This window comes from Cucumis melo, chromosome 6, assembly GCF_025177605.1.
Source record: "Cucumis melo cultivar AY chromosome 6, USDA_Cmelo_AY_1.0, whole genome shotgun sequence".
In the NCBI taxonomy this organism is placed as follows: Eukaryota; Viridiplantae; Streptophyta; class Magnoliopsida; order Cucurbitales; family Cucurbitaceae; genus Cucumis; species Cucumis melo.
This window is the reverse complement of record NC_066862.1, coordinates 19,667,750-19,739,838: the sequence shown is the minus strand read 5'-3', so window position 1 is coordinate 19,739,838 and position 72,089 is coordinate 19,667,750. Positions and strand designations below refer to the sequence as shown.

Sequence of the window (72,089 nt, the reverse complement as noted above, 5' to 3'; positions counted from 1 at the left end):
TGACATGACATTTATGGATACAGTCAATCATTGCATGAGAAATTAGCCTATTTCCTATTACACAAGGTAGAGAAAACATACCGGGGTCGTTGCATTTTTCTGGAATATTACTCTTAAGAAGAGCCGAAACATTTTGACTTACCATTGCTCTTTCTTTTGTTTTCCTCTTGTGGGTACACAACTCCTTTAGAAACTTTGCGTACCTCGGGACTTGTTGGATTGCATCGAGAAGGGGCAAGTTGATTTGCACCTTTCTAAACATCTCAAAGAGTTCTTCCTCCTTGGGTGTTTCCTTCTTTTTTGGAGCCAACCTAGAGGGAAAAGGAGGTTTAGGTATGTAAGGAGTAAAATCATTAGGAGGAGATTTATCATTTTTAGAATTAGATGGTGGGGGGTTTGTTTCAACCTTTTCTTCCTTGGACTCATTCTTACTGTTAAGAGGTAAGGGTTTGGAAGTTGCCTTTTTCTCTTTTGGTGGTGGGAGTGTCAAGAATCTTACCACTCCTTAGTGAAATGGCACTTACATTAGCATGGTCTGGTTTAGCCGGAAGTTTTCCTTTTCCATCCATCTTGCTTATGGTGGTAGTAAGTTGAGTCATTTGTTGTTTCATCTCTTGTTGAAAAGAAAGAGTGTTAGTTGCCAAAGCTTTAATAATATCTTCAAGATTCGTACCTTGGTTTGAAGAGGTGGGTGGTGCTTGTGTATGCTTTTGGTTGTCATTCCTCCATCTTAAGTTTGGGTTGTCTCTCCACCCCGAATTGTATGTATTACTGTGGGGGTCATATCTTCGAACAATGTTTACATCCACGATCACCTCGGGACATTTGTCATTTGGATGACCAACCAAGCCACAAACTCCACACTTGGTTACTTTAAGAGAAGTACCTTGTACAAAAGAAGTAAGAAGAAAAGTAGTCATACCATGTTTTCTTAAAGGTTCTTGGTTAGAAAGACTGGGGATGCTATTCTCTTCCCTACTTTCTCTTCTAATTCTAAGAACCTCCCTATTTAAATCTTCAAAGTAAGAAAATTCTAAATTTGAAGAACGGGTCATGCAAGAAAGGAGAAGAGAGAACACAAAAAATTCTAAACGATCTTTTTATGCCTATACATTTTTTTTATTATTTTTTATTACAAAATGAATATAAGAATCAAGAAGCTTTAAAAGAAAGTTTGAAATCAAAAAGTCTTGAAAACTACATCGTGCTCCCCGACAACGGCGCCATTTTTGAAAGGATGTTATTTGAGGTAAGTCGTTATCAAAATGATAGGTTGTTATGGATGTAAGTATGCAAAACAAGAATTTATTCCTAGTCTAAAATAAAAGAATACAAGAATAGAGAAAGACTAGATGAAATATGAGGGTTAGGGATTACATCAATTATCTTTCAAAGTTATCTTTTTAACCCTTCTTACCTTTGTGGAAATTGAGAGTAGTATGGGGAAGAAGGGTGTCAAACCCTAGAGAAGATATAGAAAGGAATTTAATTCTCAAAGAAAACATGGTAATTTAACCCAAGAAAAAGTCTCAAAAGATTACCTTAGCCCATGAAGATTGATGAAATTCTTGAAGAGATGTTGAGGAAAGAATCCATTTGTTTGACAAAAGTAATCTTTTATTGATAAAATTTCAAAAATTTGCTACAAGAATTGAATGAGAAAAAGGGTTTTTTTACATTGGAATTTCTTATCTTTCTTCTAAAAAAATATGAGGAATTTTATAGAAGGGAAAATGGGAGAAAAAAGTGGAATTAGTTTTAAAAACTGCCATTTTGAAGTTAATTTTGGGGAAAATGATGAACTAGGTCACAAATGGGCTTGGGTCAGGTTTTGGGTCAGCCCAATTGAAGAGAAAAAAAAAGAATTGCAGCTGCTGAGATTCGAACTCACGACAGGGAAGAGGCGCGTGCGGACAAGGGATCGACACGTGGCGGACGCGTGGGTCGCGAACCAGTTCGAGGATCGGGTTGTCGGGTCGGATTCAGGTCGCACAAAAAATGAAAGGAAAAATAGGGACTCGCCTGGGGTTCGAACACGTGACTTCGAGGCAGATGCGTAGCGTGCTTTGGTGATGCCACGTGGTGCGATCTGGTTCGTCCGATCTTTTCCAATTTCTCGGTTTTGCCCTTGAACTTGTTTTTTATCGTTCTTCTTCGTTATAACTCCGATTTAAGTGCTTTCAGTGGCATTGGACTCGTATTAGGGTGAGGTTTCATATTCTGTATAAAAATGATATTTTAGTAAGTAAATGAATAAAGGTTGGGAAAAATTAGTCTAATAATGTTAGATCTAAAATAGTCCTAACAAGCAATGTGTGAAGCTAGCATCGTGGCTTAGAACTAAGTTTAAGTTTTTATTTTTACTTTTTATTATTCATGTAATTTATATTTGAATTACTTGAATTACCTATGAACGTGTACTTTTATAAAAATATTAATTAATAAATAAATTTGATTTAGTATTTTAATAATTTCTTTTCAATTTTACGTTAATTCTAATTTAATTTAGAATTTGAATAAATTTTATTAATTTTACAATGATTAATAAATAATAAATTTTAATATTTTTTTATTAATTTTATATTAATTAACAAAAACTAAATCAGATAACACTATCGACGCCACGTACTAGACGATGTAGACGTACATTGCAACATCGACGGTGAGGTATTTGCGATGCCGTTAACACGAAATGGTAGTTCCCCACTTTTGACGTGTTGACCATTTCGGCAAAGGGTACTTTGGCAATAATCCTTTGTCGACGTCGTCCCGTTTGAACGTCAGGATTGCCTTTCACGATGCATTTTCATGACATCCTTACCGATGTCAGTTTCTACGTCAGCGTAGCCTTTCCCGACACATTTCTAGTGTCTGTTGACGCATCTCTGCATCGGCATACCCCCTTCTTCTTGTAGTGTAGGGAGAAAAAATATCACATGATCTTACTGTACTAGGTATTGTAATGGAAACTCCATAATCTAGACTTGTAGGAGATAAGGTGAATAATTGTAATAACAATTTAGTTTTAAACTTCGCCTATAAGATAACGTTATTTGAATAAGAACTTCGCTTGCAGAATAATGAAGGTTTGAGACAATTTGAGGTTGATAATGTTGGTAGTATGCAGAACGCCTAGTAAATGGAACAAACACAACACTAACTCAATGCTAGATAAAAACTTATTTTAAATAACCTTACTTTGTTGATATTTGATAAAAAGAAGTACATTTAGTACAAGGACAAGTTCTTTCAAATGAAAACATAATATAATCTTAAGACAATAATTTGACTCTTCTCACCTAGCTTTTACATGTTATGCAAGTTAATAGTGGCCTCTACCTGTTGGAATTTGTGTCCTAAAACTCATACTTTGTTATTTGATTCAATAAAATTTATTATTGAATGCTATAATCTTAAAACCAATAATTTTAAGGTCCCAAGGTTATTTACTAGTTTGTCATATATACTTGAACTTTATGTGGAGACATAAACATGGATTAAGTTCAAGTTAATAGTGTATGAATAAGGTTGGGCGCCTTATTCTGGATAAACACTATGGATGCGGCCTGCTCCGTAGTTAGTACAAACGATGTAATCCTGAATCGTTCATGTTGAGACATGGGAGTGGGGGCATCCTATGTAAATGGTTTGCATAAGACTAGAACCACGAAGTAGTCACTTTTAGTCATAACACCGTAAACTATAAACTGACTATTTCAATTATGATAACCTAGGTAACTTGATCTTAATCCTGAACTAACTATGAACTTTTGTTCATTCGGTAGTATCCTTGGATCTGAATAGGTGAGGGCAGCTCAACATCACTGGCCCAATAAGCCTCTAATTTCAAGGGTAAGACCGAGTGGATAGCTAGGGGCATAGGGTGCAAGATGGAATTCACTCCTACCCACTTCTAGAATAGTAGATAGGTTGTTCCCTTAAGGACTGAATCCAAGTCTTGAACAAGGGGCCCCACCTGCTCATTGGTTCGAGAAGGATTTTGGTTTATAGGTTTGACCTTAAACCAATTGTTCAATAGTGGATCAGTGGGTCTTAAGGAGCAAGATGTAATCTCGGGGGTAAAATGGTATTTTGACCCAGCCAAGATTATGAACAACCTGTGAAGGATCGACTTACCTATCATGGTTATAACAGGTGAACAGAAATATATCTATAGTGAGGGGAGTGCAACTAAGAGTCTTTAGTGGAATGACTCTTTAGTTAACGAATGTTGATTAATTTTGGTCTAAGAGTTTAGCCAGTTAATCTCGAATCGTTGGAACCCATGATCTATAGGTCCATTAGGTTCCCCTACTAGCTCATATGGATTCAACTAAGAATAAGTATGTTGAAGTAATTCGAATTGTTCGAATAAAGATAAGAGAGAGAAACTGACAAATATATAGGTCGGTAGAAATAAACTTTAAGTTTTGTGTTTAAATATGATTTAAATAAATATGAATATAGATTCATATTTAAAAGCTTGAAAAGTTTAGAAAACGGTCAAAAGTCAACATGTTGATTTTGAACTTTGATCGGATTTATATTCAAATATGATTTGAATTTTAGAGAAATGAATATGGATTCATACTCGGGAGGTTAGAATTAGTCAAGATGGGTAAAATATTAAAAATTCAAAAAGTTGACTTTAGACTAAGAAAAGTCAAAGTTTGACTTTGACTTAAGATTGGTCAAATGACCAAAATACCCCTTTAAATAATTTCTTAAATACTAAATGTTAGTGGACGATGTGGTAGTCGATTATGAATTAAAAGGCCACTAATTTCATTAAGAGTTAATGATTTGATTAGGTGTTGATTATATATGAAATAATTAACATGCAATTTGCATGTAAATTTCATATAAAACTTCTCATTATCGAATGAGAAAAGGATGAAGTTTTCTCTGGAAAAACACCTAAACGATTGACTCCCATCTCTCTCTAAAATTCTCTTCGCATAACCGAGTCCCACAACTCCGTTTTTGGTCCTGAGCATAGTAGGTCAGCTTGGTGGTTGTCCTTGCTCGTGATTTTCAAGAAGTGAAGAAGTTTTGGACCAAAGAAGAAGTTGATAACTACAAAGGTAAGTACATCGTTTACCTTCCTCTCTCTTCGTTTAGGTTCATCGCATGGTAGATGCATGTCAACTTCTAAATCGTTTAGATGCATATAGAGTAAAGCATGATCCATTAATATCCACTGCTGCATGTCTCTAGTTTTTTTTTTGTTTTTCCATCACTACCAAGATGATGAAACTCATTTATTGCACGACAAGCAATCAAGACGACAAGTCAAAAGCTGGATGTCCATTGCTACCTTAGGAGGCGAACAAAACATTTGAAAGATTAAACAAAAACGTGTAATGAGTGAGGTATTTTACCAACACATTTAAGAAGTCAATTTCTGACGTAATGCATTGCAACTCATGTTGTCAAATCATGTGATATAAATAGTTATGCATTTCACTAATAAAACATTGAGTCCAAATCAAATCATCTCAACGCGTTAGGTGATCAACACAATCCAAATTTTATTAACAAACATTTATAAATCATATGGAAAATATTTCTTTTCAAGTCATTCAAAATAACTCATAATGCAGGATTGCGTTGCGTGTTAAATTACATCTTTGTACCATTTCCTCAGCTCAAGCGTTTACCACACTCTTTATCTGGGTTGTAGCTGTGCAGAGTGATCTCAATGCAACAACAATTCATTATCAATTCCATCACGCATAATGCACCTTCCAATGCTAGATCACAAAGCAAGCAAAGGGCTTCACATACCAGATCACAAAGTAAGTATGAGGCATCCTATTCCCAGATCACACAACAAGAATATGACATCTTATCCCAGATCACACAACAAGGATAAGGCATCTCACACCAAAACACACAGCAAATGTGAGACATCTCATCGTATAGGGTACCAAAAATCATCTCATCACATCATTTTGGTTCATATCAAATCCAATTCATGCATAGATCAAATGAATTTTTAAGAATTAGAGAACATAAGAGAAATCATATAACTTAGGGTTTCAATAGAAATACATTTAAAGATTTAAAATACACTAGAAATTTTTTTATTTTTTAAAACATTTTTAGGAAGAAACCACTCACAACCAATCAGCTTCCTCGCCTAACTCCTTATATAAGAATTTACTTACACTTCCTTGCAATTCCTTGTCGAACTCAAGCTTGGGGTGGATCTTTGAAAATCCTTGAAATTCTCTCAATCCTTTCTTAAATGAACATAAGGTAAAACAACTCAAAAAATGGTCAGACTTCACCTATTTATAAGTTTCTCCGATGAAACTTCCCATGTCGAAATGATTACCTTTGCACGGCGGTGAAACTCAACCAATGTTAGAATACCACGTGTTATTATCACTTCCTTATTCTGAACTCAAGTGGACGACAAGGTTAAATCAACTCATCGACCTTCTTACAAAAGGACGATGCCAACTTCTTTCAAGTGAAAGAAGCTCATATCGCATAACAGTTCATCGTGTAACTTTTCTCATCACGTAGCTAGAACTCAAAACGTAAGTTACCTTGCAATCTTTCTGTTCTCTAACTTCCATCGCATAGCAGTCTTCATTACATAGTCAATTCTTGTCGTGACTAATCTCATCACGTAGTGCAGAACGCGATCATGGCTTCACAACTACTACCTCATTATTGGATTTTCGTCCTAAAAATTCAGTGGCTTATGTGAAGAGTTTTGGATACTTGGCCTCCATCAGTTCTTTCACTTTCCAAAGTGGCTTCCTCAATACCATGATTATTCCATAATATTTTGACCATGGGAATAACCTTTGTTCTCAATGCTTGTTCTTTTCTGTCTAACACATGCAAAGGTCTTTCATCATAAGTCAAGTTTTCCTTTACTTTTATGGGTTTCTCTTGAAGTATGTGCGAATAATCTAAAACATATTTTCTTAGCATAGAGACATGAAAGATATCATGAATTCTAGATAACTCCATGGGCAATTTCAACTTATAAGCTACTTGGTCCCACGTGTTTTAGAATTTCATAAGGTCTTATATACCTTGGACTTAGTTTTCCTTCTCTTCAAAATTTGGTTGCACCTTTCCAAGGTAACACAATTTAAGGAAATCTCTATCTCCAACTTCAAATTCAAATGCCTTGAGACGATGGTCTGCATAACTCTTCTCTATATCGCAGGCAATTTTCAAATTTTCTCTAATCACCTTGATGCTTTCCGTTGTCGCCTATAATAATTCAAGCCCATATAGCTTTCTCTCGCCTACTTCTTCCCAACAAACTTCCATTCTACAACACCTCATAAAGAGTCATTCTAATGCTAAAATGATAACTATTGTTGTAGGAAAATTTAATTAAAGACAAGCGCTCATCTTAACTTCCTTTAGATTGTAGGACGTAAGCTCTTAACCTGTCTTCCAATGTTTGAATAGTTCTTTTAAATTTGACCAAATGTCTGAGGATGGAACGCAGTGCTAAAACACAACTTTGTTCCTAACCCTTCTTGTAATTTTGGCAAAAACTTGGAGGTAAAACATGATTCTCTTTCTAAAACTATGGACATTATGGTTTCGTATTCGCATACGATCTTATCCACATATAATCTTACCAATTTTTCCAATGAAAAAGTTTGTTTTATGGGAATAAAGCATGCAGTCTTAGTGAATCTATCTACAATCACCCAAATTCCATTGAAACCTCCGGCCATTTTGGAAAATCAAAACAAGAAGTCCATAGTGATATGCTCCCATTTCCATTTTGGACTAGGCAAAGGATACAATAATTCTCCAACCCTTTGGCGTTGACATTTAACTTGTTGAAGAATCAAACACTTAGCTACAAACTCAACTATCTCTTGCCGCATACCTGGTGATAACTTGCTGCATACAAGTTATTATGACCTTTTAGGTAGAGCAGTTGAGTCAAAACACAAGATAATGTGTCAAAATGCATAGCTTTTATCACAAATTCATAAATATAAGAGAATACAACTTGCATAAGTCTTAATGCCTGTTTTATCACATTTTTTAATGTTTTATTGCAAGATTATAACAAAAAGAAAAGACAGTGAATCGCAAAGAGCACGTGCAAAAGCTATGCAACAGAAACCCTGTCTGAAGATTAAAGCCCCTAGGCCCACCACATCAACAACAACAAGGATTCACTAGCAGACAAGAATGGTAGTTGGAGTTGATGTGACTTGACAAAGGCTGCAATTGGTGCTGACATGATCAGAAGAATAGAAGTTTCACGTCGAAAGTAACTTATAAAAGGACTTCATCCCTACCATGTAAAGTGTCTGGTCTGAATGGACCAAAAGCTAGAGAGCTCCATCAGAACCAGTGGAAAGGACTGGCATTTCTACCTTCTATAAAGAACTTTTATCCTCTTCTTCAATTAATCTTGTAAGTGACAGCTTAGAGACAGTTTAGAAAAAGAGTCCATTATATTCTTTCCCCAAACTTTTAAAAGAGCCAAGGAATACTTAGACATTCTATGACTCGACTCACCTTTCTTACTTTCCATTTTGTATTCCATTGTAATGTATGCGTTTATGTTGTATAGTGTCTGAAGGCCTACATTTTTTAATACAATGCGAGCTTATTCCTTTTCAATCAATCATGTCTTTACTATTCATCTTTCAAAGTGTTATAGGTAGTTTAGGCTTGTGATAAGTTCTTGATAAGAAGTCTAACTTATAAGGTTTATCGCATTAGTTGAGCTATACTCTACCGCTTGGCCAGCATTTGTCGCCAACTACACAAGAGAGTAAGTAGAAAGGATATAGCTAACGAGTGTAAGAAGGAGTTTGGCAAAAAACTCCATCTTGGCAATTAAACCTCCATCATATGTGTCTCGACAGGAGAACATGTGAGGTGACTTGGCGCCTAGAGGTTGCCACCCATAAAAGAGACTTATAAGTAACAACATCTAGATAACCATCGATTAACTAAGCTTTATCACTTGCATCCCAAGAGACGAGCAAGTGTGGGATTTAAGGCACTGAGAGGTATTCGCCTTAATTAAAAGATAGTTAACTACTCTCTATTGCATCAAGGCCTACCGCGTAGCTTAATTGCGTATAATGTGGAGACCCTCCTTTATACCTTCACAAGAAATTGGGTTTATAGTGGTGCAAAAAACAAAGAAAAATGAAAAAACAAATGTTACTAAAACGAAAAAAACATCGCTAAAAGTATTAGCGACGCCATGTCATTCGTCGCTACGATTGTCGCAATATCTACATAGCTAAAAGTTTCAGCGACGAAACAATTGCACACCATAAAATCTGTACTTTTAATGACATTTGCACATTACTAAATGCTTACTTTTAGTAACATATGTTTTGTCACTATTTATTTTTTATAATGACATAGTGTGCTCGCTACTAACAATGATGTATTAGTGGCAAATAACTTTGTTGCTAAAGGTTAATATGTGTTATTACAAACATCTTTTTCGATGTATTGAAGTCAGTATTTAGCGCCAACAAAAATTTCTACAGTTTTTTTAGTTTAGAAAACCAATGCTTTTGTGACGTTATTAAAAGGGCCAGTAAAAGTATTTTATTAAATAAAAAAATATTCAATTTACTGTATAAACCTATTATAAAATGTCAAATATAATAATTTAGTTTTGACCTCTATCGAAGAAAAAGGAAGAATAAGTTATGCTCATACAAGAGAACCTACATAGAACCCCCTAAGAACTCAAAGATACAGTTGTACAACCTATAAAAATATACCATCTTCAAGTAAGGTGTAAAATAAGAATGAACAATCGTTACACAAACGCTTTGCCAACAAAACTTACATATAAAAAAATGGATTCTATCCTCCACCAAAGAGGTGAGGGTTTCACAAGCGCGTTGCTATTAACGAATTCAAAAACAAAATTAATTCCAACTTTACAGTCTTCAACTATATAAACCTATCATATGAGGCCTAGTTTAATACAGTCTTCCTTTCCTAAATTTCACCACCAAATCCTTCATAATTAAATCATAACATTCATTAAATTCTAGTTTAATAAAGGGAAGGACATGTGCATATTCATAATCATGTATCATAAAACACAAACCTGACGAGTGATGAAGGACCGTAATAGCCATAGGGACAAAATCAAAGACTCACATCGTAAGTCAGTCTATAGAGCCTAAAAGCTGACGCTTTGATATCAACTATAACGACCTAACTCTTTATACTAAGTTGAGGTCATTATTAAAAAGAAACAATAACAAAAGACACTTTCTTGAAAAGATGAAGACTAAATTTTCATTAAAAACAGAATATTAAAACACTAATACATAGACGCAGAAGCAAAACTGAGTCTCCATATGGCATGCCATTGACCCTTTTTGTCACTCGTCAGCTTTTCTCTACCTGTACCCTTGTCTGAAATATTAAACATAGAAAGAGTAAGTATAAACATATACTCAGTAAAGGACCCACTACTAGTCTATCTAGCTGTCTGTTAACTTTTCATTAGAGTCCCGTAAGGAAGTACCTCTAAACTAGTGTGTTCTCAAACACACGTAATATAGTGATCCCATAGGAACACATTTGGTCTTCGGTGAACCTAAAGGAAAACCTAAGACAAAACTGATCTTCGGTGAACTCGAAAGAACACCTAAGACAAACTGGTCTTCAGTGAACCTGAAGGAACACTTAGGACAATCGGATTTTATAAGTGACCCCGTCAGGCTACTCATATACATAACATTTCATGAGACTGGTGATCCCATCGGACCACACAATCATAAAAAAGTGGTGATCCCAAGGGACACTCATATGGGTACAACTCTAATAGACAAACTTAACATAACGCCCATCCATAACATGTAACATATCATAAACATCATAAACATGGCATGACTATTAATCTTAACGTCCTTAATCATGTGATTAATATACCATGCATCATCATCAATGTAAATCAGTCATCAACATAATATCAGTCACCATCATCAGTCATCAACATCAACATATTATGAATCTTAACTACATCAATGCTTCGAAATTACATGTCAGCTCTTAACTTCAGTTCGAAGGTCTAGTAGTAGAATCTCTTACCTGGAGATTTTAGCCAAACAAAGTACTCCCTAGCTGACAGTAAAAATTCTCTAATTGATTTGATCCTAATCATAATGAAATTTCAATATCTTAATTAATAAAATTAGCAATTGGCTATCATCTACAAATTCTCCCAAATTAATTAACTTCCAAAAAATTAAGGTTGAAACCAATTCAACCTTGATTGGGAAAAAGCCAACATTAAATCTTTAAAAATTAGCCAATTGATCCTTTAAAGAAACACCAATTAGATCCAAATTAAATTAACAAATTATTAATTTAATTATCTTAGCTTACCAATGTTACTCAAATGGAGATCGAAAAATTCTCTTAACCTTTATGGAAAAATTCATCACTTAAATCTTCAAGCTTTGCCAAAGGAAACAATCATAAATAAAATTGGTGAGGTGGCGGCAGTAGAGGATTGTCTTAGTGAAGAAGACGAAGAACTTTTTTTTTCTTTTTTTCTTTTCTTTTTAACTTAAGCATTCCAATGCTGTTTATAAACCCAAATAATAAGAAGAGAAACTTTCATAAATATAACAAACTGCTAAAATATTTACAGCCCGTGTAATAAAACCCATAAAGTTAGTCATTTTCTAAATATTCCAGGTTTGCCCTTCCACCTTTCTATTGTCTTCTTCCCTTACTCTTCTTTTTTTAGCTACAATTTCTTTCCATATTTCTTTCTTTTTCTCTTCTTTTTTTACACCGTTTAGATTTAGGTAACCAAATTTGATTTCTTTCTATCGTCTTTCATTGTTTTTCTCTTCTTTTTTTTTTTTTGCTGCATGCATCATCTTTCTTCTTTTCTTTTTTTACGTTGTTTAAACTAGGATAACCAAATCTAAACGATCGTCTATAAAGAATCTTCAAATAAATCGTTTAGCCATTTATATTAGGGTAACCAAATCTAAAAGATCGTCTATAAAGAATCTTAGAAAAAATCGTTTAGCCAAATCTAAATGAACGTGTACCAAATTTTGAAAAAATAAATTGGCTATCCCAAATCTAAACGATCATTTAGCCAAATCTAAACGATCATGAAAAAAATCGTTTAGATTTGGAGTAAACTAATCTAAACTGATGGAAAAAACAAAGCAAAGACATGCAGCAGCGAAATTTAAAGGATCATGCTTTACTCTATGCATCTAAACAATTTAGAAGTTAACATACATCTACCATGCGATGAACCTAAACAAAGAGAGAGGACGGTAAACGATGTACTTACCTCTATAGTTCTCAACTTCTTCTTTGGTCCAAAACTTCTTCTCTTCCTAAAAATCACGAGCAAAAACAACCACCAAGCTACCTACTATGCTCAGGACCAAGAACGGAGTTGTGGGACTCGGTTATGCGAAGAGAATTTTGGAGAGAGATGGGAGCCCATCGTTTAGGTGTTTTTCCAGAGAAAACCTCTCTTTTTCTCATTTGGTAATGAGAAGTTTTATATAAAATTTACATGCAAATTTGCATGTAAATTATTTCATATCTTATCAACACCTAATCAATTCATTAACTCTTTAATGAAATTAGTGGCTTCAAATTCATAATAATTTGCACATTTCCCATTAACCGTTTATTAATAAAGTAATTAGCCAAAGGGGCATTTTGGCCATTTGACCAACTTAAGTCAAAGTCAAACTTTGACTTTTCTTAGTCTAAAGTCAACTTGTTGACTTTTTACTATTTTTCCCATCTTGACTAATTCTAACCTCCCGAGTATGAATCCATATTCATTTTCCTAAAATTCAAATCATATTTGAATATAAATTCGGTCAAAGTTCAAAATCAACATGTTGACTTTTGACCGTTTTCTAAACTTTTCAAGCTTTTAAATATGAATCTATATTCATATTTATTTAAATCATATTTAAACACAAAACCAACTTATATCTTATATATATTTGTCGGTTTCTCTCTCTTATCTTTATTCGAACAATTCGAATTACTTCAACATACTTGTTCTTAGTTGAATCCATATGAGCTAGTAGGGGAACCTAATGGACCTATAGATCAAGGGCTCCAATGATCCGAGATTAACTGGCTAAACTCTTTTAGACCAAAGTTAATCAACATTGGTTAACTAAAGAGTCATTCCACTAAAGACTCTTAGTTGCACTCCCCTCACTATAGATATAATTTTGTCCACCTGATATAACCATGATAGGTAAGTCGATCCTTTACAGGTTGTTCGTAATCTTGGCTGGGTCAAAATACCGTTTAACCCCCGAGATTACATCTTACTCCTTAATACCCACTGATCCACTATTGAACAATTGGTTTAAGGTCCAACCTGTAAACTAGAATCTTTCTCGGACCAATGAGAAGGTGGAGCCCCTTGTTCAAGACTTGGATTCAGTCCTTAAGGAAACAACTTATCTACTATCCTAGAAGTGGGTAGGAGTGAATTCCATCTTGCGCCCTATCTCCCTAGCTATCCACTCGGTCTTACCCCTGAAATGGGAGGCTTATTGGGCCAGTGATGTTGAGCTGCCCTCACCTATACAGATCTAAGGATACACCGAATGAACATAAGTTCATAGTTAGCTCAGGATTAAGATCAAGTTACCTAGGTCATCATAATTTAAATAGTCAGTTTATAGTTTACGGTGCTATAACTAAAAGTGACTACTTCGTGGTTCCAGTCTTATGCAAACCATTTACATAGGATGCCCCCACTCCCATGTCTCTGCATGAATGATTCAGGATTACATCATTTATACTAACTACGGAGCGAGTCGCATCTATAGTGTTTATCCAGAATAAGGCGCCCAACCTTATTCATACACTATAGACCATTTGGGCTATTAATTTGAACTTAATCCATATTTATGTCTCCACATAAAGTTCAAGTATATATGACAAACTAGTAAATAGCCTAGTGACCTTAAAATTATTGGTTTTAAGATTATAGCATTCAAGAATAAATTTTATTGAATCAAATAACAAAGTATGAGTTTTAGGACACAAATTCCAACAAACTCCCAATTGGACTAAAACTCCAAGTAAGTTAGAATTTTATAACGAGAGAAAAGTATACATATATAAGTACAATAAACACATATATAAACTAAGGCATAATCCCAATAAGTCTCCCACTTGTCCTTGTTTACAAACCGCGTGGACCTAAACCATGTAAGTGGCTCTCAAACACTTTAGCCGTGAGAGCTTTTGTAAACGGATCAGCCATGTTTTGCTCGGAGGAGATTTTTGTTACTGTAAAATCTCCTCGATGTACGATTTCCCTGATAAGATGGTACTTTCGTTCAATGTGCTTTCCACGTTTATGACTTCTAGGTTCTCGTGATTTTGCAACTTTACCACTGTTGTCACAATACAAAGTGATTAGCAGATGCATATTTGGAACAACTTCCAAATATATTAAGAACTTTTTAAGCCATACTGCTTCTTTTGTTGCTTCACAGGCAGCTACATATTCAGCTTCCATAGCGGAGTCGGCAATACATGATTGTTTAATGCTTCTCCTTGCTACTGCTCCTCCGTTCAAAGTGAAAACTAATCCTAATGTAGACTTTCTGGCATCTTTATCAGTTTGAAAATCAGAGACAGTGTATCTAGTAAGGATCAGGTCCTTAGAACCATACACAAGCATGTAGTCTTTTGTTTTTCAAAGATATTTTAGAATATTCTCAACGGCTGTCCAATGATCACGTTCAGGATTTAACTGATATCTACTAACTATTCCCACTGAATAGCAAATGTCAGGTCTAGTACATAACATTGCATACATCATGTTCCCAACAATAGAACCAGAGGGAAAGTTACTCATATCTTCAACTTCTTGAGGTGTCTTTGGACATTGTTCTTTTGATAAATGAATTCTATATCTGTACAGCAGCAGACCCTTTTTGGAATTCTGCATCTTATATCTTGACAACATTTTATCTATATAAGATGTTTGAGACATGGCTAGAGTTTTGTTCTTTCGGTTCTGAACTATTTGGATACCAAGAACATATTGTGCATTTCCCAAATCTTTCATTTGGAATTGCGTAGCTAGCCATTCCTTAATATTAGTTAGATGACCTATGTCATTCCCAATGAGTAGAATGTCATCTACATACAGAACTAAGGATGCTACAGTAGAATTGATGATCCTTTTGTAAACACAAGGTTCATTAACATTCTGTTCAAAACCATAGGATTTGATCGTAGTATCAAATCTTATATTTCAGGATCTGGAAGCTTGTTTTAATCCATAAATAGATTTTTGAAGCTTACAAACCTTTTGTTCTTGATCCTTTTGTATATACCCCTCTGGTTGGACCATATAAATACTCTCTTCAAGATTACCGTTCAAAAAGGTTGTCTTGAAATCCATCTGCCAAATTTCATCATCATAAAAAGTGGCGATGGATAAGAGTATTCTAATTGACTTTATCATGGCAACAGGAGAGAAAGTTTTTTCATAATCTATTCCCTCCTTTTGTGTATAACCTTTTGCCACTAGTCGAGCTTTGAAACTCTGTACTTTACCAGCTTGGTCTCGTTTTCTCTTGTAGATCCATTTACAACCAATAGGTCTTACCTCACTTGGTTGATCTACTAGACTCCCAACAGAATTGGAATACATAGATTCCATTTTCGAGGTCCATGGCTTTGATCCATTGGTCACAATCCACATCATTCATTGCCTATTTATAGGTCAATGGATCCTCTATGTTATCATCATGTATGATGATTTGAGCTTCACTTAAACTCAAATAGCAATCAAGCTGTCGTACAACCCTCCCACTACGACGAGGTTCTCCCAACTCTTGAGAAGGATGTGTTTGACCAATATTCCTAGTTTTATCTACTACTTTAGTAGATGAACTAGGTCTATTTGTAGCATTCTTGGAAATTTCTTCTAATACTAGTTTACTACGAGTTTGATGATTTCTTATGTGGCCTTCCTCTAAGAACGTAGCATTTGTTGACACAAATACTTTATTTTCTTGAGGGTCGTAAAATAAACCACCTCTTGATTCTTTTGAATAACCTACAAATAGGCATAATTTTGAACGATGTTCCAATTTTTTAGGATTTTGTACCAACACATGTGCTGGACATCCCCAAATCCTAAAGTGACATAATCTACTTTTACGCCCTTTCCATAGCTCATAAGGTATTTCAGAAACACTTTTAGAGGGAACGTTGTTCAAAATATAGATAGCTGTCTCTAAATCATATCCCTAAAAAGAATCTAGCAACTGAGCAAAACTCATCATAGAGCGCACCATGTCTAACAAAGTTTGGTTTCTTCTTTCTTATACACTATTCTACTGAGGCGTATTAGGTGCAGAGAGTTGTGATTGGATTTCATGTTCTATCAAATAGTCTTGGAATCGCAAATCCATATACTCTCTACCTCGATCTGATCGAAGTGTCTTTATTGTTTTACCTGATTCATTTTCAACTTCAGCCTTATATTCTTTGAACTTTTCAAAAAAATCAGACTTGTTCTGAATTAGGTAAACATGACTATACCTAAAATAATCATCAATAAAGCTGATGAAATATTCGTACCCTCCTCGAGCCTTGACATTCATTGGTCCACAAAGGTTCAAATGTACGAGCTCTAAAGGAGTTTTGGCTCCAAGACCTTTTCCAGTAAAAGATCTTTTGGTCATCTTTCCTTCAAGACAGGAATCACATGGAGATAAAGAGTTATCTTCTAACTGATTTAAAAGTTTACTCTTAACCAATCTTCCAATCCTATTGAGATTTATGTGACCAAGTCTTAAGTGTCATAAGAAGGCATTAGAAGAAACTTTTTGTCTTTTATTCTGAGTTTCAGCTATTCTAAACATCTCAGTATTTAAGACAAAATTTGCTCGTGTCGGTCTTAATTTATATAAGTTGTTTTTAAATATAGCAAAACAAATGTGAATACATTTTCTTAAAATGAACGTTTCATTAATTTCAAAAGATATTTTATACATATGTTCTATTAAACAAGAGATAGATATCAAATTCCTCTTCATTTGAGGTGCATACAAGACATTCTTGAGTAAAATATTTCTATCATTAAAAAAAACAACTTTAAATCTCCCACTGCTTTAGCGGAGACCATTTCTCCAATTCCAACTTTGAGAGTGATCTCGCCCTCGCCTTTTCTAAGAACTAGTTTCCTGAAATGAGAAACAAATATGATTAGTGGCTCTTGAATCTAATATCAAGGTAGAATTTTCATTTTTCACTAAACATGTTTCAAGAACAAGTAAATCATATTTACTTTGTGCTTCTTTCTCTGCTTTTTTCTAAGCAAGGTATTTTGGGTAGTTTATCAGCCAGTGCCCATTTTCACCACAGTGGTAACATTTACCTTTTTCTGTAGTCTTCTTACCCTTGGTCTGCTTAGGAGTCTTCCCCTTTCCCTTCTTTTCAATCTTTCAATTGGGTTTTAATGGTCTAGATTTAGATTTAGAGGACGATCCTCTTTTGAATTTTCCTTTTGTAGTAGCAACATTTGCTTCTACTTCTTTTGCCTTACCCTTGGTAAGATTCTAGAACGCTGGAGTTCATTCAGAAGGATTGTCAGGTTAAATTCTATCTTATTCAGGGACGCATTCGTTTGGAATGGTATGAAGCTCTTCGGAAGAGACTCTAAGATAAAACTAATTTGATTAGCCTCATCGATGGCACCACCATTTACCTCAGCAATATTGAAGTGCATCATCATGTCCAGGACATGTTCTCTAACAGAGCTCCCCTCTTTCATACGCTTAGTGTAAATGTATTTGATTTCCTCGTGTCTTAGGGACCATTATGGTTGCCCAAACATTCCTTTTAATGAATCCATAATCTCTTTAGTCGTGGCTAAGGATTCATGTTTCTTTACTAAAACATTTGACATGCTAGCAAGGATGTAGACACGGGTTTTATCATTTGCTTTTATCCATCAATCATATGTTTTCTGACTAGCTTGGTTCGCATTTAAGGCAGGGGTTTGAGGACATTCCTCAGTTAAGACAAATCTTAAATCATCAACAACTAGTATTGTGCTAAGATTTGATTTCCATGTCGCATAGTTATCGTCGTTAAGTTTTTCGGAAGCTAACAATTGAACTATCGAGCTATTCATGCTGAAAAACAAACATACTTTGTTTAGAAAGTATAATTTGAATAAACCAATCAATTTAGAAAAACTTTAAATAATATACCATTTTATTATGTTTTGCAACGATAATTCAAAGGTTCAGAATAACCTCTACCTAGGGGTAGCCGATTACTCGTCCTTTGAATCAAGACAATCTTGACCAAATACTAACTCACAAATATCTCATATTTACTCAGCATTTAGTTACCTTTACTTCGGTTAAGAATATACTAACTATTTTAGTAATTCTTGTAAATGTGACCCTCTTTTAAACCTTCGACACCTGTCACTCTCAGAAGCTACAATAACATCAGCATACCGTGAAAGCTCGGTATACTTCCTCTCATACTCAGCCACTGAAAGTGATCCTTGTTTCAACCCCAGAAATTCATCCCTCTTGGCTTCGCAGTATGTGCTAGGATAATACTTATCTTCGAATATGCCTCTAAAAGTCTGCCAGTCTAAAGCACGTGCATCACTGCGCCTTGCTAATATAGATTTCCACCATCCTTCAGCCTCTTTTTGCAACAAAAATGTGGCCAATCTAACCTTTCGCTCCTCAGGACAATTCATCACATCAAAACACTTTTCAAGCATATTCAACCAGTTCTCTACATCAGCTGGATCTGTGGAACCTTCAAACACTGTAGCCCCTAACTTCTTCAGTCGTTCAATTCCGTATGCCTTTTCTGGATCACTAGGCTCTGCTCTATCTGGCCTTCCTATTTCCTGTGTAGTTCTCGCAAACTGCTCGTTTCCTGCCCCACCTCGAACTTCTAGGGTACTAGATTCCCCTACAGATGGACCTTGGGTAGGACCTTGCATCCCGTCCTGATTCTGACGGCATCGTCTACCAGTACATGGTGGCATGACTCCTATAATATGTCAACACATTAGACATAATATAAATACTTAACTCCAATGCATGATACTAAATGTCTACTCACATATTAATAATAATTGGACTCACTTCTACCCTTACCTAGACCATACTCCACTAGTTCCCTTTAAGCTAACTTGACTTTCAATTATTTACTTTCCAGTTTCTTCTTAGAGCTAACCGCTCTACCTTAATTCCCATGGAGCAAACTGCTCTGATACCAAGTTGTCACACCCCCTCCCGGACTACCTGCTACCTTAGACCGAAAGATGGCGTGAAGCCGACGAACAACGCTTTTCTGTACCTGTATCTGTCGACTCTGCTTAAAACTTTCATGTGATGAACTTGCCAATCTAGTATATAAACTATTGTACATGCCACAAAACACAGCGGATCCTAAGCTAGTCAAACACAGCTAGTCAAACACATACATGAAGTGTACCTCAAAATTTACCGATTTCACGAGTAAACCTAAAGACACCTTAATCAAAATATAACCAACAAAATTTACACAACTACAGCTCCTAAAGCTTATACAAACTGTGAAGTATCTATAACATACAAGGGTGTATATACATCACAACACAACAGACTCTATGCCCAACTCAAAACACGTACTGGCAATCGATAATGAAGCTTCCGCAAACTAAGGCAGTCTATCAGGCACCGGGAACTCGATCTCTACCTGGAAAATGGGTAAAACATTTTGGAAAGGGTGAGCTATGAAGCTCAGTGAGTGACTCAGTTTAAAACTATGAATTTAAAGATAAGAGCACATGAAAACTTTACACATATAAATCTGTTTATACAAGTCGTAAATGTAAATGTGTAGTAGTAAGAATAGCTTCCTTAAATACTCAGCATGTTCATCATTGAAATCTAGCAAGGCATATCAAGTATATCGAATCATTTTAACTAACATGACGAATCTACGTTGTGTAGGGTACACCTAGTGCAACAACGTTTACAAGCACTACGATGTAGTGGGGCCCGCCCAGCACTTCCATCGTCTTTGTCGTAGTGGGGCCCGCCCAGCACTCACGACAGCATCGTTGTTACGGAGTACACTCAACGTCAACAACGAAATCTAACCAGTGTGCACACGGTAATCTCTAGCCTCAGGCTCAAGATCTCAGTCATGTAGTTAATGAAAATTTCATAAATCATCTTAAAATATTAAAACATGCATGCTTATAAATTTTACACAAAGCTCGAACTTTACTCAGCTCTTTCGTGAAAAATTGTAGTTCTTAAAACAAAACTTCATACTAATTCATGCTTTGCTTAAAATATTGTGGTTTAAATACTTTCCAAACATTTAATATCTACGTGCTAGCATAAATTTCTTTAAGAAATCTAGTCTCCAAATGTATACTTGAAAATAGTCATGAAATTCAAATACCTTTCATGGCTTCGTAAATAAACATTTATCGCATTCAATCATTATAACAATTATGGAAAATATTTCAAAGTTGGTTTTGTCACTCACAGTCTTGGGCTAGATCTTTGGTCTATAAGCTCGGTTTAATTCTTCTCGGCCTGCCAACAACCCAACCGAGTATTAAAACTCTAAACATTCTGGTTTCCTAAAGATATACATAACATGTCGCACCAAAGATGACGCTCACGAAAACAAAGCTTAAGAAATAAAATCCTATTTCAACAATTCTCTAAAATTTCCAGATTTCTAACATAAATTTCAAAGGACTATAACTTTCTCAATAATTAACCAAAATGAGTGTTCTTTATATCAAAATCTTCATTTTGAGATCCTCTAAAACTTACTTGAAGACATATAAATCTGATTCCCCGTGCATAAACACATATAACCCTCAAAACAGAACCACTTCCAGAATCGCGCGCACACGACCTCTTTAACTTGTCCCTACCATTTAACTGATTTTTAGTCATTTTTGGTTTACAATTTCTTCATGAAAGTTGTAGTAAATTGAATAAGCTTTCCAACCATACAAATAGAGATTCTAACTCCACCGATACACTCTGAAATACAAGAAAAACCAAAGACCTCCTGATTTCGAGTGAAAACCAACTGCCCTGTTTTCTTCATCAAAAAGCACCAAATGAATATCCGAATTTGCTCCAACGTTCTTCATAAAGTTTGTTTGAAAATGAGTTAACTTTCAGTAAATGTAAATTTCACCTCTTAATTCCTTTTTAAGAGTTCAAACTGAATTAAAAACCAGTGATGTGCAGAATGAACTAAAATTCAGCCATGGATACACTTTGCTTGAGTTCTCTTCCTCTTCTTCAACCTCAAAATTCTAGTAAAATTTCTCTTCTTCTTCCAAACTCTCTCTTAGAAATTCTCTGCAAATTGAAGAAGGAAAAAGAAAAAAAAATGGAAGTTGGATGTCTTCAAAAATCTTGGCGGTGAAGGGAAGAGAAGAAGAAGAAGAAAAGAAAAAATGAAATTTTCTTCTCCTTTTCTTCTTTTTATCCTTTCTTTTCTTTCTTTTCTTTACTTTATTTAATAAAACTATTTAATATATAAATATATATATATATATATATATATATATATATATTTACACTTAATTTCCATTTTCTTTTTCTTTTTTTTTTCTTTCCACATTTAAAGAAATTAAACCAAGAAAATATCGGGTTTACACGATAGCTTAGCGGGTATACAATCACTTATTACGCAAATGATGCGCGTACCTTACGCGATCGTTTAGCATATAAACAATAAAGTCATCTCAACACGATGTGCGTACTATACATGATCATTTAGCTGGTAAGTGATGGATTCTTCCCGCATGTAAGAATTACAACCCAATCTCAACTCTAATGGCTCCAATAAATTACAGACTCCTTGTAAAATTAAAATAAGCCACCAACAGGGCTAATTACAAAGATTAAAGCAAATAAACAACTTAATTTAGAGCCAAAACCAAAACTAATCTATTTTAGTTCAACCATAACAATTTATCACATAAATTGTAAGAACCCAAATATGTATATGAGTGAAGCTAAGCATGCTCTGATACCACATGATGGAAAAAACAAAGCTGAGACATGAAGCAGCGGAATTCAAAGGATCATGCTTTACTCTATATGCATCTAAACGATTTAGAAGTTAACATACATCTACCACGCAATGAACCTAAACGAAGAGAGAGGAAGGTAAACGATGTACTTACCTTTGTAGTTCTCAACTTCTTCTTTGGTCCAAAACTTCTTCTCTTCCTAAAAATCACGAGCAAGGACAACCACCAAGCTAACCTACTATGCTCAGGACCAAGAACGGAGTTGTGGGACTCGGTTATGCGAAAAGAATTTTGGAGAGAGATGGGAGTCAATCGTTTAGGTGTTTTTCCAGAGAAAACCTCTCTTTTTCTCATTCGGTAATGAGAAGTTTTATATGAAATTTACATGCAAATTTGGTAATGAGAAGTTCAAAATCAACATGTTGACTTTTGACCATTTTCTAAACTTTCAAGCTTTTAAATATGAATCTATATTCATATTTATTTAAATCATATTTAAGCACAAAACCGACTTATATCTTATATATATTTGTCAGTTTCTCTCTCTTATCTTTATTCGAACAATTCGAATTACTTCAACATACTTGTTCTTAGTTGAATCCATATGAGCTAGTAGGGGAACCTAAGGGACCTATAGATCATGGGCTCCAACGATCCATTAATTGGCTAAACTCTTTTAGACCAAAGTTAATCAAAATTTGTTAACTAAAGAGTCATTCCACTAAAGACTCTTAGTTGCACTCCCCTCACTATAGATATATTTCTGTCCACCTGATATAACCATGATAGGTAAGTCGATCCTTCACAGGTTGTTCGTAATCTTTGCTAGGTCAAAATATCGTTTTACCATCGAGATTACATCTTGCTCCTTAAGACCCAATGATCCACTATTGAACAATTGGTTTAAGGTCCAACCTATAAACTAGAATCCTTCTCGGACCAATGAAAAGGTGGGCCCCTTGCTCAAGACTTGGATTCAGTCCTTAAGGGAACAACCTATCTACTATCCCAGAAGTGGGTAGGAGTGAATTCCATCTTACACCCTATATCCTTAGCTATCCATTCGGTCTTACCCTTGAAATGGAAGGCTTATTGGGCCAGCAATATTGAGTTGCCCTCACCTATGCAGATCTAAAGATACTACCGAATGAACAGAAGTTCATAGTTAGCTCAGGATTAAGATCAAGTTACCTAGGTCATCATAATTGAAATAGTCAGTTTATAGTTTACGGTGTTATAACTAAAAGTGACTACTTCGTGGTTCCAGTCTTATGCAAACCATTTACATAGGATGCCCCCACTCCCATGTCTCTACATGAACGATTCAGTCTTATGCATCCATAGTGTTTATCCAGAATAAGGCGCCCAACCTTATTCATACACTATAGACCATTTGGGCTATTAACTTGAACATAATCCATGTTTATGTCTCCAGATAAAGTTCAAGTATATATGACAAACTAGTAAATAGCCTCGAGACCTTAAAATTATTGGTTTTAAGATTATAGCATTCAATAATAAATTTTATTGAATCAAATAACAAAGTATGAGTTTTAGGACACAAATTCCAACATAAACAATCGTTTAGTCAAATCTAAATGATCGTGTAACTTAATTAATTAAACGATCGTGTAAGCAAATTAAACGATAGAATTGAAAAAATAAATCTAAACGATCGTGTACCAAACAATAGTCAAATCTTAACGATCGTGTACAAAATATATTACGCGCATTACCAAATATATTACGTACATTGTTGACGAGACATTTTTGGTATTTTTCATGGCAGGTCTGTGGGTTTTTTCCGTTTTTAGAATTGTTCTATACAGTATAAATATTTTGCTGCTTAGTTATATTTTTAAAAGATCCCTAATAACAATAATATTTATTATTATTATTTCCTTTTCCTTTTAGAATATACATATCATACCAATATATACATATATTTTTATTCTCATTATTTTTACTCAATAAATTTCTTAAATGCAGAAAATCTTAGGCATTTTTATAACCATTAATAATAATAATAATACTTATTTATTAAGAAAACTTTTGTAAATAACAAAACACCAAACTATTTACGGCCCGTATAACAAAGCTCATAAAGTTAGCCATTTTTTGAATATTTCAAGCTTGCCCTTCCATCTTTTTTTCCTTCCTTGCAATTTGTCTTCCTCTTGCTATTTCTTTCATCATCTTCCTCCTGTGATTTTGTCTTTCTTCTTTCCTTTTTTTTTCTGCAATTTCTTTCCATCATCTTTCTTATTTTTCAATTCTTTATTTATGTCATTTAATCTTCCCATCGTTTTTCTTCTTTTCCTCTTTTTTTTTTTTTTGCTTTTCCATCGTCTTTCTACTTTTCCTCTTCTTCTTTTTTTTTTTTGCTGCAATTTCTTTCCATCGTCTTTCTTCTTTTCCTTTTTTTTTACGTCGCGTACAAAAAATAGTAAAAACTAAAAGATTGTGTATAAAGAATCTTGAAAAAAATCATTTAGATTGGAGTAGCCAAATGTAAACTATTGTGTAAAAAAGTAAACAATCGTATAAAAAAATAAAAGATGTATAAAGAATCTTGAAAAAAAAACATTTAGATTGGAGTAGCAAAATGTAAACGATTGTGTAAAAAAATAAAAGATCGTGTATAAAGAATATTGAAAAAAAATCATTTGGACTGGAGTAGCCAAATGTAAACGATCGTGTAAGAAAAAAGTAAACGATCGTGTAAAAAAAATAAACGATGTCGAATCTAAACGATTGTGTACCAAAAGAATTAAAAAAAATGTGTACCAAATTTTGAAAAAAAATCATTTAGATTTGGGGACATTTAGATTTGGGTCCCCAAATCTAAATGATCAAATCTAAACGATCGTGTAACCAAATTAAACAATCATGTAACAAAATTAAACGGTGGAATTGAAAAGATAAATTGTAGCCATATCTAAACGATCGCGTATAAATTGTAGTCATATCTAAATAATTGCATATCAAACAATAATCAAATCTAAACGATCGCAAATATATTACACGCACGTTGTTAACGGCGTGGTTGACGGGGCATTTTTTGTATTTTACACGGTGGACCTCTAGGCTTTTTTCGCTTTTAGAATTTTTCTATAGAGTGTAAATCTTTTGCCGCTTTTTTATATTTTTTAAAAGACCTTTATTTATTATTATTATTATTCTCTCACCAAAATCTATAATAAACATATATATTTATTTAAACCATTATTCTTTCTTCTAGATAAATATATCATCTTTTCTCGTCCAATCAAATCAACCATCTCTCTCCTCATGGATTATCTTCTTTTCCAAACAACTATAATTATATTCCATCATATAATTAACTTTACTTTTCCATATTAATTATTTATACAAAACCAAATAATTAATATCATATTCCACCAAAAGTACAAATTATTAAGGGGTCTTTTAAAAAATATAAAAAAACGGCAAAGTATTTACACTGTATAGAACAATTTCAAAAACGAAAAAAGCTCAGAGACCCACCGTGTAAACTACCAAAAATGCCCCGTCAACAACCGCATGTAATATATTTGCTACACGGTCGTTTAGATTTGTCTATTGTTTGGTACACGATCGTTTAATTTGGTTACGTTTAAATTTGGTTACACGATCGTTTAGATTTGGACCCAAATCTAAAGGATGTTTTTTTTCAAAATTTGGTTAGAAGATCATTGAGGTTTGGCTAAATAATTTTTTTTAATTCTTTTGCTACACAATCATTTATTCTTTTCTACATGATCGTTTAGTTTTGGCTAATGGTTTTTTTAATTCTTTTGGTACACGATTGTTTAGATTTTTTTATCCGATGATTTATTTTTTTACACGATCGTTTACATTTGGCTACTCCAATCTAAATGATTTTTTTTCAAGATTCTTTACACACGATCTTTTAGATTTTGCTATTTTTTATACACGATCGTTTAGATTTGGTTACTCAAATTCAAACGACGTAAAAAAGAAATCAGAAAAGAAGAAAGACGATGAAAACAAATCGCAGCGAAAAAATAGGAAAAGAAGGAAGATGATGGAAAAATTAAATGACATAAAAAAGAATCAGAAAAGAAGAAAGATGAAATCGCAGCAAAAAAAAAGAAGAGGAAAAGAAGAAAGACGATGAATCACAGCGGGAGGAAGACAATGAAAGAATCGCAGGGAGGAAAAGAAGAAAGACGGAAGCGCAAACCTAAAATATTTAAACAATGGCTAATTTCATGGGCTTTGTTACACGAGTCGTAAATAGTTAACTGTTTTGTTACATTTATGAAAGTTTCCCAATTATTAATTAATATATATATATATATATATATATATATATATATATATATATATATATATATATATATATATATATATACTCAATTAAATCCAATTCCACCAAAACAAACTTTTTTCCTCCAAGATCTCAAATTAACTTAAACTCTCAATTCTTTTAATCAATCAAGTATTTTCCAATAAATCACTCATAAATTCCAACATGAATTATCTTAACTCAACAATTAAATTTTAGCTCCAATCTTTAATATAACACCCAAATAATTTAACATAATTAATAAAAACTCCATAAAGATTTGGGATGTTACATTCCTTTTCCCAATAATTATATTTGAATATATAATTAGGGAGACTTTCCTAAATAACAAACTACTGAAATATTTTCGGCCCGTGTAACAAAGACCATAGATTTAGCCATTTTTTAAATATTCTAGATTTGCTCTTCCATCTTTTTCTCCTCTCTGCGATATTTTCATCGTCTTCCTCTATACTCTTCATGCGATTTCTTCCATCTTTTTTTTAGATTTGGTACCAATTCTATTTTTTTTTATCATCTTTCTTGTTTTTTTCTCTTTTTTTAGGTACGTGCATGTCTTTCTTCCTCTTTCTTCTTTTTCTTTTTTTTTTTCATTCACTGCATGCTAAAAATCTTGAAAAAATTGGATAGACATTTAAATTAGGGTAACTAAAACTAAAAGATTGTGTATAAAGAATATTGAAAAAAATCGTTTGTACCAAATTTTAAAATAAAAAATCGTTTAGATTTGGGATTCCAAATCTAAACGATCGTGTAGACAAATCTAAAAGATCGTATACCAAATTTTGAAAAAAAAATTTTAAAAAATCATTTAGATTTAGAATCCCAAATCTAAACGATCGTGTAGCCAAATCTAAATGATCGTGTAGCCAAATCTAAACGATCATATACCAAATTTTGAAAAAAAAAATGGTTTAGATTTCGGGTAGCCAAATCTAAACGATCCTGTAATCCAATTAATTAAACGATCATGTATCCAAATTAAATGATAGAATTGAAAAATCAAATCTAAACGATCGTGTACCAAATCATGTTACCAAATATATTACGCGTCATTGTTGACAGGGCATTTTTGGTATTTTCCACGATGGGCTTCTAGGCTCTTTCCATTTTCGGAATTGTTCTATATAGTGTAAATACTTTGCCGCTTTTTTATAGTTTAAAAAAGACCCATATAATTATCAATTTTTTAAAAAATTAATCTAATTCCTTCTCTTTCCTTATTCACTCAATCATAACAACTTCTCTCCATAATTAATATTTATCTTTCTTCAAAATAATTAATTATCTTCCACAATAGTTAATTATTATTTATCTTTCTCTAAAATAATTAATTATCTTGCACAATAATTAATTATTATTTATCTTTTTCCAAAATAATTATCCTTTTACAAATAATTATATTTTTCTTTTTCTCCCTTAATAAATATATTTTCTTCGAAATACAATTATTTTTTCCTTAAATGATTATATTTCAACAAATATAATTATGTTTTCCTTTCCCATAATTATATATATATATATATCCACGTATACGTATAACTATTAAATCTCCAACAAAATTTTTCCTCTACAATTTAATTAAATAACATCCATAATTGTTTAATTTAATTCAATTTCAACATCACATAAAACCCCCCCAACTTTACTCAACCCTCATAAAATACAATTAATCAAAATCTCAACAACCTTCACAACCCAAAACCTCTAGTTAATTAAATATTCATCCAACAAATATTTAATTAATTCCAATTTCCACAAAATCAAACAATTCTCATTAAATGAATTCAAAATAACATTCAATAAATTAAATCTAGTTAAACAAAACTAAGATAATTAACTCCAAAATTATCTTAATTTTGGAGGCGTTACAAAATATTTTCAAGTTCAGAAGACGGCAAGCTTAAATCTCAAAATACCCTTGTTCATTCCTAGAAAATCTTATTTCCAATTTTTAGAAATGGCTAAAAGTTTCGAAGAATTTTTGTTTATTTAATTGGGATTTAGCATTGAATAATGGAATATCGTAGGAACTCAATGAGTTTGTTCTTTTCACTATAGATATATTTGTGTTCATTTGATATAACCATGATCAGTAAGTTAATTCTTTATAGGTTGTTTGTAACCTCAGAATAAGGCACCCAACCTTATTTATATACTATAGACAGTTTAGGATATATACTCAAACTTGATCTACGTTTATGTCTCTTCATAAAGTTCAAGCCTACACTAGATAGTCTCGGGACCTTAGTTTATTGGATTCAAGATTATAGTATTCTATTTTCACTAATAATTCCTCAATAACCACTTTATTGAATATAATATAATTTTAAACTACAAACTATGAGATTTATGACATAAATTCCAATAGGTTTATGATATTAAAATTATCTAAAAAGTATTATAAATATCAGTAAAATAGATGTCCATTATCCATTATGCTTAGTGTCATTGCATGTCATATGTTATTCCCCTATACATCCAATACCCTTGCCAGGTGTGATAAAGATGTCAACCCTTGGTGACTATGTAATCCACCTTAACCTTGGCAAATTTCCTATAAATAATGGCATTTGGTGGGTTTTGAAGGTCACACACACGTTGATTAAAATCCCAAAAATTTGGAGAAAGTGGAATGTATTAGTGGCTTTTTAAGAGAATTTGAATTTTCTTCTTTTTATTTATTTATATATTATATTATAATTAACTTAATATTATATCTTTTTTTTATTTTCGTATTTTGATTGTGTCTCGTTTTTATAATTTTTATTAGCACGAGCTATCTCATTTCCTCCATTGAAGTGTTACCATGACAAACGTTGCAAAACTAAAATTTACAACCCTTCACATTAACAGTAGCAATTATTTCTCATGGGTTTTTTATGTTGAGATGCATCTCGACGGAATGAATCTCGAATATACAATTAAAAAAGGAAATACAATAACCAATCAAGAAAAAACGAAATCCGTAATTTTTCTTCGTCATCCCATCATATTCACCAAACCCATGAAGATTTGAAGTCAGAATATTTAACAATAAAAGATCTTCATATGTTATGGAATAAGATGAAAGAAAGGTATGATTATTTGCAATTAGTTCATCTTTCCCAATATTATTATGATTGGATACATTTAAGGTCACAACATTTTAAATCAGTAAGTGATTACAATTCGGAATCATTCAGAATTAGTTCAAAATTGTTGTTATGCGAAGAAAAAATTACTGATGTGAACATGTTGGACAAGACATTTTCTACTTTTCAGATCTCCAATATGCTTCTACGACAACAATATCGAGAGAAAGTTTTTAAAAAATATTTTGAACTCATCTCATGTCTTCTTGTTGTCAAATAAAATAACGAGTTGTTGATGGAAAACCACGAATCCCACCCAATTGGAACAAGACCATTCTCTGAAACGAATGTTTAGAACTTTGATTTGGACAGGGTCGTGGTTAAGATAGAGACCATGACAGAGGAAAAAATGATTATTATTTTTGTGGTGGTCATTCTAATAATCCAAATTTCAAAAGAACTACACGAAAAAATGATCATAAAGGAAAAATTCCACAAAATAAAAATTCAAAAGGTGATGAAGAAGTATGCTACCAATGTGGTATGATTGGATATTGGTCATGTGTTTGTTGTACATCGAAACACTTAGTTGATTTATATCAAGTCTCCTTAGAAAAAAAAAAGAGAAAAATGTAGAATCCAATATATTAGATTTACCCAACCAGAGTAATTTGGTTGTGGCAGATTTCTTTGAAATTTCTAAAGAGAAGATCGACACAGTTAAGGAAATGTTTCTTGTGACTTTGAAAATATTTAGAATAATGTTGTTATTTTATCTATCTTCATGTTTTTCTTTTGTTAATATTTAACTTTGTACATTCCAAGTGTTGTTTTACTTTATTGTAATTATTTCCTTTTAACGAAGAAATATGCATGCATCATTTTCAGATATTGAGTTATTCAAATATAAGCAAAAAAGATTTATTTCTGGTAGACAATGCAACCACAGACACACCACTTACAAGTAACAATTATTTTTTCGAATTGAAAATGTTGAATGCAAAAAGTAAATACAATATCAAGTTTTGAAGACTTGATTGAAGGTATCACACCCCATTCTAGGTTTTCCTCTCTAACCTAGATTATGGCATGAAAACACTTTTTAAAACAACTTTTTTCCAACTTAACTTCTACGAAACCCTTTATAAATTTCTACATAAATTTCGACAACATCTCCCCTAAAATATGGATTAACCAAACCTTAAAAGAGGTGAAAATTACACTTCTATACATATATGAGTTCTTCCGATACAAGATCCCTTCGAGCGTGTATCACCACACACTCATCCAAACTATTTCAAAGTTCCAGACAGAGTTTATATACAAACTAGATATTAGTTACAAAATAATTATAGTCTAATGAGGGATTCCTCCGAATATATGCACATAGCATGACTCTCGCTGCTTCTAACCATCTCATATTGCAATATAAAACTTAAGTGTATACATACAAAGAATGAAAGTCTACAGTCAATTAAAGGGAACTCAACCAATGCTTCGTCCTTGCACTAAAAGAAAATGAAGGTCTCCCGACACATAAATGCGTTAGGAGATATATGAAACAGCGTCGGGAAATCCTTTTTCGACGCATAAATCCGCATCGTAATTGGAGTCGAAAAAAATGCATCAATAGAGGATTTCCCAACGCTATATTTATGCGTCGAGAGATCCTCTATCTTTTTTAAAAAATATACCTTCCATTACTAAATGGAAGGTTTTTTTTTTTTTTTTTTTTTTGCAAAACCAAGAATGAGATCTACGAAAAGAAATGGAAAAATTAACAAAGCTAAGGCAAAACTAGAAATAGGATTTAGGATTTTAGAGCAAAAATCTAACTTATATAAATAACTAACCAAATGAGATATGAGCGGTGGTGGCACCGGAAGGGAGGACCGAGAACATAAAGAACAATACAAATAAATTAATAACAATAAAATCAACAATAAAAACAAAATTTACACAGTCAACAACAAATCCACAACAAAAGGAACATAGTCTACACATTATTGATACAAATCCACAAAACAAATACAAATTTAATAATATTTCTAATCCTTAAACCAAAATAAAGAAAAAAAAGGAAGAGATTGGCTAACCGTCAGTGAGGGGCGGCAGGTGAATGCGAAGACCAGACGACAGAGTTTAACAATGAAAACTGGACGGTGGACAGCGACAGGAATCTTCTTCCTCTTTTTGGAAGTCCAAAATCTCTCTCTCTTGTATTTCATGTGCCTTTTAGATTTGAAAATTAGGTTTTAAGGGAGGACTCTCGATGTCGGTATGCATGGTGTCAGGAGAAGTTAAATATATTTAAAAAATTATAAACTTCTCCCGAGGCCATGCATGTCGGCATCAGAAGAAGTTAAATATACTGAAAAATTATAAACTTCTCTGACATCGTTATGCATGGCGTCGGGAGAAGTTAAATATATTAAAAAATTATAAGCTTTTCTCCACGCCGTTATGCATGGTGTAGGGAGAAGTTAAATATATTTACAAAATTATAAACTTCTCCTGACGTCATTATGCATGGCGTCGAGGAAGTTAAATATATTAAAAAATTATAAACTTCTTCTAACACCGTTATGCATGGTGTTGGGAGAAGTTAAATATATTAAAAAAATTATAAACTTCTCCCGACTCCGTTGTGCATGGCGTCAGAAGAAGTTTATAAATTTTTTATTAAAACCTTATACTGACGTTGCCTTATGTCGGGTCGGGATTGTCAACCTTTCTCAACGGAGCTTCTACAACGTCGGGAGAAGCTTTTTCCTGATGTTACTTATCCTGACATCCGTTTTGTATGTCGAAAAATACAAATTTTCTTGTAGTGTTGGCTGCTACTTGGGGGGAGAAAGAAAACATTGAAAACGTAAGTTGAAAACTCAATGAGTGGCAAGTTTCTTAGAAAACTCATAAAACATGCTCAAAAAGAAAATCTATAAATATGCATCAATAATGAAATAATAGTTGAAATGTTATTATTACATAACCCAATCAAACCAACAAATCTGTACTCATTCAAACCATGGCAAGGTGTCTAAATATAGGACCAAAACTAGCTCACACATATTTAGTATATGCCACAATAGCAACCTCTATCCAGTCCAACCATGGTAGAATATTAAATACACGACCAAGAATAGCTCTCACGTAATCCATATTCACAAGGAAACATGCGGCCAAACTGAGCTTACGCATACTTAGCACCTACCATAGTAACAACCTCCATCCAATCCAATCATGATAGCATACTAAATACACGACTCAAAGTAGCTCACACGTGCTCCATATCCATAAGGAAACTCGCGGCCAAATGGAGCTCTCACATACTTAGCACCTACTATAGTAACAACCTCCATTGTTCACTCCTATGTGCACATAGAGCCATCCATCATGGGTTAAGCTAACTCCGAAGCCATATCACAATTCTCTATCCACATCCTTACCTAGGGTTAGGTTCTCTGATCTCGATCTCTTTTAGTCCTGGAACCCCCTGACAACTATAAGTGGCGCTACGGAAACTCATTCACGTAGTCTTAAGGAAATCCCCTTCTTGTTCACCATAAACATCGATTAATCATATTCAAAACCAAGTATAATCAAAAACTTGAAACACGATTTTATAGAGTTCAAGCCATACGAATTCTTAAAATCATGATGAATAAACACATCGTTTAAGTATAAATAAAAACAGGAACTTGAAACCTGCTTTTATAAAATCCTAAGTCATGAACATTCTTAAAATCACGATGCGTAAACACATTGTTTAAACATAAATGAAAATGTAGTCATAACAAGTTTAAGTCATGGTAATTTCCCAACGATATCATAAAATAACATGTACATGTACAAAGAAAGTTTGAAAATAAGCCACTCACAGTCAATAACTCAATCGCTCATGAATATACACTTTTTCCACTTCAATTTGGCCTGAAACAACGATCAAGGTCACATCATTTTCTTCACATATAAAGATGTCACAACTATTTCCAAAACACGCCATAAGGTCAACTCAAACTATTTAATGTTCCAAAGACTTCAATTTATCTCTTCCAAGTCTTAAATTGAACTTTTCCCTACATGCTTTATTATAGGCTAAACATTCCACCCTTGGACCTTAAACTTCACATTAAACTCTTAACAAGATGAGCATCCAAACTTAGTGCAAACTTAAAGGGTCTTTTATATTAAAATGCTCTTAGTTGCAATATCAATAATGTGAGAGATTTAGATCATTTAACAAACTCAACATCAAACTAATGAGTCAATAACTTAAGAGATTACCCACACTTGTCCTATACGATCTTAAGTGAGGTGAACAATGCTTCATAGTTCTATAAAATCTCCAATTTTTCATTCAAACATTATAGGTAATGTTCATGCTAAAACTAAATGGGTATTTAAGGACTATGAGAGAATTCATTAAATTTACCTAAAACCTTATGGATACCTTGCCAAAATCGCCTTGACACGTACATTAACGGCTTTCTAAATTCAAATTTAGTACCTAAAACCATTATATGGTTTGAAGCTTATAGAAGTAATACCCAAGCGAACTCTAAAGTTAATGGAAAGTCCATTTTCAACCCTTAACATTCAACTCTAGGACTCGACTATGATGGGTAATTCAATTTTAACACTTAAACTTAATGGACATTCAAGAACTCTAGGAAAACTCAACGAAATTACTCCAAAACTTGTCAAGAACTTATCAAAGTATTATTAACTTCAATGGGCAACATCCTAACCACCTTCTAAGTTCAAAATCTAGCTTTCACCATCATGAGCTATTCAATATTAGCACCAGAATTAAATGGGTATTCAAAGAACTAAACCATAAAGCTTGAAATCTTGTCAAAAAATTTATCGAACACAAAAAAAAATCACTCTTTCTCGGCTAGACAATAGCTAAATCCTTCCAAGAACTCAAAGCTAGCATCAAAATGTTATGGGCAACGTGAAAAACAAGTCAAAACTCAAAGGGTATTTGAAACTCTTTAAGAAAAATCCACAAACTCACCAAAAAGCACCAAATTTGCCCATAAGAACCAATCCGACAAGCTAACGACAATGTGGCGTAGCGTGAGGAGTCGCAAGTGAGGAGCGATGCGACGACTTCAAGCAAACTCAGATCGGTTTGGCAGATCTACACCTAAGCAACTTGCAACGGCTTCGTTGAACGCAACTGACGACGATCGGCTATGGCTGACAACTGTGCGTTTAGTTAGTCGACATTCAATCATAGTGGTTGTTGACGTACGGTGGTGGAGAGGTAGAGAGAGATGGCGATAAAGGCATGATGGTCAATGATGGCTTGTCTAAGGATTGGACGAAAAAAATTGAAGGTGAAGGGGCAGGGGTGCATGAAGAATATGAGAAGTGGAGAAGACTCTGGATTTCTCTTTTTCCTTCCTTTTTTTTCTTTTTTTTAGTACCAATTAATAATAAGAAGGAGGAGGATAAATGACCATATTGCCCCCAATTTAAAACTAAAACTCAAATTGCAATGGTCATAATTTTTCCAACACTCAATAAAATTGTTTTGTTATCACCCAAATAAAATTTATTCTAAAATTTTCTCATCACAAAGACTTAACCTTTAGAGAACTTAAAATTAGATTCCAACATGTTTTTCACAACTTATAAAACATTAAAATAAATAAAATGAGAATGAAATGAGGGCTTATAGAAGGCTTCAGAAAACATATGTTATTTTAGCTAGAGGAACAAAATTTACCATTAACAATGCATTATTTTCTAGTAAGTAAAAAAGAATTTTTTTTAGTTTTCAAGATATATGTTACAATGGTTATCATATTGAGATTGATAGAAAGAAGAAGATAGAGTATCTTTATATTATTTCCATTGTCTCCAATGAAAAACATACATTAGAAGAGTTACCTATTTTATCTTCTGAATTATATTATACGAGTAATTGAAACATATACAACAATGAACCTGAAGTTCATGAATCCAATTATTTTTGCTATTTGGCATGACAAATTAGGTCATCTGGGGTCAATAATGATGAGAAGAATTAGTAAGAATTCCAATGGACACCATTAAATAACCAAAAGATTCTTAAATCTAATGTATCATCATGTGATACTTGCTCTCAAGGAAAATTAATAATTAGACCATTACTAACTAAAGTGGGAATTAAATTACATACATTTTTAGAACAAATTCATGGTGATATATGTAGACCTGTTAGACCACCAAATGGACCATTTAGGTATTTCATTGTATTAATAAACGCATCCAACAGATGGTCACATGTGTGCTTATTATCAAGTCGAAATCTTGCATTTGCAAAATTACTTGCTCAAATAATTAAGTTAAGAGTACAGTTTCTTGATTATACAATTTAGAACATTCGACTTAATAATGTTGGTGAATTTACATCCCAAACTTTTGATCACTATTGTATGTTAATTAGAATAAGTGTTGAACATCATATAGTTCATGTTCATACACAAAATGGTTTAGCAGCACCATTTATAAAACGTTTGCAATTAATTTTTAAACTATTACTTACTTCCTACATTTGTATGAGGACATGCTACTTCATTTATGCGATTAGACTAACGACGTATATAAGTACTCCTTATTACAGTTAGCATATGACCATGAGCCAAATATTTCTCATTTGAGAACTTTTAGATGTGCAATATATATTCAAACTGCTCCACCACAACGTACTAAGATGAGTCCTTAAAGAAGGCTAGGAATATATATTGAATTTGATTTCTCATCAATTATTAAATATCTTAAACCCCTAACAGGTGATGTATTTACTGCGTGGTATGTTGATTATCTTTTTAATGACATTAGAGGGATGAATTGATAAGTTGGAAAAAGAAATTACATGAAATATATTATTATTGTCTCATTTAGATTCCCATATAGATCAATATGAACTTGAAGTCCATAAAATAGTTCATTTATAAAATATCGCAAATTAGTTACCAAATACATTTGTAGATGCAAAGAAAGTAATTGAGTCGCATATAAAAGCTGCAAATGTCCATCAAAAATTGTTATCCCAACAAAACAAGTTGACATTAATGAATCTGGAACACACCATAACCGTAGTGGATTAGTGGATTCCAAAGATAAAAATCCTTGAAAAAGAAATGGAGTTAATAACTCTATTAAAGATATGGATGTTTTAGAAGAAATCCAAAATTTGACTTCTTACACAAATATTTAAGAAGATAAAACAATTGAGGATAATAATGAGATTTTGATAAACTATATCTTGTGACAAGAAAAATATGAAACTAAACTAATGTAATTGTTGACAACATATTCGCATATAATGTTGCTCTTGATATTATACTTGAAAATGAGGATCCTGAAACAAAATCTGTTGGAGAACGTCGACAGAGAAAAGATTGGTCTTTATGGAAAAATGATTGAGATAGAATTAAACTCACCGTCAAAACGTCAAGTTTTTGGACTAGTAGTCCAAACACCAGAAGGGGTCAAACTTGTGGGATATAAATGGGTATTTGTGAGAAAAAGAAATGAAGATAATGAGATCACAAGATATAAATCAAGACTAGTTGCACAGAGTTTTCCAAAAAGACATGATATTGATTACGAGGAGACATATTCTCCAGTGGTGGATGCAATTACATTAAAAAAATTTAATTGGCCTGATTATGTTTGAAAAGTTGGACATGCACCTTATATGGATGTAGTTTCAACATATTCATATGGATCTCTGGATAATGATATTTATATGAAGATTACATAAGGAATTAAGTTACTATATTCAATAAAGTTACAGAGATTATTTTATGGACTAAAACAATCAAGACGAATGTCGTATATAATACAGTCGCCTGAATGGATATTTGGTGAAAAAAGGATATCAAAATAATCTAATATGTCCATCCATGTTTATAAGGAAATCACAGTCAAAATTTGCTATTATGTTGATGATTTAAATATAATTGGAACTTTTGTAGAGTTTTCAAAGGCAATATAATATCTTAAGAAAGAATTCGAGATGAAAGATCTTGGAAAAATAAAATTTTGCCTTGGTTTGCAAATAGAGCATTTAGCAGATAAAATAATTGTTCATCAATCAACTTATACAAGAAAAAATTTGAAAAGATTTTATATGGATAAAGCACATTAATTAAACATTCTAATGCAAGTTTGTTAACTAGATGTGAAGAAAGATATATTTTGACCTCAAGATTATAATGAAAAACTTCTTGGTCCAAGAGTGCCATATCTAGTGCAATTGATGCACTTATGTATCTTGCTAATAATACAAGACCAAATATTGTTTTTTCATCAATAAATTTATTGGCTAGATACAGTTCCTCTCCAACAAAAAGTCATTGGAATGGAGTTAAAATATTCTTTGTTATCTTCGAGGAACAATTGATATGAGTTTATTTTATTCAAATAAATCAAACTTTAACTTAATTTATTTGCAGATTTTGGATATTCATCTGATTCACACAAAACTATATCTTAAACAGGTTATCTATTCACATGTTGAGAAACTACTATGTCCTGGCGATTAGTGAAACAGACAATGACAATCACTTCCTCAAATCATGCTAAAGTTTTTGCATTGTCGAGGCAAGTCGAGAATATGTATGACTCGTCACATTTAAAGGAACATGTGGCTTGTCTTCTAGTACAAATCTTCCAATGATACTATACGAAGACAACACGACATGTATAACTCAAACCAAAGGAGGTTATATTAAAGGAGATAGAACAAATCATATTTCCCAAAACTTTTCTACACTCATGATCTTGAAGAAAATGACACTACACAACACAACAAATTTGTTAAAAGGGTATTCTAGCATAATTATTTACAAAATCATTACCTACTGCAATGGAATGCGACGACCAAGAGATCCCAAGTGTTGTGTCTATGAGGGGGAGTAAATTGTATTTTTTTAAGCATATATGAAATATGTACTCTTTTTTTGTCACTATTATTTTTTTTTCATTGGGACTTTTCCTAGTAAAGTTTTAACTAGACATATTTTATATATGTAATAGACATCAAAGGGGAAGTATTATAAATATTAGTAAAATAGATGTCCATTATCTATTATGCTTAGTGTCATTACATGCCATGTGTTCCTCCATACATCCAACACCTTTGTCGCATGCCTTGATAATATCAACTCTTAGTGCTCATGTAATCCTTAAGCACACATCGATTAAAATCCCAAAAAGTTGGAGAAAGTGGAATTTATTAGTGTTTTTTTTAGAGAAATTCTTTATTTATGTATAATAATATAACTATTAAAATATTATATTTTATGATTTTCGTGTTCGGAAAGAATAATGAGTCTCAAATATTTTTAAGTACACCAATCACTGCTACAATGTGTGGGGATGGAGGTTATTTTTCGCCAGCAGCGGTGTATTTTTCAAAACTAAGATTTAATTTAATCTAATATACTATCTTTTCTTTTCTCTCTTTTGTGGGAGTATCTCCAAAGTTCTACTTAATTCTACCGTTTGGTTTTCATTTTGTTTTTTCTTTTCTTTCTTGATCCACTTTTGCAGCGTCTCGAGGAACCATTTTTGAATGTTAATATAGAAGCAGCTTCTAAGTTCGCAAAGTAGAGACAAACTTCCATGGCGACCGGCCCCTTTTCTTCTTCCTCCATCTTTAATCAGAGCACCTCCAGACTCCCTGATGACACCGTCTTCTATGCCATATTCTCCGACGCCTCTCTGAGCTCCAGCAACACCGCCGAGGTATCCTCCTTCCTCCAATCCCTTCATCTTCAAATCATCAACTCCATCTCTACATTCACCTCCAACTACGTATGGCAGCACGAACCCTTTGCTCTCTCACTTTCTTCCATCCCCAAATCCTCCTGCATCTGTTCCACCCACCTTCCACACCTTCACGGGAAGCTTCGCTTTGGTGACAACCTTGAAGACGAATGGTTCACTGTCTTTCTTCTTTTCCACATTTCCAACTGTTTTCCTTCGCTGTCAATCCGAGTTTGGGACACGGACGGCGAATTTCTGCTTATTGAGGCAGCTTTCCACATCCCTCGATGGATTAACCCTGAGAATAGTCTCAATCGCGTCTTCATTCGCAATGGTAGCCTCCATATTGTACCAAAACTCCGATTACCTGATCCTAATTTGTTTGATTCGCTCAAGTTCTTGGTGGATTTTGATCAGGAATCCAGGGCGTCTGAGTCGGTTCAGCTAGCTGTGAAGAAAAAGATTTCGGATTATCCCGGTAGAGCAGAGAGGAACATGTACAGAGCTAGGGTTAGGGCTCCTGTATCAGTTGCTCAGGTGTTGAAGCATGAGCCCTGCTTGATTTCGCTGGCGGTTGAGGGGTTTTACGATCGTGACATAGACACCATGAAGTTTGCCGCAAAGATGGAGAAGTTTTTGGGAAGAGGAAGAGATGAAGAATTGGTATGCGTGTCCGTTAAGATGTCGAAGGCAATGTATGCACAGTTGATGCAGCAGAATTTTCAAGCGCCCAAATGTTATCCGATGCCCAGTAGGACCAATGCTTCAGTACACAAGGAAGCTGAATTGGGAATGAAGATAGCATGCGGGTTGGAGATGATATATCAACTAAGAAGGAAAGAGGGGTCTGAAGGGAAAAACAAGACATGGGAGGCGTTTAAGGAGAGTTTAGAAAGTAGCGGATACTTCCAAGGTTTACTTCCGGGTTCAAGGGAGTATGGAAGATTAATGCAGAATGCGGAGGAATATTACAGGAACAGTGAACTCTTTGCAAGAACTAGGTAATTATACTTCTCGCTCTTGAAATTTCCAACAGTGGGCTACTTGGAGCTTGATCAGATTCAGCAAACTAACTATTTTAACTTAGTTCATCTTCAGTATAGCCCTTGTGTAATGGGTCATTGATTGTATCTGTAGTTTTATGGTGAATTTAATCTTTGTAGAGTCTTGTGTTTATGTCATTTGGAATCGAATTGCATTTGATTTATAAGTGTGGTACTGCAGATTAATCACACTATTCTCTCAATTTATCGATTGTTCGCCTTTCTCTATTGAAGTTTTTAAGTAGTTGTCTATTTTAATTGCACATGCTGAGATGTTTCGATGTTTTGCAGTAACATGATGAGTGCTCCAGTAAGACGCATTGATGAGATTCTTGCATCTCCCTATTCACTGGAAGATTTCAAGGGTTTAGATGTTCCTCCTTCTGATGATGATTCTTGGCTTTACAATGGGGATGATGAATTGAATGCAGCCCTCTTAGAGAGACAGAAGGAAATGGAAATTTCTAATTCTAAATTTAACAAGAAGCAAAAATCTAACAAGGACCAAGATGATCCGTCATCCAGCTATAGTATGGATGAGTCTGATCTAGGTGATATATCAAAATCCATGCAGAAATTTGTTAAAAAGTTATCAAGCTATCAGGGAGTAGAGGTGTCTGATAACAGGTAAGCTACAAATGAATGAATCAAACTACTCCTTTTTGTATAATAACTGCAGGGCCTTTGGTTGTGGTTTCTTTTTGTAACATCTTGCACAATGTCCCAGACGTAGTTCTAAATCGGAGAATGCTACAAATTTTATTTTTTGTATCCATATGTTGATCTATTAATATAATACAACCTTTTATGTTTAAAGGGAGCCAGAAGATGTGAATATCGATGTAGAGTGCTTCTTTAAAGAGATGGAATCAGTGATGAATCACCACACATCCATGGAGACAACTACTGATGCTGAAAATGAGGATGAAACCTCTTCTGATTTGGATTTTGGTAAATAAAATTCTACCTTTTATTACCGGTATTCAGTTTTGGCCAAGCTATTATCTTTCAATTAATAATTTAAAAGGCTATAACTTGGAAGAACCCTCAATGCTCGTTCTGTTTGATATATATATACTTATTTATTTCCTTGGTAACTCTACTGTTTAACGCTGGCTATGTATGCTGTTTGTGCATTTATTTATTTATTTAGGCGTCTATTGGGTACCTTGCCTTAAACGCAGTTTGGATTTTGTTTGTGAATTATCATGAAGTTTATGATTTGGATTCTTTTAAATATTTCAACATCGCTAGTTGGTTTGTAAATTTTTCTACCATGTCCTGCAGTCTTGCTTCTGCAAAATTCATTAAACCTGTTTTCATGCCTAACAAAATTGTTGCTTTCAGTAAAATTATTTCTTATTAAAAAATAGGTCTGATGGATTCTTCTAATCATTAAGTTGCAATCGTTGCATGCTTTCTAGATGAATCTCAAGACGATGAAAGCGATGATGCTGCAGATACAATTGACGTAGATAGAGAGAATACGTTCATGGAATCCTATTCAAATACATTGGATGAAGAATTGAAGAATAGTACACTCAAGAAAAGTTTTTATCGTGCTAGTGGAGAAACATCTCAGAAAGATGAGGTAATTTTCTTTCTTCTTTGTGCATGATGCTGTAAATTTCTTGCTTTTGCCAACTTCATCCCGATTCAACTAAGACACTTCTTAACTCTGGTTTTTCTAAGAATGACCTATGATTAGCTATTATTTCTTCATATTAGATTTTATTTTCACCCTCTCAATTAATGACAATGAGATGCTTTTTTGGAGTTTGTGGCAATGTGGCGTCTTTTCTTTTCTTTTTCTTTTTATTCTTTTGTTTGGATTCTGTTATCTTTAGCAATTATAATCAACTCCAGACTTTCATTGAAGGGGTTTTGTTTAAAGAAACCATTAGTACCAATTCTTTTCTACTAGTTCTTTTGCTAAGGTATTCAATAAGTTTGTTGTATGACATCAACTCAATGGTGTCAAATCCATATGGGATTTTCATAGTTTTTGCGTTCTCGAGAGAATTTGTTCTAAGAAAGAGAAACTTATTGGCCATGTTTGATGGTTTTGTGGAAAGAACTTGTTTTTCTACTGTCAGGAGAATCAAATCGTGGGGTTATATGATCTATGGTATGCTGTTGGGTGGCAAGTGTCTTTTATTACAGTTTGATTACCATTTGCAACATCTTAATATTATTTATGTACTTCTCACATCTTCAATTAAAAATATTACAGGGAACATCAAATGCTACTGACCATATGGAGGAGGATTTCACTCCTGTTGATGTGGATGTCAACCTTGTAAAGAGCCTTCTCGATTCATTTTCATCACAAGAAGGACTGCCTGGTCCTACATCTAATCTTCTTGGACTTATGGGTATAAAGCTTCCGAGAGATGGTGACAAAGGCAAATAAAGCGCAAATTTTGTATTTATATAAATTAATGTTAAAAAAGCAGGGCGGGTGATATTTATAAACTCTGCGACTGAACCTTCCTCCCGTCACATTTTAGCATGCTTAGAGCTTTTAGATTATTGTTTAAAACATTGATAAAGATATGAATCACATGATGTTGAGATTGGCAAATGGTGTTTTTATGTGTTATCCTTTTAACAATCAATGGAAAATAGCATCGCAGAAGAAACAAATTCAGAGCCTTGCCTCTAAAACATTAGTTAGAAATAGAGGAACCTCTTATTATGTGAAGAACCAATTGCCATTTACAGGTACATCGTCTGGCATTTTTTTAGTGTGAATCAATCTTGATCTTTCAGAATTTGAGTTTGAGTGGTGATGTACCTTAGAAATTTGATGATTGATTTACCAAGATTCCAAATTGAAAGAATAAAACTTCTCCCATCAATCAAACTGATGAAACAAAGAATTTGAGGTATGTGTATTTCCCAAAAGAACTTAAAACAAGCTTACAAATGTCTAGGAAAATCTCACTTCTGCCGTATATTGCAGGCCAAAAAAAATCTGAAAAGCGGGACTAGAAAGCGTTCCAAGATGCAAAACAAAGAAAATTAAGGTTCATACATAATTTACATAGGAGTTCCGGTTCTCAAAGCATAATACTTCTTTTGCATTACAGGTGCCATCCCTGAGAAGATCGATTGCTTTTGCTTCTTCGGTTTGACGCCGAATATGAATGACCTTAGAGGAACTCTGTTTCGGCTCTCTGAGTGTCTCAGCTGTGGTGTTTCCTGTTTCTTTGACCCAGAAAGTCTGAACTCGTCATTCAACTTTGACAGGTAGGTCTCTACCTCAAGTTGAAGAGATGCTGTGTGATCTAAAGCTGCTTGTAATTCATCAGCAACTTTGTTATTTTCTTGTTTCATGTTCAAAACCTCTCCTTGAAACTTTGCAGCTTGATAGCTTGTGAATGAGAAATCATCATCCTCAGCACTCGCCTTCAATCCTGCTGTTATTTCTTCTTGGATGTTGCACAGTGATGAAAATCTGTTCTGCAGCTCCTCTTTCAATGCTGCACTCTTATCGGACCAGACGGTAAGTTCAGTTTGTATCTCCCTCAGGTGTTTGTACAATGGTCGTGCTTCTGATTTCAAGGAGTACTTTCCACTGCCGCTCTCATCCAGTTTCTTTCCTTTTTCTTGAAGTTTTGTTACTTCTGATTTTAGATCCTGTATCCCAGTTTCAAATTTCTGTATTTGATGGAAAGAAGTGCTGAATTTCAACCAGAAGTCTAAGTTCTCCTCCAAGAGTTCGTCAATTTTCATCCGGAGTCTTTCTTCGATCTCTGATGTAGTTGTAGGTTGTTGAACTAGAAGCTTACTGATGTCAAATCCTGAATCATAGGAGATTTGACGAGACAGTGTTTCAGACCGAGCTGAATCGTCTGTTGTTATCTGGGGTTCGACATTTTGATCCTCTGATGTGCTTGAGGTTTTCTGGTGGTCTGAAGCACTTAAATCTAACAACTGTGTGCTTAGATCCATTGATTCCTTGCCTTCATAGAAACATTTCTGCATAAGATTCAATTTATGGCGCAAGGATCTGATTTCTTGATCCTTCAGGGCATTTGAAGTTTTTAATTCACTTAGCTGCTTTGATGTTTGAAGGTGGTGATCCCGATTTTTTTCATCCATTTCATTGAGCTTCTTCTTGGCATCCTTGAAATTTCGAAGGGTTGTAGTGTACTCAGTCAAGAGGACCTTTTCCCTGTCTTCTATTCCACTCAAGAACAACTGCTGCCAATTTGGCTCATCTACTTTATCCCCTGCTTTCTGTTCTTGTTCTGCGCCTATTGCCTCTACACAAATCTTCTTCTCTTCTTTGTTTTGTTCTTTCATCACATCCTCTAGTTTCTCTAAAGGATTTTCTGGATTTTTTGTCTGTTTCTGAATTCCGTCAACTTGACTCATCAGAGTACCATTAACATTAGCTTTTGAATACTGAGAATTAGCCTTGGTTTGAACAACATCTACTGGATTTCTATCTGAACTGTCAGTGCTATTATTTTCAGGATTGCCTTCATTGTTCACTAACAACTCTAGAAGGATCGCATCTTCGCTTTTGACAATGTTGTCTGTATCATAGTTCTCACCTTTTGAACTCTGTGATGATGTATCCTGGATTTGAACAAATTCTAAATGACTTCTAGTAGTGACATTCTCATCAACTCCCTCACAACCATGCTCTGAGTACTGTGAGCTTTGAACAATCTCTACAGGATTTCTAGCAGAACCATAAGCATCATTTTTCCCAGGATCGTCTCCAGTATTTATTGACAAGGTTTGAGCAATTTCTTCCCTGCTTTTGGCAGCAGTATCAACATCGAATTTCTTGAAACTACCTTTTGAACTCTCTGATTTATCCTGAGTATCAGCAACTACTAGCTTCCTAGAAGTGGCATTAACATCAAGTTTCTTAGAACTGATTCCCAAACTTGGAGGATCTACCTTAGTTGGACTACTGTTCTCTTGATTTCTGTTCTTACCACTTGCATTGGTTTTCTCAGATCGACCTATGAAACTCTGTGATTCTTCTTCCTTGGGGTATTGCAGCTCTGATGATTTCATTTCAGTGACTGGTTCTTCATTTTGTCTCGAGTCAGTTGTCTGCTGTGCTTCATTTGATCCCATTTGCTTTAGATCATCAGAACCTTCATGAGCTTTCAACCTTTTGTCTGGTTGTTTTTGCTTGGTATGTGTTTCACTTGCACCTTGCTTTAAATCAGGAACTTCCTCTGGTTGTTTGAGCTTTGTATGTGCTCCACTTGCACCTTGGTTTACACCTGCAAGTTCCTCTGGCTGTTTGAGATGGACCGTGCTTATTGAAGAATTTAGCTCAGGCTCATCTTCTTGTTGAATGGTAGGCAATTTACCAGAAAGATGATCTAGATTACAATGTACCTCGATAATTTGGGATTGGAAATTGCTCTTCTCATTCTCAACCTTCTGGTTTAGATTATGAATCCCACCCAGTTTTTCCTCCATTTCTTTAAGCTTTTGTTGTAGATTGTTCTTTCCATCGATTATTGATGCCTTATCATCCTCCAAGGTTCTTATCTGTGTTTGGAGTTCATCAGTTTCTGATCTTAGCTGCTTGACGAGAGCAGTCTGTGAAGACAGTGCAGTCTCTAAGCCGATCACCTTGTTCACGAGCTCATCAATCTTCTCAGCCATTTCTGTCATGGTAAGACATGTCCTGGCCTCTAACTGCTCCTTGATCTGTTTGCGTAATTCCTCTCCTCTTTGTTTCTCTTCTGCTATACTGTCAACTTCTTTATTCAATTGGTCAGGTACTTGTTTTTTCTTTACAGATTCGTTCTTTGCAAGCAACTTATCCTGGCTCAATTCTTCGCCTTGAAGCTTACCTTTGAGAGTATCTAATCTCTCTCTTACTTCTCTAATCCTTGTAGACTCTATTCTTGCTTCCTCAACCGACCTCTCCTGTTTCTCCTGCAACTGAGCCAATGATTCCTGGCAGGATTTTAAAGCCGCTTTGGCCATCAAATTACGAGCTTCGTCATCTTCAATAACCATTCCCTCACCATACTCATCTTGCAAGTTGAAAACTCTGTTTTGCATTTCCTTGATCTGATTCTCAATCTCCCAGTACCTTGCAAGAGTGCCTTCATAAGAACTCTTCATGAACTCCTTTTCAGTTTGCAGTGTCAAAATCTGTTTCTGTAACTTGTCGATCTCATTAAGTGCCTCTTGTTTGTTCAAACCAGATTTGGCAACAGATGGAGCTGTGGCTGCTAGTTTCATATTCTTTTTGGACTTCAGCTTCTTTGTTGCTGTCGTTATGACAGTCTTCAAATCAATGGGGGCCTTGGGAACTTTTGGGATGTTTCCTTTGGAGATCTCAGGTGGCTTCTTAGTGAATTTAGGCATGGCTTCTTCATCTTCCTCGTCCATTGAAAACTGAACTTGCTCCGGAAAAACCGAAGCGATTGTGTTGTTCGCGTTCTGTAGCTCAGTTGAAATGTGATCATAGCGTTCAGCCAATGCTCTATAAGCTCTATAAGATTCCTCCACAAAGTTTATCAGCTCTGGTCTCTTTTTATAATACATTTCAGCCCTCCTTGCAAATGAATCTCCATCTTCTTCTATCAGCTTCAACACATTTTGGACCTTTTCCTCCATATCTGCAATTTCCATAAACTTTCAGTTCTCCATTATTTATTGATTAGACTTGAATCGATATGGGTATTGATCTTGTGATCTAATGGGATAACGAGAATTCCTAAACTTATCACCCACACCTTGATCTTACCCAAAAAAAAGCTCCCATTAAAAAGAAAACAATACAATTCAATATGCAAATCAAATCACAGAGACAAAAAAAGAGAACCCAAATGATAATTCAAGTCATGGATGAAGTTGATGTTCTGATTGATCTGTTAGAAAGAAAAGGTAAAAGAGAAGAAAAAGAGATGAACCTAGAAGATTTTGCTCCATCCATTTGGATTGTTTGGTTCTGATGTGGCTTGCCCACCACCATGAATAAGCATTGCTTGCAGCTCTCTGCAACATTTTGTTGGTGGTTTCTGGTGGATTTTCCTATCCTAATTTTGGTTTCTCTCTCTAAATTTCAAACCTCTCTGTGTTTGTTCTGTTCTTTGGTGTTGTGTTCTCTGGTTTGATTGTCTCTCTCTCTAGATGAAGAGAGAAGACATGGAATTACCTGGAAACCCTTTGATAAAGCAGAAAACCATGTAAGAACAGAGACCTTTCAGAGACAGATGAGAGAGGAAAGAAGAGAGAGAGAGAGAGAGAGAGAGAGAGAGAGAGAGAGAGAGAGAGAGAGAGAGGAAAGAAGAGGGAAAGAGAGAGATGAAGATTATTGAAAATGGAATGTACAAAGCCTTTCTTACTAAATATGAGATCATGGAGGAGAGTAAACTTCGCTCCATTAACCTGTTCTTTTTTTAATATAAAAAATCAACTTAAGATCTGCCACCCTGTCCTTAGATTATTCACTTTTTTTTCAGATCAAATTATTAAATGTTAAATTACCATTTTAGGTCTATTGAATTATTATTATTAGGGTAATTATTTTTATTGTTATTGCTAGTGTAATTATTATTGTTATTATTATTATAAAAAAAAAACTGGTTTCAAGAGAAGCTAAGATACGGGTATAGGACATCATAATATAGTACAGGACATCAATGATTTACATTAATCTTTTCTCTTAAGACGAAGGATCTTCCCCCACTGATAAAGTTTGAAGAAAGAGAACTTTTGGTTCGATTCTAGGGCGAAAGAGGTAAATATCTCAATTGGAGAATTGGGAAGAATGGTGTAAAACTCAATCTTTATAATGTTTTTCTTTATTTTAATAAATGTAGGGCAAAAACCCAAATCTCTTGCCTTAAGAAAGGTAAAAGAATGTCTCACCCACTATTTATAACTGTCTATATAGACCATTTTATAATTTTGTTTGATCTCCTAACAGACTTTTGGCATAATTAAAAGTTGACAAATTCTATTTTTCCTTTTCTCATTGGAGAACATATCTAAGAAATTTTAAGGTACCATAAGAATCATTACCACAAACCAAATCTCAGAGTCTAAACTAGTAATTTCACAATAGTTCTTCTTGTTATTTTACATCTAATTAGGTATACACACGTGGCACTTTATTAATGCTGCCACTTGGCAACATGGAATTTGCTGGCCTGCCCTTTCCTCTTGCCTTTTGAGTTTTTTTATCAACTTTTTTAAAAGAAAAACTATTTAGTGGTTCTTTCATGAACGTTGAACACAAAGTGCAAACCTTAGAGAGAAAAAGAAAATTGTTAAAACTACACGGCAGTGTCGCTTTTTGTGTCACCCACCGACCTTAGGAAAAAGGTAAACCGTCATGTTTGATTAATTTTAGTTTTAATATTATTTTTAAGAAAGAGAATTGGAGTTACTTGTGTTTTAAGAAAACAAATGTTTTTGGGTAGCAAGAAGAGAACATTTCTTTTTCGGTATGTTGTTACGGGCGCCTCACCACATTTGCGGGTGCGCAAATCAAATCCTTTTCGACCGGTATTTCTGTTATTTTTGGATGTTTCTATCAATGCCGACTGCCAAGGGGTCAAAGTATATTGGAACCATATTACAATTTTAAAAAATACATATATTTTAGAAACAAGTGGAGTTTGAACTATTTAGGAAAACATGAAAAGTTATTAATTAGTGTATCAAGTTCTATAATTTTTGTCCGTAACAAAGAAAAAAGCTTCATTTTAGCGTCGTTATAAAAAAAGTGGGGTAGAATTTGAAATATTGTTTTATTTTTTAAAAAACATTATCTTGTTATAGTTTGAAAATGTCTCTTTAAATAATTAAGATAATAATTGTTTTAATTTCAGTTTTTAGATAGATCATAATTTGAGGCATTTTTAGATTTGTCATAATGAACCAATATCAGATATTGACCTTGGTGTTCTATTATTGATATAGTTTAAATTCGGCTATATTTTGTGGCGGTTGAATAAGAAATTTTGGATCAATCACAAATTGTATTATTTACAAATTAATGATGAAAAAAATACAAACAATTGATTTTGAGACTAATTAAAACCCAAATTGAAATAGAAGACATATGTTGGTCGATTTTGATGATGTCACATGTATTTTAATGATGCCACATGTTTTCTTTTTGATCGGTGGACCAAGCTAATTATTTTGGTCAAACTAAATATTATTTACTTGAATAAAATCCAATTAAGCAAAAAAAGAATCTAAATCCAATTAAGTAAAAGAAAAATCTTAATTTAACGCAAATAGTAAATATGGCCAGAATCCATGTGGTTGAACTAACTAGGTCCAAGCCCTTAAAGCCCAGAGAAGTTCTCTTGTAGAGGATAGAAACTTTTTACTCAAGTCTGGAGAATTCTTCCTAGAGCGAGACTCCTAACTCTTGAAGTTGACCATCCTTGAAGATTGAATTTCCTTTGAAGCCGACAACTATTACTTCAGCTTCAAGAACATCATGAATTCTACTTTCCCAAATCAAGTGTAGACATTCAACCGATATAGAATTAGAGGATCAAGCACTAGAAATCGAATCACATTGCATCATAATCAACATCAACACAAGTTCATCTCCACGAATTATATTTTTCTGAAAATCTCGTGTGAAATAGCCGTTGTTTTTCCATTTACATCGATTTCTCTTAAGATTTCAAATATTCTATTTATACAACATGGTACGTTAATGTTGTTAGAGCGTCTACAATCAAATAGAGAATGCAGTGTACTCAAATGGAAGGATTGAAACAATAGGACAAGTACACATCAACGAAAACGGATAGTAGATACGAACAAAATTTTGCAAAACAGAAGCTTATAAGAATAGATTGAGTCGTGGATTACACTCTCTTTAATAAGTTTTGTGGCTCTGCTCGATGTACAACCAATTTGAAAATTGCCACAACATCATCAAGATAAAATCAGTCTAGATACTAATTGTCCCGATCAGATTTTTACTCGAGGCAGTCAAAATGCTAACAAAATTTTTATTGTGCTCAAATGAAAATTTATTTTAAAAATATATTGTGACGTTTAAGCATGTTTGATGGATTATATGATTTTCGTCTGTTATGATTGATGTTTCATGCTATGTTTATGTTGACTGTTACATGTTTCTTGGATTGTTGGTGTCTATTAGCTTTGGCTATTAGGATGTGCACCCACATGTGTAGTGTCCCTCAGGTTCACTACTTTTTATAGTTATGACTGTGTGCGTTAGATGAACCACCAATCTTTCATGATTCATGTGTGGTTCGGTAAGATCACTAAACTACCTGGTCTAGTGTATCCTCTCATGAGATTACCAAACTGATAATTGTTCCTATGGGATCGTTGGATCATCTGTGTTTCTCCGAAATCACAAGATCTGTTAGTGGGTACCTTCTAAAGGGGTGTTAGGACCAGTAGTGGGTCTCTTATTGGGTATATTTTTATATTCATCATTTTCCATGTTTAATATCTTAGCCAAAGATAGAGTAAATGTAGAGCAATAAGAAGGGCCTATGACATTCCATGAGAACTCCATAGCTTTTACTTCTACTTTTCGTTACATGTTTTCAGGATTTGACTAATAGTATTTATTTTGAACTGGATGATTACTTATTTTTATTTTCTTTAAAATTTAGACAAGGTCTAAATTAGAAGTATGTTTTCATAATACTTTTAGGGTGCCTTTGGGGGAAGGGTTAGTGTTATGATAAAACTATTGTTATGTTAAATATGATAAAAAAAATTCTTATTGCATACTTTTTTACGAAAGCTTCAAACCCGTCTTATTGCAAATAATTTATTATATGTGTAATGTTATTAAATTAGTAATGACAGTTGTCCAATTTGGAATTAATTTCTAAACATATTGTGAAAAATTTATTAAATTTCATTTTTTAGAAAAACAAATTAATTATTTCCTATTTGTAATTGGCGATAGCGATGTCCCCCTATTTTGGACATATATAATTACTTGGTATAACGCTTGGATGAAATTGTGACTATTTTCCTTAATTTTAAATAAACATTATGAAGGGAAAAAAATAGTTGTCTACAACAGCAAGAGCATAAACAGTCAATATCATACAGAAAAAAAAAGTAAGCAAATAAGAAGCAACCCAGGTCAGTACAAACATAAACTATCTCGTCATGTCTCGTAGGAGGACTCTACAAAATCTCTCCCTCTCATTCTCAAGCATGAGTATGAAACCCCAAAGGTCGTCCATATGAGACAGAATATGCCTTTGCAATAGCGTCCTATCCAAACTCATTAGTTCCTGCATTTCACACAATATGCGGAAGAATTCAATGTGCACATGGTTGTCATTGGCAAAGACGCATGCAGGCTACTCCATTTGAGTTGCTCGTTTGTTTGGTCGAGTGCTAGATGTATGCCTTCAACATCCATCTAGCACTCGATCCGGTCCTACCCTCTGAAGTGCGAGAAGGTCGTGATGTGCGTACATCGTCCTGCGATAGGTCAATCCCCTAGCTGTACACGGGCGGGAACTCCTCGTTTCCATCGGTCATATCAAATTCGTCATACCCGTCAGGCTCGTTAGACCCCACGTCAGCGAATATCTCAGCGAACCGACCCGTCGCCCTATCACGATCGAACACATATATAAGTTCATCGTAATATGGGAACGGTTTGTTTAAAAGTCCCTTCGCTGCAGGATGCGACTGCGGGAAAAAAAAGATCACTTATGACTACTGATAGAAAAATTGTGAAGTAAATGTACATTGCGAACGTTGTGTAACGTTTATATTATTTTCCTTACCCTAACCCAATTATCAAATAATTCTTTCTCCGCAATTATGCATTTCTCTTCATCGTTCCACCCAAAGCCACTGCACGCTGGCCTTCAGATTTCGGCGATGGCTTGAAATGCCCGCTTTAGTGTCTTTATTCTACAGTCAATTACAGTCGTTGCACGGACACGACATCCAGGTAGTTTCTCCTCCATCATGCTACCAACTGGGTCAGGTAACCTGGTCGGAACGTACCATTATCGGATTTTCATCCTCCATTGACACCAACTCCATTAAACACTCCACAACAGTGCCCTCCTCTTTCGTCCGAACATGCCTCGGGGCACAGGTTGAAGTTGACATACTGAGAATGACAAATTACAAAAAATACATGGAGTATGTTAGTAATATCAAAATTTCACATTTAACAGTCACAAACAAATGGCACGCGTACATTTCATATGCAGCAGTACATTTTACAGGTCAATAAAATGAGTATACAACCGATGACTTCTAATGTAAAATTTTCTTGTCTAAGCATTACGCAACTGTCAATCTGTGAACATCGATTCAGCTAGTTTGTCGTGCCACTGAGACCACTCGTTTGTCGTCTCCAATGTATTGAATGTCTTCTGTAGCAGTGGTCATCGCGTATGCGGAGTCCCCCTCGTCCACATCGTCAACGTCGTCGCAATATGTTATTTTTCTATTTATCAAATTGTGAAGCAAGCAACATGCTAGTATGGTGCAACACTGGACCTTCAGGGGATAGTACGACTTTCCACAAATAATGGCCCAACGACCCTTAGAACACCAAAGGCTAGCTAATGACATTTGTTGTCGAAGAGTGCTTCATGTTGGAGTACTCCTTTGCATTTATTGGTGCATTTCCAACACCACGCCACCCTTACAAGTGGTACCGTTGGCCTCTGTACGAGCCGAGAAATCCCTCCACGTTTGAATAACCCACATCGCACAGATAATAATATCCTGTTATTAAAATCATTCGTTTATGCGCTAGGATTATGTAAGTAGAAATGGGCGTTGATTGATTATAAATAAGCAATACCCTTTGGCACTTGTAGTCCATTTTCTCGTGCAAGGACATCACGTAGAATCTGCGAGTCTGCCTCGGATCCTTCCCAACCGGTGAGGACATAAACGAAATCCCCTTTCGTGTCGCACACGCCCAGTACGTTTGTGGCAATTTCCCTCTTACGCGTTCTAAATGTAGGTTGATCTGCTGCAAGGACGTTCACCTTTATGTACGTCCCGTCTAATGTGCCAAGGAATTCTGCTAGTTTAAATAAACATGCCAAAATAAGTGCCACGTACCTAAAGCTCAAATACATTAAACTTGTTCCATGCCCACCTCGAAACACTTTCAACGTTGATCATTGCAGTTGTTTGTTACCAGAACAAGTCTCTTTATCAACTCCTCGTATAGTCGAACGACAGCCAACAGTACGAGGTTAAAATATCGAGATACTATCTCACCGGACCTTTAAACAGGCAATGAATGATGTGGATTGTGACCAATGGATCAAAGCCATAGACCTCGAAATGGAATCTTTGTATTCCAATTCCGTCTGGACTCTAGTAGATCAACCAAATAATGTAAAACCTATTGGTTGTAAATGGATCTATAAGAGAAAAAAATACCAAGCTGGTAAAATACAGACTTTCAAAGCTCGACTTGTGGCAAAAGGTCATACACAAAAGGAGGGAATAGATTATGAAGAAACTTTCTCTCCTGTTGCCATGATAAAATTGATTAGAATACTCTTGTCCATCGCCACTTTTTATGATTATGAAATTTGGCAGATGGATGTCAAGACAGCTTTTTTGAATGGAAATCTTGAGGAGAGTATCTATATGGTCCAACCATAGGAGTTTATACAAAAGGGTCAAGAACAAAAGGTTTGTAAGCTTTAAAAATCCATATATGGATTGAAACAAGCATCTAGATTCTGGAATATAAAATTTGATACTGCGGATAAAAACTTATGGTTTTGAACAGAATGTTGATGAACCCTGTGTTTACAAAAGGATCATCAATTCTACTGTAGCATTCTTAGTTCTGTATGTAGATGACATTCTACTCATTGGGAATGACGTAGGTCATCTAACTGATATTAAGGAATGGCTAGCTACACAATTCCAAATGAAAGATTTGGGAAATACACAATATGTTCTTGGTATCCAAATAGTTTGGAACCGAAAGAACAAGACTCTAACCACGTCTCAAACATCTTATATAGACAAAATGTTGTCAAGATATAAGATGCAGAATTCCAAAAAGGGTTGTTGCCGTACAGATATGGAATTCATTTATCAAAAGAACAATGTCCAAAGACACCTCAAGAAGTTGAGGATACAAGTAACACTCCCTATGCTTTTGTTGTTGGGAGCCTGATGTATGCAATGTTATGTACTAGACCTGACATTTGCTATTCAGTGGGGATAGTTAGTAGATATCAGTCCAATCCTGGATGTGATCATTGGACAACTGTTAAGAATATTCTAAAATATCTTAGAAGAACAAAAGACTACATACTCGTGTATGGTACTAAGGATCTGATCCTTACTGGATACACTAACTCCGATTTTCAAACTGATAAAGATGCTAGAAATTCTACATCAGGACCAGTTTTCACTCTGAACGGAGGAGCAGTAGTATGGAGAAGCATAAAATAATCTTGTATTGCCGACTCCACTATGAAAGCTGAATATGTAGCTGCCTGTGAAGCGACAAAAGAAGTAGTATGACTTAAAAAGTTCTTAACAGATTTGGAAGTTGTTCCAAATATGCAACTGCCAATCACCTTATACTGTGACAACAATGGTGCAGTTGCAAATTCACGAGAACCTACAAGTCATAAACGAGGAAAGCACATTGAACGAAAGTACCATCTGATCAAAGAAATCGTACATCGAGTAGATGTTATAATAACAAAAAACTCCTCCAAGCAAAACATGGCTGATCCGTTCACAAAAGCTCTCACGGCTAAAGTGTTTGAGAGCCATCTACATGGTTTAGGTCTACGTGGATTGTAAACTAGGACAAGTGGGAGACTTATTGGGATTGTGCCCTACTTTATATATATTTATTATACTCATATATATTCTCTCATTATAAAATTCTAACTTACTTGGAGTTTTAAACCAAGTGGGAGTTTGTTGGAATTTGTATCCTAAAAACTTATACTTTGTTATTTGATTCAATAGAATTTATTATTGAATGTTATAATCTTAAAACCAATAAATTAAGGTCTCGAGGCTATTTTAATGAATTTGTCAAATACACTTGAACTTTATGTAGAGACATAAACATGGATTAAATTCAAGTTAATAGCCCAAATAGTCTATAATGTATGAATAAGGTTGGGCGCCTTATTCTTGAAAAACACTATGGATGCGGTCCACTCCGTAGTTAGTACAAATGATGTAATCATGAATTGTTCATGTAGAGACATGGGAGTAGGGGCGTCCTATGTAAATGGTTTGCATAAGACTAGAACCACGAAATAGTCATTTTTAGTTATAACACCGTAAACTATAAACTGACTATTTCATTTATGATGACCTAGGTAACTTGATCTTAATCCTAAGCTAACTATGAACTTCTGTTCATTTAGTAGTATCCTTATATCTGCATAGGTGAGGGCAGCTCATCATCGCTGGTCCAATAAGTCTCCCATTTCAGGAGTAAGACCAAGTGGATAGCTAGAGACATAGGGTGCAAGATGGAATTCACTCCTACCCACTTCTGGGATAGTAGATAGGTTGTTCCCTTAAGGACTAAATCCAAGTCTTGAACAAGGGGCCCCACCTTCTCATTGGCCCGAGAAGGATTCTGGTTTATAGGTTGGACCTTAAACCAATTGTTCAATAGTGGATCAGTGGGTCTTAAGGAGCAAGATGTAATCTCGGGGGTAAAATGATATTTTGACCCAACCAAGATTACGAACAACCTGTGAACGATCGACTTACCCATTACAGTTATATCAGGTGGACAGAAATATATTTATAGTGAGGGGAGTGCAACTAAGAGTCTTTAGTGGAATGACTCTTTAGTTGACGAATGTTGATTAAACTTGGTCTAAAAGAGTTTAACCAGTTAATCTTGGATTGTTGGAGCCCATGATCTATAGGTCCATTAGGTTCCCCTACTAGCTCATATGAATTCAACTAAGAATAAGAATGTTGAAGTAACTCGAATTGTTCGAATTAAGATAAGAGAGAAACCGACAAATATATAAGATATAAGTCGGTAGAAATAAACTTTAAGCTTTTTGTTTAAATATGATTTAAATAAATATGAATATAGATTCATATTTAAAAGCTTGAAAAGTTGTAAAACAGTTTAAGTTGTGAAAGTCAACTTATTGACCTTTAACTTTGAGAAACAAAACTTTGACGGGTTTATATTCAAGTATGATTTGAATTTTAGAAAAATGAATGCGGATTCATACTCGGGAGGTTAGAATTAGTCAAGACAGAAAAATTAGTAAAAAGTCAAAAAGTGACTTTTGACTAAGAAAAGTCAAAGTTTGACTTTGACTTAATTGGTAAATTGACCAAAATGTCCTTTGACTAATTATTCTATTACTAAATGTTAGTAGGCGATGTGGCAGCCTATTGTGAATTAAAGGCCACTAATTTCATTAAAGAGTTAATGAAAAGATTAGGTGTTGAACATATATGAAATAAATTGCATGTAATTTGCATGTAAATTTCATATAAAACTTCTCATTACCGAATGAGAAAAGGATGATGTTTTCTCTGGAAAAGAACACCTAAACGATACACTCCCCATCTCTCTCTATATTTTACTTCACAAAATCGAGTCCCACAACTCCGTTCTTGGACCTGAGCATAGTAGGTCAGCTTGGTGGTTGTCCTTGTTCGTGATTTTCAGGCAGAGAAGGAAAAGAATTCAAAGAAGAAGCCCAGAACTATAAAAGGTAAGTTTTTCATTTACCTTTTTGGCTTCTCGCTTAAGACCATCGCATAGCATGTAGTTGTTAACTTTGTTGTGTTTGGAGTCAACGTCGTGGAAGGGTCGGGTTCAACAAACACGACACAGCCTTTCGAGAGTGAGAGAGACGAATGAGAGAGATGTAGATATAGATTCAGCTACACGAAATCCTCTCCAATCGACGAAACGCAACGAAAAATAAATTTGCATGACAACGGATCGAGGAAGAACAGAAAACGAAATAAGGAAAAAAACATTTTGATGAAGGAGAACAAAGGGTCGTCAGATGAACAAGGGAGATGTTTAGATTGAGTGAAAACATAGAATGAACGAGGGAGAAGACGTATTGAGGGAGAAGACAAAATGAAAGAACGAACAATTGATTTGTTGAGGGAGAACACACAACGAACGAGGGAGAACACACAACGAAAGAGGAAGACCACACAACAAAAGAAGGAGAACTGAGGGGATTTGATGAGGGAGAACACAGAGAAGGAAGAGGAAATTGATTTCGCATCGGATTTAGGGTGAACACACAACGAACGAGGGAGAAGGCACAACGAAAAATGGAGACCAGACAACGAAAGAAGGAGAACTGACGGGAGTTGATGAGGGAGAACAAAGAGAAGGAAGGGAGAACACGGGTTGAAGACAAAACACAGGTTAAAGACGACGATTGAGGGGAAGACGAAACACGCATGAAGACGAAACGTACGCCGGGTTGGGGGAGAAGGAAACCTTGTTTAGGAAACCCTACAAGGGTTTCCATAAACCGTGGACTAAACGGGGGTTAGAGTTGGGCTAACCCAAGCCCACAGTACTAACTCTAACCCCAAACAACCCTTAGGGTGCGTTTGGGGGAAGGGTTGATTTAGAGAAGGGTTAGTGTTATGATAAAACTATGTTATGTTAAACCTAGTTTTATCATAACCCTTGTTTAGGGGAAGGATTTAGAAATGTAATTTTATGATAAGAGGTGTTTGGGGGAAGGGTTATGTGGGAAGGGTTATGATATTGTTATGAATAAGATGTGTTTGGAGGAAGGGTTATGTGGGAAGGGTTATGGGGATTTTATGATAATATGTGTTTGGGGGAAGGGTTAGGTGGGTAGTTTTATGGGGATTTTATGATAACATGTGTTTAGGGGAAGGGTTAGGTGGGTAGGTTTATGTAGAATTTATGATAAAATTTATTTGGGGAAAGTGTTATATGAGTTGGGTTAATAATTTTTTTTATGTAGTATAATATTTTTTAAATTAGATTGTAAATATGATAAAAATAATTTTATTGCATACTCTTTTACGAAAGCGTTGAACCCGTCTTATTGCAAATAATTTATTCTATGTGTAATGTCCAATTTCGAATTAATTTATGAACATATTGTGAAAAATTTATTAAAAATCATTATTTAGAAATACAAATTCATTGTTTGCTATTTGTAATTAGCAATAGCGACGTTACGTGGTATAACGCCTACGTAAAATTTTGAAAGTTTATCCAATTGCAAATTTAATTAAAAGCTTATCTACATTGGTTATGAATTGTTTGTTACGAATTTGCAATTTTATTTTACTAACTTTGTAACATAGTTTGACCTCTCATTTATATGTTTGAATTGATGGTGGTAAGAAATGATGTAAATTGGTATTTATTATAAAAAGTATGATTTTACGTTAGCTAATTTGAAAAATACATTAGTTGATTATTGTGTTATATGTTAAACATTTCCGTTATACTAATTTACTTACATTATATAGTACTTAATTGCATGATATGAAGATAGACGAAAGTTGAAAAACATATTGATATTACATATGTATATTGATCTTGCATATGTAAAAACTACGTAAAGAAGATATTTAAACTACATAATGTATACACATTAGAAACCAAATATAGTTTAACAAAACGTTCATAATAAATTCATACAAAACCCATAAAAATAAATTACAAAAAATTATTGAAGTTCGTAATAATAGAAAATAAATTACAATCCTTAGTGTAAGTGACCATAATATATGAAACAAAACAATTGAATGCCTACAAACGGCAATTACAATAGTACCTCTTAGAAGATTATACTCGTGAATGGTGAGATCCTGCATAAGATAAACATCATTGTTAACATTTGTACATAAGACAGAATATAGAAGAAAAAAATATTTGAAAGAATATTACGTATACTTATCTTCAAGGACGACCAAATTGCAGATTTTAGTTCATACACATATCAAAAGGAGGTATTTGTTTTCTTTCCTAGGGGTCCATAAGCAAAGGTACCTATATTCCCTTGCTGGCAAGAAATTGTTTGAAGTTGGCCATTTTTAAATCACCAACAAGAACAGATTTATGAGGCGCATGAGCCTTTAAGAGAGGAAATAAAGATCACGTTCCATTCTTAGTCTTCCCTACTTCAGCATCGAGCTAAAATCAACCTTCAAATGCACCAAAACCTTCAAATAACAATGTAAATAACTAAGCAAAATCATCCAATTGAATTATTGATTAAATTATTTTTGTTGTAATAGGAACACGTATAGTGAAACAACAAAAAACTATGGCAAGTACATGGGATAAGGAAATTTAAAATCCGATCAACTCAGAAAATTCTCATAACACACCAACTTAGCTTAGCTGAACAAAACTTCTTCCTGCAATCTATACTTATAAAGGCACATGCTTATCCATGCACAACACAAGTGCAGTTGTAAGAAAACACCATACAAGCTTCAATGGCGCAACGTGGGCGAGTATTGATTTAAATAACTTGATTGTATCATCATATTGATCTAAGGAAAGATGATCGACCAAAAGCAAAATTAAGCATTTGAAGAAAAAACTGATGGACCCGAATATATCTATATATATATTGGTGACAGTAACATTAAATACACATTTATATGACTTCAGCCGAACAATATAAACCTTAAATAGAAATTTAACCAGAGATCAACTTACTGTCAAACTTGACATGAGCAACATCCTTTACATCAAATCTTCGTCCTAATCGATCTCTACAGCTATCGCAAAATTTGTAGTGAATAAATCTCCATAAAAGAAAAGTTTTGAGGCATAAACAATACAGAAACTGGTCTCATAATAATTTAACTCCACAGTCGGTAACATCGATTTACAATATCAAGAAAAATTAAAATCATAAAAAGCGGATTAAGAAACGTGCTTACTACTCAAAATACAACTCCAATCCATGTTAAAAATAAACAAAAACAGAAGATTGATCAGACTATGGAAATGATGATGCAGCGAACTATCGGACCAAAATTATGTACACGACAATGAAGAAAGTAGCGGAGCAGTACAATTCTGTAAATGAGAAAGTAAAAGGCATAAGTACCGATGTCATAAAACGACAATATCGCTTATAAATTTCTTGTCGACGAGGCCACCAAACACGATGATCTTCGAATTTCTGATGTTAACAGCGGAGTGGCCACTGAAACTCTAGAGGAGTAATCCATGAAAATGATTGTGAAAAAAATCGAAGAGAATTCGTAGAGAGAGAAAGAGATGAATGCCTGTGAGGTTTAGGAAGAGTTCTAGAGAAATTGGAGGGAGAAGCTTTCACCCAGTAATGCATAGTTTCTTCTTCTGCTTTCCTCAGTTCACCTGAGACGGCAAAAGTGAGAACTTCATCAACATATAATTACAGAGGCCGCCCCCAGCAAAATTCCTTTTATTCCAACGCTGTAGAGTGTTTTCACATACTTTTGCGCAAATAACGAATAATAGAGAGAATAATGATAATCGAAGGGAGGTAGGAGGGAGGCAAAAACACCGGTTGAGAGGAGCGGAAACACGGGTTGAAAGGAGGCAAAAATGCGGATTGAAGGTGGGCAAAAACACGGATTGAATGGAGCGGTAACACGGATTGATGGAAACCTTAAAACGGGGGTTTCCATAATCCTTGGCCCAAACATGGTTAGGGTTGGGCTAACCTAAGCCCACAGTGTTAACCCTAACCTCAAATAGGCCCTTACTGTTTTACCAAATTTGATCCCTGGATAGTTGTTTTGAAATTATTTAATAAAGAATTAGTTTTTCCTCTTTTCAAGAAAATAAAAAATTGTTGTTTATTTTAAAGTAATGACCTAATCTTAGTTTAAAAAGTTAGGTTATTACAGCATGTGCTTAGATCAAAGCATCTTGTGCTCTTACTTCTCTTTCCTCCACACAAATGCGGGTAATTAATACTTCAGCATGTCCCTTCCAAGATACAACAACCCAATTGAAACATCGTGTAGCTCAAACCACTTTGCATTAAAAGGTTGAGCTCAAAGTTTCACAACTAAAAACACTTTTCTTTTAGCCAATGGCCTATTGCTCTTAAAAGAACTAAAAGGAGAAAGTAAGAGAAAGATATTATGTTGAATCTTTGTTGGTGTTTATCGAAAGAAAGGGAAGAGTCTTTTAACACAAATATTATTATACACAATAAATATCATTTAAAAACTCACTAGGTTTTTTATTAATAAAAACGCCTCCTCTTTAACTTTCTCAATTAATGTTTAAAGCTCACTAAACTATTAAAAAAGTTAAACACAAACCAAACGTCTTTATCTCTCATTTTCTCCTCTTTTCTTTGCCCCGTTAAATCTTTTGTTCATACATTCATTTATCCATCATCATCCTCTCCTTCCACTCCTAAGCAAACCACACTATTTCTTTCTTCCCTGTGTTTTTTTTTCTAAAACTAAGGCTACAAAGAAACTTCATCTGCAATTTTCATTTTCAATTTTAGAAAGAGTAAGAAGAAAAATTCTTTTGCAAATGGATTAGGTTGGTTCGAGAGACATTCTCAACCCAACTCATATTCTCGGGTTGGTTGGGTTGTATTTTTTTTAATCTAATATTTGTAAAGTTTAACTCTTTTTTTAATGAAGATCTTCTATACTATCATGATCGTTTATCCTACAACCTCCTATATGATCGTTTAGCTTTCTATATGATTGTTTACTATCTGACATGATTGTTTAGTCTTTCTACCTTCAAATGATCATTTAACTTCCTACATTATCATTTAACAAAATACTCTTAACTTTACTTTTATTATATATATATTATAAATTCATGTGGGTTGGGTTGAACCAAATTTTTCAATCCCAACTCGAAACCCAACCCAACAAACAAAAAAACCAAAATTTTCAACTCAACCCAACCCATATAATATGGATTGAGTAATCCAGGTTGTCGGGTTGAGCTTACACCCCTAGTGAGAACCAACTATCGAGAATGTTTTTAGTTTAGATTTTAAATGTATTGCATTAGTTATTTCTTAGTTATTTGGGTTCATATGTATTTGTGTATCTTTTTTTTTTCCTTTTTGGATTTCATTTGAGATTTGTCGTGGATTCTCCATTTGCTTTAGTGCAACCATGTCTAACAAACTTTTCTGAAAAGAAGAGAACTATATCATAAAGTCAAACCACGAACCATACATAAAAAAAAATTCAATCATTTGTAGGGGAGGCTAACCAACTTAGGAAACCTATCAACCCAAAAATTGATCTCTCAATTTTCCAAAGAAGAAGACTCACTCAAATCAAAGGGTGCTTTCCCTACCGAGAAGCCAGATTCTCTTTTAATGGGCTTAGTAAATATCTTCTTATTTATTTGTAAAACTTCAATTTGATGAGTTTATTATTTTATTGATCTTTTCCTCCTTTACAAAGCCTAAACGGGTAGTTGAACCTTTTATTGATGCTTCAAAAGATAATGCAAAATGGTGGTTGTAACTATAGCACCCATCGCCCAAAAACAAGATTGCAGACGACCTCTATTGTTGGATATGATTAGAAAAAGTATAATAACAAATTAACTTTACCTAAACCCAATATCATGGGAGACTACACAAATGCCAAAAGAAACAGCAACAGGGTAAAGAAAAAAAATATATACAAAAACATTCATAAAAATATATAAATAAACAACAAAAATATTTACGTTACTACTGCTAAAACATTGTGTTGAAGTATTTTTTGTCTAAAAGAATATCTCTTAATTAAATGATTTATTAAAAAGTGAAGATATTCAAAGAATATTTGATTCTCCTATATTTTGGGAATATCTCAAATTATCTTTAAGAATATAATAAGTTCTTATTCTTTAGGGATCTTAGTTAAGTTACAAGTTTTATACATATCTGGATATATATGTATATATACGAGGTTTTGAAGACCGACTGGATTTGCGCAGAAAAAGAGAGAAAAGTTTCGTTGCTGATACTCAGAAGTAACTTTCGATTTATCATTGAAGCGACTACGACTGTAATAAAAGGTAGCTAAATCTTATGACTTTTGGAGCAACATGACTACCTAAAGTTGAGTTTTGCAGATGAGTAATATACAGAATGAATATGTGGTTAGTTTGACTCATAGTTGATTCACGCATACGTTTAGGGGGAGCCTGATCATCAAACGTTGTTGACGGGAGTCTTCTTTATTCTAGGGGGAGCCTGGAGTATGATGTTAATACACATATCATATAGTTATAGTATTGATAAGTACACATAAGCTATATTGATGTTTTGGTGTTTATGGTGACTATTAATAAAACTAATCATCCGAGCTGTGCGCAGCTCCCCAGATGTAGGCAATATTGGCCGAACTGGGTTATCAAAGTCTCATGTGTTAATCTACTCTATTGTTTCACTAGTTTTTACTAACATTATTAACTGCAATCGTAACTAAAGGGTCCTTGATTATACTTTACTGTTTTTCATTTGGTATCAAAGTGAGTTGAGAGATCATGGAGATAATTAGAGAAGGACCATCTGCATCACATCCTCCTGTTTTAGATGGCAAAAACTACTCATATTCGAAGCCTTAGATGATCTTCTTCATTAAGACGTTACATGGAAAAGCTTGGAGAGCTCTTGTGGCGGGTTATGATCCTTCTATGATTACCGTGAATGGCGTTTCAGTTCCAAAACCTGAAGTTGATTGGACCGATGCTAAAGAGAAAGCTTCCGTTGGGAATGCTAGAGTACTTAACGCGATATTTAATGGTGTTGACCTGAATGTTTTCAAGTTAATAAATTCTTGCAGTACAGCCAAAAAAGCTTGGAAAACCTTAGAGGTAGCATATGAAGGTACGTCCAAAGTAAAGATTTCAAGATTACAGTTGATAACATCTAAGTTTGAGGCATTGAGAATGACTGAGGATGAATCAGTGTCTGAATACAATAAGAGAGTGATTGAAATCACAAATGAATCCTTGCTGCTCGGTGAAAAGATACCTGACTCTAAAATAGTGCGGAAGTACTTCGATCCTTGCCCAGAAAATTTGATATGAAAGTTAACGCCATTGAGGAAGCCCTTGACATTACGACACTAAAAATTGATGAATTGTTTGGTTCGTTGCTTATGTTTGAAATGGCCACTGCCGATAGAGAAAATAAGAAAGGTGAGGGAATTTCTTTTAAATCCTCGTATGTAGATGAGGAGGCTGTAAGTGACACTGAAGCAAACATGGATGAGTCAATAGCCTTATTAACAAAACAATTCACAAACGCCCTTCGAAAATTAAAAATACGAATGGCATAGGTATGAATGCTGAAAATTTTAATCAGTATCGAAGAAGAAATGATGATGGCATTACCAAGAGGAACAATGAAAATTCTGATAGAAGAAGTGATGGTTATATTAAGAAAAAGGAAGGTGACGAAAGGATTTTCAGGTGTAGAGAATGTGGAGGAGTTGGTCATTATCAGGCAAAATGTCCCACATTCCTGAGAAAACAGAAGAAAAACTTTCGTGTCACACCGTCAGATGAAGAATCTGGTGATAGTAGAGATGATGACGACAACATAAATGCTTTCACAATACGAATTACTGATGAGAACACTGATGATGAAAGTGAATGTTCTGAAGAAAGTAAAAATGATGAACTGACAATTGAGAAGCTTGAAGCTTCATAGAAAGAAGATTGTGAAGCAAGGGCAATACAAAAGGAAATGATCCAAGATCTTAAAGAAGAAAATGAACTCTTGATGTCTGTAATATCTTCTCTAAAGTTAAAACTGAGAGAAGTTCAGAATGAGAATGATCAGATTTTAAAATCCGTTAAAATACTAAATTCAGGAACGGAGAATCTAGATTCAATACTTAAGTCTGGACATAATGGTTCTCATAGACATGGTTTGGGATTTGTGGCCTCTGCAAGTAGAATTAAAGCTACATCATAAATCAAGTTTGTTCCTGCCTCAATGGGAGTTGAACATGAAACAATTCATACAGAGACTGACACCAGGACTACAATTAAATCTCTTGGGAGAACGTGTTACTATTGTGGTCGAAAAGGTCATATCAGGTCAATTTGTTATAAATTAAGGTGAGACCAGTTGCATCAACAGAAATACTAGAATAGGAGCCATGCACAACCTCGCATGGTCTGAAGAATTAAATTTGTTGAAAAATGTAAGATTGCCTTTACATCCGTTCAGACTGCAGATGATGCGTGGTATTTTGATAGTGGGTGCTCCAGACATATGATTGGAAACAGATCCTACTTTACGAACTTAAAAGACTGTGTCACTGGACATGTTACCTTTGGTGATGGTGCAAAAGGAAAAATTATAGCTAAAGGCAACATAGACAAAAATAACCTACCACGTCTAAATGATGTTAGGTATGTTAATGGTCTAAAAGCAAACTTGATCGGTATAAGTCAACTATGTGATCAAGGCTACAAAGTTAGTTTTGATGATATTGGTTGTGTTGTGATGAATAAAGAAAATCAGATTTGTATGAGTGGTAAACGACAGACTAATAACTGTTATCACTGGAACTCAAATACGTCAGACACCTGTCAGTTGACAAGATCAAATCAAACATGGCTATGGCATAAAATGCTGGGGCGTGTCAGTATGAGAGGCTTGGAAAAAATTATTAAAAATGAAGCAATTGTGGGAATTCCTGATTTAGACGTAAATGGAAAATTCTTCTGTGGAGACTGTCAAATTGGCAAGCAGACAAGGTCTACTCATAAAAGTCTGAAAAAATGTTATACTAACAAAGTCTTGGAATTGTTACATATGGATCTCATGGGTCAAATGCAAACAGAAAGTCTGAGAGGAAAGAGGTATGTGCTGGTAGTAGTTGATGATTACTCAAGATATACTTGGGTTTGCTTTCTCAAAGGCAAAATAGATACTGTTGAAATATGCAAAAATCTGTGTTTGAAACTACAACGTGAAAAAGGGAAGAAAATAATCAAGATCCAAAGTGATCATGGTAAAGAGTTTGATAGTGAAGGTTTTAACAGTTTTTGTCTGTTAGAAGGAATACACCATGAATTCTCTGCACCTATAACTCCTCAACAAAATGGTGTAGTAGAAAGAAAGAACAGGACGTTACAAGAAATGGCACGTGTTATGATACATGCCAAAAATTTACCTCTATGTTTTTGGGCAGAAGCTGTAAATTGTCACACCCCCTCCCGGACTACCTATTAGCTTAGACCGAAAGATGGCGTGAAGTTGACGAACAACACTTTTCTTTACCTGTATCTGTCGACTCTACTTAAAACTTTAATGTGATGAACTTGCCAATCTAGTATATAAACTATTATACATGCAATATAACACAGCGGATCATATGCTAGTCAAACACATACATGAAGTGTACTTCGGAATTAACTGATTTCACGAGTAAACCTAAAGACACCTTAATCAAAATATAACCAACAAAAATTTACTCAGCTCTTTCGTGGAAAATTGTAGTTCTTAAAACAAAACTTCATACTAATTCATGCTTTGCTTAAAATATTGTGGTTTAAATACTTTCCAAACATTTAATATCTACGTGCTAGCATAAATTTCTTTAAGAAATCTAGTCTCCAAATGTATACTTGAAAATAGTCATGAAATTCAAATACTTTTCATGGCTTCGTAAATAAATATTTATCGCATTCAATGATAAATAACAGTTATGGAAAATATTTCAAAATTGGTTTTGACACTCACCGTCTTGGGCTAGATCCTTGGTCTATAAGCTCGGTTTAATTCTTCTCGATCTGTCAACAACCCAACCGAGTATTATAACTCTAAACATTCTGGTTTTCTAAAGATATACATAAAATGTCGCACTAAAGATGACGCACACGAAAACAAAACTTAAGAAATAAAATCCTATTTCAACAACTCTCTGAAATTTCCAGATTTCTAACATAAATTTCAAATGACTATAACTTCCTCAATACTTAACCAAAATGAGTGTTCTTTATATCAAAATCTTCATTTTGAGGTCCCCAAAAACTGACCTGAAGACATGTCAATCTGATTCCCTATGAATAAACTCAAATAACCCTCGAAACAGAACAACTTCAAGAATCGCAAGCACACGACCTCTTTAACTTGTCCCTACAATTTAGCTTAGTTTTAGTCGTTTTTGGTTCACGATTTCTTCATGAAAGTTGTAGTAAATTGAATAATCTTTCCAACCATACCAAATAGAGATCCTAACTCCACCAGTACACTCTGAAATACAAGCAAAACTAGAGACCTCCTGATTTCGCGTGAAAACCAACTGCCCTGTTTTCTTCATCAAAAAGCACCCAATGAATATCCGAATTTGCTCCAACTTTATTCATAAAATTTGTTTTAAAATGAGTTAAATTTCAGTAAATGTAAACCCCATCTCTTAATTCCTTTTGAAGAGTTCAAACCGAATTAAAAACCAGTGATGTGCAGAATGAACCAAGATTCAGCCATGGGTACACTTTGCTTGAGTTCTCCTTCTCTTCTTCAACCTCAAAATTCTAGTAAAATTCCTCTTCTTCTTCCTTCCAAACTCTCTCTTAAATGTTCTTTGTAAATTGAAGAAGGAAAAATGGAAGTTGGATGAGAACTTTGTCTTTAAAATATTTGGCGGTGAAGGGAAGAGAAGAAGAAGAAGAAGAAAAGAAAAAATGAAATTTTCTTCTCTTTTTTTTCCTTTTATTCTTTCTTTTCTTTATTTTACCTAATAAAACCATTATATATATATATATATATATATATATATATATTTACACTTAATTTCCATTTTCTTTTCTTTTCTTTTCTTTTCCACATTTAAAGAAATTAAACCAAGAAAATATCGGGTTTACAAAATACTGCTTGTCACATTCATAACAGGGTAACTATTAGAACTAGAACGATTGTTACACTGTATGAACTTTGGAAAGAGAGAAAGTTGAATGTTAAATACTTCCATGTGTTTGGAAGTACATGTTATATCTTAGCTGACAGGGAATATCGTCAGAAATGGGATGCTAGGTCAAAACAAGGAATCTTTCTCGGGTACTCTAAGAACAGTCGGGCCTATAGAGTCTTCAATAACAGATTTGGGAGTGTCATGAAAACAATCAATGTAGTTATAAATGATCTCGATTCAGCTATCAAACATGTGAATGATGAGGAAGATGAGTCTCCAAACATGTCTGATGCTAGAACTATGAGTATTGTAGAAGTTTCTAAAACTGATAACTCATCATGATCCAGGCAAAAGTTTGAAAAAATCATCAGAAGAAATTATCACTAAGAAATCAGAACTAATTCCGTCTGCTCATGTGAAGAAAAATCATCCAGCAAGCTCTATTATAGGTGATCCGTCAGCTGGGATGCAAACCAGAAGGAAAGAAAAGATTGATTACATGAAGATGGTTGTTGATTTATGTTATATTTCCACCATTGAACCTTCTACTGTTGACTCTGCTCTCAAGGATGAGTATTGGTTAAATGTTATGCAAGAGGAGTTACTCCAATTCAGACGAAACAATGTCTGGACGTTAAAGGTGTAAACGTTATTGGCACCAAATGGGTGTTTAAAAATAAGATTGATGAAGTTAGATGTGTGACAAAAAATAAAGTCAGATTAGTAGCTCAAGGGTATACTCAAGTTGAAGGTATTGACTTTGATGAAACGTTTGCTCCTGTTGCTCAACTTGAAGCCATTCGATTATTACTTGGTATATCATGCATACAGAAATTTAAATTGTATCAAATGGATGTAAAGAGTGCCTTCTTAAATGGATATTTGAATGAGGAGGTTTATGTTGCTCAACTAAAAGGTTTTGTTGATTCTGAGCACCCGAAGCATGTGCATAAGCTCAACAAAACTTTATATGGGCTAAAGCAAGCTCCGAGAGCTTGGTATGATCGGCTAACTATTTACTTGAGAGATAAAGGATATTCTGGAGGAAAATTTGACAAGACCTTGTTTATACACAGAAAATCTGATCAACTTTTGGTTGCTCAAATTTATGTTGATGACATCATTTTTGGAGGTTTTTCTCAAGATCTAGTAAATAATTTCATTAACATTATGCAGTCAGAATTTGAAATGAGCATGGTTGGAGAACTTTCATGCTTTTGGGGACTTCAAATTAAGCAAAAGAATGACGACATCTTCATATCTCAAGAAAAGTATGCCAAGAATATGGTTAAAAAGTTTGGTTTGGAACAGGCTCGAAATAAGCGGACTCCAGCTGCGACACATGTTAAACTTACAACAGACACCGATGGTGTTGAAGTTGATCACAAACTCTACAGGAGTATAGTAGGCAGCTTATTATACTTAACAGCAAGTCGACCTGACATAGCTTATGCTGTGGAAATATGTGCTCGTTATCAGGTGGATCCCCGCATCTCTCACCTAGAAGCTGTTAAATGAATTCTTAAGTATGTTCATGAAACCAGTGACTTTGGAATGATGTATTCCTGTGATACCACCCTCACTCTTGTTGGATATTATGATGCTAACTGGGCAGGTTCAGTTGATGATCGTAAAAGTACGTCTGGAGGACGTTTCTTTTTAGGAAACAATTTAATTTCTTGGTTAAGTAAGAAGCAAAATTGTGTCTCTTTATCTACAGCTGAAGCTGAATATATAGCAATAGGTAGTGGTTGCACACAGTTGATTTGGATGAAAAATATGTTGCATGAATATGGCTTTGATCAGGACGACTATGACGTTGTATTGTGACAATATGAGCGCAATTGATATTTTAAAAAATCCTGTTCAACATAGTCGAACAAAGCACATTAAGATAAGACATCACTTTATTCGTGAACTTGTTGAAGACAAAGTAATAAGGCTTAATCATATTCATTCCAACTAACAATTAGTCGATATTTTCACTAAACCTCTGGATGCAAACTCATTCGAATACTTACATGCTGGTCTAGGAGTGTGTCACACTTAACTTCATGGCCAGCGATAAAGACGGCGCATGTCTCCACGTTCCAAATTTTTAGTGGTGTCAGCGCCGTTTCAGGATTAAATGGATGTCTTTTCGGCAGATGAAGAGTTTTTTTGTACTAATGGGCTTTTAATTTCTGATTATTTAAACTATTTATGGCTATTTAAACTAATTTTATCTTGCACACACTGAAGTTGATACAACAGTTAAAATTTTGTTTCTTCGGTTACTCGAATCTTGTTTGCTATGGTAAATACTCGCAAAGGGTCTTATGTGTCTTAGCAGTCTCAAGACGCACCTAATGTCACCTCTTCGCCTCCTCTGATACAACATGCAAGGGTAAGAGATCGCCGGTTCAAAAGCACTCCACCCCGGAGACCCTATCAGCTTCCATCTGAAAAATTACAGGGAAAGGCCTCTAGTAGCATGTAGGAATCTTTACGACCTGAGTCTGTGCCTGAAGTTGGTGAGTCTTCTGTTCCTATATCTCCTGCTGAGCATGCACATCGAGCTTCTGAGGCCATTGTATCAGATTTGGATTCGGATGATCAGGATGATGTTCCATTAATTCGATTGTTAAAGAAAACCTCAGGGCCAGTTATCTCTGAGAAGCACCCTTCTGATCCCCTAGTTTCCACTCACTCTCAAGAGAGTTCATCAACAGAAGGGGTATTCATTCCTACCCCAGGAGGCCTACGACGTTCACCAGCTAGCTATGCCTTCAGGTTATTCTCCTTCAGTTCACCCTCCTCGATCAAAATCACCTACTTCAAAACCTGATGTTGTGCCTGCATACATTCCTGGTAACAATGCTACTGCACATGAGAAACAGATTGGTGTTTCTCGAAATGAAGACCAATTTGCTTCTTTTGCCCAGGATGACATACCTTCTGAAGATATTCCTCCTCCTACCACTAGTACAAATTTGGGTTTTAACGACACTACAAATCAAAACATTGTGTCGTTAAAAATAAAAAAGGGGTAAGGTAGGAGTAAAATGTGTCATTAAAAATAGAAGTGACACACTATTCCTTGATACAATTCTATTGTCACAATTTAATTTTTCTTAACACATTAAAGTGTCATTGATTAACGATAAATTCTTTGTGTCATTAAATAAATTTTGAAATAAAAGAACCAAAAATTCAAAAGTTTTCAATTCCCTCTTCGCGCGACATTAAAAAAGAGTTTTACAATTTGCTCAACCTTTTTCTCTCTCTCCCTACCAAAAAACGGGAAACAATGTAACTCATCTCCAAATCTAAGAGACTGTCGTCAAACCCACTAATCTCACACCGTCGAACAAGCAAATATTGTCTAAGGAACTGTCGTCGAACCCACCAATCTAAGAGGCTGCCGTCGAAGAATCTTGGCCGCTCCAATTTCTCTTCTCCTCCAGCTACTAGAAAGATAGATTATAATGACCCTACTAATCAAGGTATTGTGTCGTTGAAAATAAAAAATATGGGGTGAGGTACAATTGTGTCGTTGAAAATTATTTATTAACACAATTCTATTGACACAGTTTAATTTTTCTTGACACATTTAAAGCGTCGTTAATTATCAACAAATTTTTTGTGTCATTTAAAAAATTTCGAAATAAAAAAAACTCAAATTTCAAAATTTGTTAATTCCCTTTCTCACGCAATTAAAATTATATGACAATAGCATATTTTCTCTCAACATTTTCTCTCTACCTATATCATGCATATATTCATTATTTTTATAATTTTATACAGAATTAGAATCTAGACTCTATTACGGACCCAATGCAATGAAAAACACTTAAAACAAAGTTCGAACAAACAAAAACGGGTAAATCGAAGATCAGAGACCAATCGAAAAATAACCAAAAAGATTCAATACTTCCACG

At 34.4% G+C, this 72,089-nt stretch overlaps 2 protein-coding genes across 2 annotated transcripts; one reads left to right on the top strand and one right to left on the bottom strand.

The window, feature by feature from the left end:
* The first annotated feature begins 38,904 nt into the window (after positions 1-38,904).
* On the top strand, positions 38,905-42,883 carry LOC103493274 (protein ecdysoneless homolog). The gene is made up of 5 exons (XM_008453944.3): positions 38,905-40,257; positions 40,591-40,926; positions 41,117-41,250; positions 41,724-41,890; positions 42,533-42,883. Exons 1-5 carry the CDS (start codon positions 39,113-39,115, stop codon positions 42,710-42,712), a joined length of 1,962 nt encoding a protein of 653 aa, XP_008452166.1. The 5' UTR covers positions 38,905-39,112; the 3' UTR covers positions 42,713-42,883.
* A 286-nt stretch (positions 42,884-43,169) lies between these two features.
* LOC103493275 (protein NETWORKED 2B) lies at positions 43,170-48,091 on the bottom strand. The gene is made up of 2 exons (XM_008453945.3): positions 47,208-48,091; positions 43,170-46,913 (listed from the first exon to the last, which is right to left on the bottom strand). The coding sequence occupies exons 1-2, from the start codon at positions 47,299-47,301 to the stop codon at positions 43,342-43,344; spliced, it is 3,666 nt and encodes a 1,221-aa protein (XP_008452167.1). The 5' UTR covers positions 47,302-48,091; the 3' UTR covers positions 43,170-43,341.
* Positions 48,092-72,089: the final 23,998 nt, after the last annotated feature.

What these genes read in the sequence shown, in the direction of transcription:
- LOC103493275 (XM_008453945.3), bottom strand. Translation starts at nt 47,301, where the DNA reads ATGTTGCAGAGAGCTGCAAGCAATGCTTATTCATGGTGGTGGGCAAGC. An exon ending in GATGGAGCAAAATCTTCTAG is followed by an intron (nt 46,914 to 47,207) that starts GTTCATCTCTTT and finishes TGGAAATTGCAG; the next exon opens with ATATGGAGGAAAAGGTCCAA.
- LOC103493274 (XM_008453944.3), top strand. Translation starts at nt 39,113, where the DNA reads ATGGCGACCGGCCCCTTTTCTTCTTCCTCCATCTTTAATCAGAGCACC. An exon ending in GAACTCTTTGCAAGAACTAG is followed by an intron (nt 40,258 to 40,590) that starts GTAATTATACTT and finishes GATGTTTTGCAG; the next exon opens with TAACATGATGAGTGCTCCAG. An exon ending in GTAGAGGTGTCTGATAACAG is followed by an intron (nt 40,927 to 41,116) that starts GTAAGCTACAAA and finishes TTATGTTTAAAG; the next exon opens with GGAGCCAGAAGATGTGAATA.